The sequence below is a fragment of the Solanum verrucosum genome, unplaced genomic scaffold (genome assembly GCF_900185275.1).
Source record: "Solanum verrucosum unplaced genomic scaffold, falcon-dt-bn FXZP01000257.1, whole genome shotgun sequence".
In the NCBI taxonomy this organism is placed as follows: Eukaryota; Viridiplantae; Streptophyta; class Magnoliopsida; order Solanales; family Solanaceae; genus Solanum; species Solanum verrucosum.
In genome coordinates, this window is record NW_026020539.1 from 4,165,787 (window position 1) to 4,237,875 (window position 72,089).

The following is a 72,089-nucleotide window of genomic DNA, read 5'->3' on the forward strand; positions in this document are numbered from 1 at the left end:
AAGAATCCAGTTGTTGATGAACCTGAGATATCGTTTTCTTTGAAAAGGGGTTTGCTTAATGAGGATGTAGAACATGAAAATCAAGATATGAATGTGCAGGGTTGTGAGATAGGAACGAGATCTGGAAGATTTGAGTCTTTTAATTGACTTAGGATTTTTTAGAGGGAATCGGGTTAGTTTATGGGTTAAAAAGAATGGTCAAACGGGTAGTTGATTAGGATTAAGATACGTGTACAGAATGAGGGGATCGTTAGTGAGAGGGGCATGTGTGTACCGATAATTGGACGGCAGGGGCTGAGATGGACACAAAGTATAACGGAGGGCATAGGCGTACCATTTATCAAAGTTCGAGGGTAAATTCGTCATTTTTCCCTTTATTATATAAACAGTATACCAATATCATCCCGCTATTATGTATGCACAATTTCAACCAATATAATGTCAAAAATAGAAATTGAATCATACCAGATTCGCGTCATAAAAACTATAAATTTTCATACAAATTTGATCTTACTATTATATCAATTTCATTCAAAATTTACATCAATTTTTATACCAGATCATACCAAAAAATTAATAATATTTCTAATAATTAATTGTCAATTAAACAGTATACGAAATTCATTCCAATATAATGTCAAAATCGTATCAACGTGGTAACCAGTATACCAATTTCAAACAAAAAAATTATGTAATTTTTTTAAACCAGAAACATACAAAAAACTGAATGCTCATACCAAAATCTATATCAATTTCAAACAAATTTTATGTAATTTCAAAAAATGAATGTTCATAGCAAAAACGTCATAATTAAAATTATTATACACAAACAAAATCTGAATAATTTTTTTCCAATATCACTGTTCATAATTTTTCTTTTTTATGTCTAGAACACTAACCTGAAGGATCTCATCTACCACCATACTTTATTAATACTAATAAGAAGTCGTCCATTACAAGAAATGAAAATTATTGAATAAAAACGAATAGAATTAGATGAGAATGACGACTAACTAGAGAAAAAAACTGAGAAGAGAGAAACATTCGAACAAAAGATAAGAAATTTGTTTTGAATGAATTTTAACTGCTTTGAGTTAAACAAGGAAAACAAATATTCATTTTTTTATGAACCTCCTATTTCTATGCCTCCTATTAATTATAATTAATTATTTCAAATTATTTACTACTAATATATCCGTTTTTGCCTTATTTATTTTTCACACTAATTAATTTTTACTGTTATTTTAAATCATTTTTTATTTTACTAAAATGTTAAAACCTGCAACATTTTATTGTTATAACTTGAAAGATAAAGAATAATATCATAACTTATAATTATTAGTCCTATATATGTCAATTAAAAAAATTTCACAAAAAAACGAATGACTTGTCCAATCTCCATCCTACTTGCTTTTGTTCGTTCTAAAGCCAAAAGTAGCTACTGACTTTTGATCATTGGAACAAGACTCGTTTACATATTTCCTCTCGATAAATATTTTACCCCAACCACTGTCCTTGTGCTACGTAGAGCTTACAGTGAAATTTGCACAATAAAAAAAAATCTAAGTTCCAAATTTTATAGTCCCACAACTCCGTGCTGTGCACTTATCAAGTTAAAATTCAAGTGCAAATAAATGTATTTTATCATTCTATTTCCATATCTTTAGGTAAAAGAATGTCTCATTAATGATACATTTAAAGTAAATTTAAGCTATGAAGGATAACTTATCCCAAAATTGATAATTAGTACCGACATAAGTTAGCTTGCCCCTTGAGTGGTATAGTAATTGCAAGATAACTTATCCAAAATAAATTAGATAAAATAACAAAGATTTTAAACCCTTTTTATATATCACTCTTGACATTCAAATATATTTACATTTATTTTTAATACCATGTATGATAACAATCGTAACTTTCACTACTCTTCAAATTTATGATAATTCTTCATATTTTTTCTATTAAAAAATTACAATATATAAATATAATTTTTGTTTATGAATTTATTTGATTAATTATTTTGTTTATTTATATTTTGATTTCTCATAAATCCTCTTTTACTTTAATAAACTTAAAGATGAAAATTCTATTTTTAAGCTAAATAAGAATTTTTTTTTGTTTAAACTACATACAGTCCATCATGGGAATGCGCACACAAAAATATAGTTAAATAAGATGAAAGTTTTATTTTTAAGAATGAATAACTAAAGCTTGCAAAGAAAATATAAAAAAGCTAAATAAAAGATTTTTGTAAACAAACGTGTTCTTAAAATTAATGCAATGCACACTATTTTAAATATAGCAAACCAAACAATTAAAAAGAAATAATCTCAGTAAAACTTATCCATCTTAACTAATCCCAACATAATTTATCACATCATAGCTAATCTCATTATAACTTGTATTCAAGTCAAACGACAGTAGGAACTATGACTTAACAAAAACTTTCCAATCATGAGTGGCTGAAACATCTTTTCCATGTCTAATGACTTGGGCATGAAACTATCCAGCAATGATGCATAGAAACCTCAGTGAACATTGCACTCTGAATTGTAGCAAAGGTTACGTGACATTAATATGAAATATCCCAGCTCACTATTGTTTTTACGAGAGATTCAAATGTATGCCAACGTTGAACTCAGACTCTCATCAAATAACTGCAAACACAACCTAAATTAATCATTGACTCTTAACACAAGGCTCAACGTTCATACACTAAAAAACTAGCCTCACAGAGATTTAAGTGTATACCGAGGCAGGAGGATAAATAATCCAAATTTGCCAACTTAACTTAAAAAACAAAGCAGGAGAGAGATCCTCGGCAGACTGCCACAGTCAAAATTTATCTATGCCATTATATGACGACAGGTAAATAAGGATATCTGTCCAGAGGCAAGTACAAGTGCAAGGAAAACCTAAGTGCACGGGAAGATCTTCACAACTCAACACATCAACCTCCAACTAGTAACACCCTTATCTTTGAGTTTCTATTTTTTCAAGATGAAAATAGCAGCTGACAGTACAAGTATAGGGGAGATTGCCAAATTTGGAGCACATCAATCGTTCCAGATTCCAATTGCAACTTCTAAGTGCTACAGCAGTTCTAATAAGTCTTTTTAGATACACAGACATTGTCAGTAAAATACTTATCAAAACATTATGAGATGACAGATGCAGGAGTCGGCATTCCCCTAATATATGCAGGTAAAACTGTAAGAACTACTCAACTTTCTCCATCTTCACCAAGCTCACCATCTTCTAGCTCTTCATGCCCACCATTTCGACGTGATCCATCCCTATCTCTTCTGTGTCTTTTATGCCGACTTTCACCATCAGATTCAGGTGAATGTGCATGCTGCCATGAAAGCAGAAAAAGAATATCAATATTGCAGACTGCCAAAGAGTACAATAAGAACAGAGAACTAACTTTAAATGGAGATATTAGACAACCTTCTTTGACTTTTTACGATCATTGCTATGTCGGTGGGACTTTCTAAATTCCTCTTTCTCGTCCCTGTCGGATGTCACCTCATCGTTAGAGCTCTGGTGATGCTTCCGGTGCTTCCTTTCTTTGTCTCTTTCAGATTCCTCTTTCTCATCCTTTTCAGAAGTCAGCTCGTCGTTAGAGCTATGGTGTCGCTTCCGATGTTTCCTTTCTTTGTCTTTTTCTCTCTTTCTCTCTTCTTTGTGCTCATAGATGTCTGTTACATCCATAGTCATGCTATCTGGCTCATCTTTTTTTGATCGTTCTTTTCCCCTTTCTTTCTCTTTTTCCTTCTCTTTTTCTTTCTCCCTTCTCTCCTTATCCTTTCTCTTCTCTTTCTCATCTTTTTCTTTCTCTTTTTTGACCTGCAAAGTAGCACAATCTAAACAATGAACTGATATGACATAGAATCTAATAGCTGTTCCCGAGTGTGTTAATTATAGATTCTAGGCCAAATGCATAAATAACCCCTTAAGGTTGGCTCCAATTTTCATTTTGAAACTTCAACTAAGAAAAGTTTCAATTGAACACTCCAACCTAACAAAAGTTGTGCCTATTAAACACAAAATTGGCAGTCCCAATCCAATAGAGGTGTGTGAGTGCACTCTCTTATGCTGTGGCAAATCAAATCAATTATAAAAAAAAAATATACATGCCAGAAACAGAAGTATAAAAAAGAAAAAGGAGACACAAAGATACACATCAATCAGACCTCCTTTGGGTGTTCATGGTAGGCGTCCTGCGATCAAATCCTTCATGCCAAAAGGATAAACATCAATCCAATGAAATTGATTATATTATTTGCCACAATTTAGCTAACTAAAGTGGCTGCATATTGAGGGTGGACATATTTGGACTGGACACCCCCAAAGTGTGGTCCGTGGACTGTTCACTCCCAAAGTCTGCAGAGGCTCAGAACCACGGCCTGACCAACGGAGCGTAGGTTAGACCATGGTCTGTGGTTGGGGGCCCGTGGTTCACTGGCCCAGAATTTAGTTTCTGACCACGAACGACGGTCGTGCAGGACGGCCCGTCGTCCTGACCACGATCCGTCGTCAGTGGTCCGTCGGTGGTGGGCTTCACTGCAATTCTCTCTTTTACTCTCCTCTTTCTTTAACGAAAAACACCAAGGCTCTCCAACAACTTCTCCAGTATCTGAAATCAGTTGAAGATCCCGAAACAGTGACCATTTTAGTCACAACCATTTAAAGCCCCTTAAGTTCATTGTGACTTCCTAACTTGTGTTCATCCCTTATTTGTTGATTTTCTTCTGTTTTCTTCTAATTCACCTCTCTCTTCTCCTTATCATTTTTGGAAATTGTTCTGTTGAATTCATAATTTGTTAAGGAATTCCAAGATGTTGCATTCCACTACTTCTTCATGTCCTTTGCTGAAGGAATTGCGGACATGAATATACCGGTGGAATCAGTGTGTATCCACTTTTTCTGGCGACCTTGACTGCATTCTAGTGGTCCACATTAATGACTGAAATATTTGTGTAGAGGCAAACTAAATGGACAGGAAGAGAGTGGTCATGTCATCACCAGATTTGAAGGGGGGAAGAAGAAGGTGGTGGCGACTGATTTTGAAGAAAGAGGAGGGTAGATGTGGATGATCGAATCTGAAAAAGACAATGGAGGAGGTGGTGGTTGCAGCAGATAGGATACAAGGAGAAAGGAGTTTAAAAAAATGAAAGAAGTTATAGTTAAGCATTTAGGCGCTCATCTTTGGGTGAGAGTCACCACCTTGTGCCACATCTAGTCAAAAACCACCCATTTCAGCCCATTAAGAATTGGGTTGATATGTAGCCCAAATTGACTCGTGAGTCTTGTCAAAATATTTTTGAAAAGACATTTTTTTTTAATTTGATATGTTATTTATAGTCATAAGAAAGAAAGAAAGAAAAATAAGTATTAGGTACTAAAACTTTATAAAAGAACAAAGAAAGCAATTAAACCTTGACAAGAATTGGGTGAGTTGGGTTATAACCCGCATTTCAGCCCAAGTAGCTTTTGGGCAGGTCAATAACTCGCTCATTTATGTACTCAGATCAATTTGACCCACCCAAATTTAGCCCAACCCACCCATTTGCCACCTCTAGCCACATTAAAGCAAGATGCTCAATAGGTATTGGCCTTAGTTAAGGTATCAAAATGAAAAACAGGAACCAACTGAGTTGAGCTCAACCAAGCGTTTTGCAATATCAAGTAGCGCGAAACGATTTGATCCCGAGTCAGCTCTTTGATATTTCGTTTTGTGTAATGCTTCACCATTAGAAAATTTAATTTATAATAAACTAGTTGATTAAGAAAATATAAACTTTACTAGTTTAAATTGGTAATTACTTTTCAAGTGTGATTGATTTATATACATTATTAATCTAAATTAGAACTCAATTTAGATGACGTTAACTTAATATTGAACATAGGATAGAATTTTCAGGCAGAATAAAAAATAAAAATAAAGCAACAATACATTCGAAAAGAACGGTACAATATTTAAATTCGTTGACTTTTGAATTCTTAAATTTACAACATTTCTTACCACCATGAAGTAGTCTTAAGTAATGATGTCTATATAAAGTTTAATTACATCATATTAATTAAGAAGTGTAAAATTATAAATTTATTTTAACATATAATAATTATTACAATCAATATTTTGTTAACTTAGTTAAAAGATTAATGATGAATTTTAGTTTCTCGGTGCTAAATCAAATTCTATATCCATTTGGGGAAACATTCAGAGAAATATGAGAAGTTGTCAAATTGGAAAATGATCATATCTCCTTGGGCGGAAGAGTGGTGCTTATCAATAATCTGTGAAACTCTCTACCCACGTATACTATGGCTTATTCCCTTCCTGCAAAGTATCTAAAGCGTTGGACAAACTTCGTAGAGACTTCCTCTGGTAGGGTAATCGTGAAGAAAACATTTAACTTGGTCAAATGGGACTTGGTTATCACATGCGAGAGACTCGGGGGGGGGGGGGAGTTGAGGATTTTAGAGATTCAAAGGCACATAGCAGCAGTCTTCAATGCAAATGGATATGGAGGTTCAATTGTGAATGTAGTTCTCTTTAGAGGGAGGTGAGTTGCACTAAATATGATCTACTAAACCCTTGGATCACTGCTACCCCCGTTGGCACCGCATCTGGAAACACATTAGGGCATGGTGAGATTTCTTCATGTTGAACTCCTCGGTAAAAGTGGGGAACAACAGAAAGGCTAGATTTTGGCATGATAGACGGTACAACAACTCTCCATTAAAGATATCTACCCAGGCCTTATCAGCATTACCTCCCGTAAAGATGCTCTCATTTCTGATTTCAAGCAAGATCACAGCAGGCTCATCACCTTCAGAAGGAACTTAGATGATTGGAAATTAGAAAGGTACCCGAGTCTATTGAACCTTCTTAGTGGCTCCCCTTCTGCATCTTCTGCCCTAGAGAGCCTTATTTGGGACAACCAAAAGCCAGAAAAATGGTGGTCGAGTACGATGATTCCGTTGTTCAAGAACAAGGGTGACATTCAGAATTGCAACAACTACAGGGTATCAAGTTACTAAGCCACTATGAAAGTTTGGAGAGAGTGGTGGAGTTGAGGATGAGGAGGGATATGTTTGTCTTCCGAGAACCAATTCGGATTCATGCCAGGGCGATAAGGAGATTGTTGGAGTTGTATAGGGACAAGAAGAGAGACTTGCACCTAGTGTTCATTGATCTAGAAACGGCATATGATAGTCCCTAGGGAGGTCCTTTGTTGATGTTTGAAATCTAGAGGTGTACTAGTGGCATATATTAGGGCAATTAAGGGAATGTATGATGGAGTCAAAACTCATCTTAGAACAATGGGAGGTGACTGAGAACACAATCCTATCGTGACGAGGTTGCACAAAAGGTGTTGCCTTAAGCCATAATGATGGACTTGCTGACATGATATATTCAAAGAGAGGTGTCGTGGTAAGTAATTCCCAGATGACATAGTATTGATTGATGAGATTGATGGTGTAGTTAACGATAAGCTGAAAGTTTGGAGACATACCCTAGAGTCCAATGATTTTAGGATAAGCAGGACTAAAAAAAGTACGTAAAATGCAAGTTCAGTGACTCATAAGGCGAAGAGACAAGTGAGGATCGATACACAAATATACCTAAGAGAGAGTTTCAAATGCCTTGGGTCCATAATCCAAGGAGATGGGGTTATTGATGATGATGTCTCACACTGTATCGGTGCAAGGTGGATAAAATGGAGGCACACCTCCGGGGTACTTTGTGATAAGAATGTGTCGTCGAGGTAGCCAAAAAAGAATTGGGGAAAGTTATTAGACAGCCATAGTGTCCCTGAACAATATTTTAGAACCAAATGATATCTCATTAAATTAACCTTAAAAATAATTCAACTCTCATAGCATTAATGTGTTAAAATCAAATATTTGGATTAAACTATATCACAACATGAAATTCTCCATCTAAAAGTTTTGGGGGAAACTCACTAGACTTTTAATATCCTTCCATAATAGCAATTAGAGGATAGATATAGTCAACTTGATCCTTGTTCCAAAAAAGATTAGTTAGTTTATAAACAAGTTGATATTATTTTATTTTGTTGGTAAATACAGTTTATAAACATGATGATATACTCAGTGTTATCAAAGGCGCACTTTAAGCGTGCTTAAGCCCTGAAGCGAGGCTCAAAACGTGTTGAGCGCTTCGCCTCGCTTTATGTGCGTTTTAGTGTCGTCATCAAGGTTCTAAGGCAAACATTTCCTTGCCAATGAGCCTCTCATGAAGAATGAAGCTAAATAATTGGTATTTCACTTTATCATAATTTTTTTCAATTTCTTAGGTCATATATTTGTCATTCATGTTTATAATTATTAGTCTTGGACTAAACATATATATTTTATTCTTTTCTCCCTTTGCGCCTTTTTTTGTTAAAGCCCACGCTTTATTTGCGCTTAAAGCCCCCAAAGATCTAAGAGCTTTTTTGCGCTTTTCGCCTTTGATAAACTGGATATATTGCCTTAATAGTCTAATTGGTTCACTTCTTATGAGTATTATCTAATTTTGATGTAGGATTCTTTTCTTCAAATTTGCAATGTTATATCACAAACTAATTAAGGTTGAACTAACTTTCCACTTCTTTCGTACTCATAAATTACACCATGGAATAGGCCAAGAAAATTATGCACAACTCTATACTAATTAAACTTTTTTTGGTTAAGTAACTATTCTCCACTAAATTAATACTCCAATGGAGAAATTATAGAGTTAAGGCTTAATCCATTATAGTCCTTAAAAGCTATTAAGGGAAGGAAAACCTAATCTAAGGGGGCCAAATGCCAAAACATCTTAATATTGACATTTTAAAATTACAAAAGTAGTACATGTACGTGGCTTACAATACATAAACATGTAACTAAATATAAAAACAGTTTCAAATTTTCTCATAATTTAAGAAAAAAAAAAACTTGAAATAGATCTTGTTACAGGCAATTTTTGTTCAAGGTACTCGCTCAATTCCAAATTGAACACCTTTGTTGGACTTTGTAAGATAATTAAGAGCAAAGTTACAAACTTAAACGATTTAATATCCTTCGGAGCACACAAAGTGTCATATGCTAAATTTTCTGTTTTCGGACAATATATTAAGAAAAAAAACTTTGATAAAATTAGTAAAAGTATGTCTTTATTATTGTTGCCTGAGTTACACAATATGTGCTAATACTTACCGTAAAAGTGAATATTGTTTTGATGCAAACGAAAAAGGAATGGATAATGTAATTAGGATGTATAAGTTTCCAAATTATGGTGTGAATCAAGAGTCTTTCTGAATGTTATCTGGTATAATGAGTTATCGAGTTTTATAAGGAAACTTTGGGCACATTACACTCTAATATTTGTTATCTTCCCTTTCCTTTTTTTTGGGGATAAGTGAAACAAAACCATATTGGGAAGTGTACAACACCCAAAAAAGAAATCTAATGCCCAAAGAAGAAAACCCTCCAAAGTATGAAGTCCTACGCCCTCGAGATATTTTCTTGAAAGCCATATTAATTAAAATTTACATTGTTCTTCCTCGTGGATTTTGCTTTATACTTGACACCTTTTGCATCAAGCTCCCACTTTACTGTGTGTTTCTCCTACCAACTAGATTTGCGCTCACAATTGATTCAAACAGTTACACCCTGCTACTCATGATCTCCAACTTCCTCCTTATTTATTTTCTATAGAATGGATTACTCTCTCCAAGGTGACATTTGCAACACCAATTTCTTCTATTCCACATGCACCCTAGATTTACGCAACTTTCCCATGTATATTCACTAATGCTGCAGAGAACTTTTAGTTATTTGTATTTCTTGCATCCACTGGATGCTTTGTTTTTAATACAACTCTTCATCAAAAAAGAAGTTATTTGTATTCTCTTTTTGTTATAATTAATATTGTGAATATGAGCTAGATAAACAACAATCATGATTGTGCCATCTGCCAAGTCCAAAGATGGCCCTCGAGAATATGCACTGACAGTGGAGATGTAGATTGAATGCTAAAACTGACAAAAAAAAAATATTTTATTTCATATTCATGGATGGCATTATTCAAAAACACTTTAATCAACAACGAGATTTGTAATTAATTTTACATAATACTATTAACCTGTATAATACTACCAATCAAATATCTAATAAATTGAATAACGCTAAACTGGAGGATTGGAGACTGATCGTAGAGTCTAAGGGGTCATTTCATAGAGTATAGTAGAAAAAATAATACATGCATCAGCTTTGTGTGTTATTAGTACCTTGCTTGGTACACTTTTTTAGCCTACGTGAAACTTGCACTAGTTATATTCTCTATTGTGTATTGAGTCACTAATACCATTGACTTTCATGTATTAGTAATACAAAGGGTTTCAACACATGCATTAGATTGATTAATGGCATAATTACCCCTCAAATTCCTCTCAAAACATTTCACATTTCCCAAAGCTAGAGAGTGGAGGGTATTTTTGTAAACAAACATCTTTTTGTAGAAGTTATGCAAGGCTTGCTATTTCTAATACATCAAGCCAAATAGTGTATAAGAAATAATGTCATCATAACTAATACCAGCATTACTACTGCAAGCACTACTAATACACCATATTTAGCACAATTCTTGTACACTCTACCAAACAACCCCTAAGGGTTTTAGGTTGAGAATGACCAAGACAAAATACTTGGAGTGCAAGTTCAGTGATGTGCGTGAGGTTGACGTGGAAGTGAGGCTTGATACACAGGTCAGTCAAAAGAGAGATTGTTTCAAGTATCTAGGGTCTATTATCCAAGGAAATGGAGAGATTGACGAGGACGTCAATCACTGCATTAGTACAGGGTGGATGAAATAAAGGCTCGCATTTGGAATTTTGTGTGATAAGAAGGTGTCACTAAAACTTGAAGGCAAGTTCTGCGAAGTGCTGGTTAGACCTACTTTGTTGTATGAAGCGGACTATTGGCCGATATAGAACTCACACGTTTAGAAAATGAAAGTGGCGGTGATGAGGATGTTATGATGGTATGTATGGGCATACTAGAAAAGATAGGATTAAAAATGACGATATCTGATACAAGGTGGGAGTGACTTCGGTGGAAAACAAGATGCGAGAAGCAAGATTGAGATGGTTCTGGCATGTGATGAGGAGATGCACGAATACCCAGTGCAAAGATGTGAGAGGTTAGCTATGGATGGATTCAAAAAAGGTAGAGGTAGAGATTAAAGGTGATTAGACAAGACATGGCATAGTTGCAGCTCATTGAACATGTGACCTTAGATAGGAAGATATGGAAAACACGGATTAGGGTAGGAGTGTCTTGATTTGTTGTCCATTCTAGTAATCATAGTATTACTCTTGTTTCTTGTTTTTTGGTTTATATTATTATATGTTGTTTTGTGTAGTTCGATTGTAGTATTATTTTGTTGTAGTATTGTTTTGCTACTATTTGTTGTTTTATTACCGTTTGTTGCTTCCTTTATTCCTATTACTTTTTTTTCTAGACTATTTTTATCTTGAACCGAGGGTCTATCAAAAACCACCACTCTAACTTTGAGGTAGAGGTCAGGTCTCCGTACACTCTACCCTCCCCAGACCCCACTTCGTGAGACTACATTGGGTATGTTGTTGTTGCTTACCTTTTCCTCCTCTCGTTTGCGTTCCTTTTCCTTTGCTTTTTCCTGCAACCATGCAACATATTCCTCAAAGACTGCCCTTGAGATTGTCTCTTCACCAATAGCTCTGAAAGTAGTGAAATTAACAGAAGGTATTATGATCCATATAGTGAAACCAAAAATGGAGTTCTAATAAATAATAATAAAGCAACTAAAATGGGAAAAAAGAAGTCACCTGAACTCTGAACTGTCCTCCACAAGTTCTTTGCTCTCCTCCCAACTAGAGGAATCAGTTATTTCCTAGAAGGTCCCAAATCACAAAGTGAGCAACAAATACAAAGGTGAAGTAGGAAAATAGGACAACTCAATAAATCTTTTCCACAATATTTAACATGCCTTAATGGAACTGAGCTTGTCGGTAAAATCTTTTGCAAGCCTTTGACGCTTTTTAGCTTCTTTCTCTTCCTTTTCCTTTGCTCTCTCAACTAGATCCTCAAAAATAAGCTGCAATCAAGCAACAAAGACATTTGGCAAACAGCATAACAAAAGCAAAGTTCTTCACCTCGTAAATATACACACAATACTACATTATCAGAACAACCATACTGAGGACATCAGTAGACAAACGCAACAACAACATGCCTCATTTTTTAAGGAAAAATTAAATTTTTCAATTGACAGAAATTCACAGGCAAATGCGCTCCAATAAAATAGTCTGCTTCACATATAGAAGCGCTATTGTTTTAAAAGTTGAAGCAACTAAACAAGTAGCTATATATTCTGGTCAACAAATGAGACATCATACATGCTGTATGCCAGAGAAAAACTATAGATGGGTTAGCATTCAGTTTCCCACAAGTATGTCTAAGTAGATCTGCAACTTTAAGACACTGAGAGACGTTTGATAAGCATAATCCCCAGATAAAATTACTTGGAAGCTTTATACATGTTCAGGATATCCCAACCAAGCAAACAAGGTATTAATCCCATGAAATGTCCTTGTTTCCCCTTATTTTTCATTTAGTGTGCCAGGTCGCTCCCTCATTTTCCTCTCTTCCTCTTTCATCTATCTCTCCCCTACACCATTTCTGCACGAACAAAGGCATCCAACAAGGTAATGAACTTCATCCACTCTTAGTCCCCTAGTTAAAGCCAGTGCAGAGGACTGTGGATTGCAGTCCTCATTCCCTGCTACAAATAATAAAAGACAGTAATAAACCACCAAATACCAATTATAAATAGGTGATGCTAGTGAGGCATCGTTGGACCAGTTAAAAAATTTTCCAATGGGACTCCTCAATTAAACATTCCCCCAGCTTACACAGTGAAGTACGGTAATAACTGGTACCTTTTAGAAATAGTGAGAAGGGGCTCTCAGTTGAAAACATAGAAGGAAGTGAAGTCGAAGACACTGAAATGTTGCCTCACTACTACTCATGTGGTCCATGGATAGAAACAAATAGGAGACCTTCTCATGGGATATAGATCGACTATGTACATTTGACGAACAGCCTTGTATTTCAAATTTCTTTTTTGGGCACTTATGAGGTTCCAATGTGTGTAGGAAGCATGGTATCGTTCATAGAGTAGAATCAAACTATGTTATAGCTTCTTTACTTCCTGGTATATTGCTTTTATATGGGAGATTTTTCAGTATTAATTTAATTATTCACCTATATAAAAAAGTAAGTTGAATTTTGCAAAATGCTTATAAAATATGGTGCCAGGGAACATTATGAATAGAGTTGCGTGCGTGCGGGGTGGGGTTGGGGTGGGGGGGGGGGGGGGGGTAGGGTGGGAAGAATATGACCTATTCCTGGCTTCTGGGAGTGCTGGGAAATTCTACTTTCATGGGATGTGAGAAAACTTGATGAAATGGAGATAAAGGAGAATTTATGTTGGCTACTCACTTAAGAAACCATGGGAACAAGGTGGTGTGAGGTTTAGGAGGTGCACAAGGATCAATGCATGAGGGGGTCTATCTAATGTGAGTTTTTGGGGAGAAAATGGGAAGTGCTTTGATGGAGTAGGAGATCCCATGGGTGACAGGTGGCCCACTTTAATACTATAAGGTTTCACGAGAAGAGGTAAGGATGTAAGACGGTGTCTAGGATCATGGAGTAGTTCACGAAGTTTATTGATAAGCATCTACCCTACTGACCTTTCTTTAACATGAGCTAAATTCACTTGGACCAAGGCAGAAAAGTAAACATTGAGATCAAGACTTCGTAGATTTTTGGTGTCCACCAACTAGGAGATGGATCACGATGTGTTACAAACTATGTTGCTTGGACTCTTCAAAAATATTGATGGGTGCGTGTCAAATTCTCCAAAAGTAGTGCATCTTTTAAAGAATGTGACACGAGTGCAACAACATTTTTGGAGAGTCCGAGCAACACTGGTTACAAATTCCCTTATGGGTTGTGACCTTGGGCTATTCATTGATCATGCTAGATGAAAGGCGAGAAGACACATGAGAGCCCTTTACAAGTTCGAGAATATGTGGCTGAAAGCAACAAACTTCAAAGATGAGTGGCAGAACAGTGGAATAGCTAAAAAGTGACGGGCAACTTGTCATTTAACTCGCAAAGAAGTTGAAGATGACTTAATGAGATATACAAGTGCAAAATAGAAAGATTTTTAAGAGGGTACAGATGAAAGTGTAACACCTCGGAACTTGGAAATAAGGGAGAAAATAATTTTGGGCTGAGGTCTGTGTCTACGGGACTTAGATAGCGATCGCAGGAAGTGGGGAAATAATTTTCTAAAATCAAGTCTCAAAAACCATTTTACGGTTCACCAGGACGGTCCGTCAACCTATGTACGAGTAGGTCTCGTAGGTCACTACTAGACTTAGTGAAATTTTAAGGGGTAAAGTTGGTTTCTACGGTTGGCATGTACGGACTGTAGGAAGACCTACGAGTCGTACATGGGTTCCGTCAAAAGTTGGTCCAAATAATAATTTTTGGATCTTTCTACGGTTGACCAGTACGGTCCGTAGAAAGACATACAGATCCAAACTGTAGGTTGAATCTGGCAATTTTAAAGGGCTTTTGGGTCTTTTCCTAATTATTTTAACCCAATACTATGTCGTTTTGCCTTCTACCCTTAGCCCTATATAAACGTTTTGAACCCCCAAATTACCCATTCACAACTCATTCTCCTAAATTCTCAAAACTCGACCAAATTCATCCTCCCAAATTCTCTCAAGTCTAAGAAGAAGAAGAGCTAGGGTTCCATTTAAGTCTCCAAATTCTCCATTTTTCTTGGGCTTAAAGGATCAAGTTATGTGTGTACTCACCCATGGAGTCCTGGGGTCCAAAGATTTAAATTTTCAATTGATCAAATTAGGGTTTCAATTCAATGAATGTGGGTTTCATCTAATTATGATTGATTATGGTTAATTAAGTCTTCTAATGCATGAATTGATGTTAATACATGATATTTAGTTGAAATTTGCATTGACCCATGCCTAAATTATGTTTTCCAACAATGATCCTTGATGAACCTACGAATCCATGAATTATGAAATGATGAAGATATGCATGTTTTTATGAAATGTTTATAAATGATTTGGGGATGCTTTGAAAGAAAAGTATCAATGCTATTGTGAAAGGATTTCTCACTTACTGTGATGATCATGATTATGAAAGGTATTTCTCACAAATGAATTCACATTGGTGAAAGGTTTTCTCATCCATGTCGAATTATGTTTAAGGATCTATTCTATGTTTTGATCTTGAAATCTGTGGATTGGTATTGATCATTGCCTTTCCCTATGTTAAATTGATATTTGACTTTTATCAATTTCGTTAGAATTTAGACTTGGAACCGAGAGGGCTTTGAGGTGGAGATTCAAATAGGGTCTCTAGTAGTAACCTCTAGTCCCAAACTACGTACTCCCGTAGGATTGTCTTAAATGACCTAGCTAGTGGATCCACTTTAGTAAATGATGATATGTACGGATTCTACCTTAGCAAGTAGTTTCCCCTTCTTTCGATATGAGGGATATACCGAATTCCATGATATAGCTCTTATGGTCTTATTGTCGGTTAAAGTTAATATCCCACAAAATGATTATGTTTTCTATGAAGCTTTTCTTATGTCCTTTATGTTAATGTACTTGACCGTGTTTTCATGATTTCCATGGTATTTCTTCTTTAAAGCTTTTAAATGTTTCAATATGATCATGCCTACACGTTTTAAGTCATTTATGCTATCATGCCTATGTTTATGCATATTGCCTCATACTTGGTACATTCCATGTCCTAATGCATACTTGTGCCTACATTATCCAATGAATGTAGGGTCCGACGCTCCTACCTCTCATAGTCGTGGCTAGTCGGTTCTATAGACTTTGAAGATTGGTGAGTCCTCAGGTTCCGAGGACCGAGACTCCTTTTATTGCTTTATGTCATTTCCATTTAAAAACTTTGTATGTGATGTATGGGTTACGTCCCAATCATGTTCCTTACGATAAATTAGATGGCTTTAAGACTTATGTTAGACTTTCGTTTTTGTCCAACTCTTTTGAATGAAATGCTATCTTTTGAACTCTGTACTTTTATTTTCTTGTATGATGTATGTAAGTGGCTTGTGTAGGGCCTCTCGAGGTCCCATACGCCATGTTATACCTAGGGTATACTTTGGGTCGTGACATAAAGTGAGGAAGATAATTAATGAATGGAAAGAAGAAGAGAGGGCGAAAGAGGTGAAAGATTTAGAGGAAAGGGAAGAAAAGAGGAAGGAGGAGTTGAAGAGTTAGTTAGCCAAAGAGACTAGTCAAGACAAAATCATGGGTTTGTGCTTGGTGAAGAGGGATTGACACAAAATTCTTTCACATGGTAGTCATAGCAAATAGCAGGAGAATTACTATTGAGTGAGTCAATAACAGTGAGGTAGTCTTTGAGAGGGAGGAAGAGGTAAAAGAAGTCATAGTGAGCTTGTATGAGCATTTATTTAAAGAGGAGATGGGTTGGAGGTCAAATGAGGAGACAATTTGATCATATAAGGAAAGATAAGTGGGAGTCATTCGAGAGGGTGATTGGAGAAGAGGAAGTGAGAGAGCATGTAGAGTAGAGCTGTCAATATAGACAAGCCTAGCGCAGCCCCACCTAGAACAGCTCACATGGGCTTTGAAATTTGAAAAGTTGGGTTGGGTTGGCCCACCACTTTGATGGCCCTTAAAATGGCTAGCCAATCCCAAGCTCATGTCAGTTATCAGTATTGGGAAGGCTTCAAAGGAATTTATATGGGACTCGATAGATAGCGCTAGGAACTTTTACTTACTTTGTAGGAAGATTGTCACGAGCCCAACAAGTCAAGCGGTCTGGGGAAGAAATATCTTCAGGTTCTTACCAAAACCTTTAGGAAATGTCTACGCAGATATAGGATGAGGACAAAAAACATCACTTCCTTTCAAGTGCGGCATGTAAGGGATATTTTCAAGGGCAGGAAATAGTCTAATGATGATTACTTTTAGGGTTGAGGAAGGGAGCACGACCACTTCTTTAAATTGGGAGGGGGGGGGGGGGGATAGGTGGTGCTAGGATGATGCACTAACATTCACATTTTCTAACAGCAATAGAATTCTCTACCAGAATGAGATGATACATAGTCCAACAAGTTCAAAGGTTGCAAGAAGGAAGATCCAGCAAACTTGAGGTTCAGAAGGAACCTCTTACAAGATTTGATGGTAGGCGAAACTCCAAAGTAACGTCCAGCTACTCTATGACGAAGTTCCTTACATGATGGTCAAGATTCTTGGACGTTAGGGGGTACCGCTTCATGGTTTAAGTAGTTAAGCCATATGAAGCTACATTGTAGGGCTTCTTGGGACTGAGGTCATACAACATAAAGGAAGAAAACACTTATGTCCAAGAAGGTGATGACACAATGAAGTGATTTTTTTGTTACTTTTTTATAAGGTGACTATTCAGAAAAAAAAAACACGAAAGGGTGGGACCTATTACGAAAAAAGAGAAAACAATTGCTTCTTATATATGACTAAGGTTCTCACTATGACTTCTTCTTCTTCATTTCTTTTTTGTCTTGGTTGTTGTTGCGGCTTCTTTTATTAATCTCCTCTCTGTTTCATTGCTTCTGCAGCTTCAACTTTATTTTCTGTCTTTTTTTTAATTTTAGTTTGTTAATTACTTTTATTTGTTTTTTTCCTTTTTCCACATAAGCCAAATGGATATATCTATTATTTCAGTTTCAAAATACTTTCCTGATCTTCTTTAATAATAAAAAAACAATTTAGCTTATAAATTGACTAATATTGCAGCGTTTTTCCTTCTTTCTCAGTTTTCAAAAAGTTAGCATACCGAAAGAGAAGCCCAAAATAGTTTCAACTTATTCTGCTAATCTTTTATTTAATTATAAAAATAAGCTGATAAATCTTTTGTGCAATGTTGATTTTGATATTCTTTTATTTAACTTCAATGAAGCGAGCATTTCACTTTTCTCTTGAAACAATAGTGTCCCTAGTCACTTTTTCCTGCTGCTCGTAAAAAACATTGATGAGTTCCTTCATTTGGTTGGTGGTAGCACGGGGAGTGATTTTTATTTTATTTTGTCATTTTGAGCAACAAACATATCCATTATAAACAAAGAACTACACCAAAGGTGTAATTATTACTAGTAGTCATCATATGAGCAAAACCTACCACCTTTTTTTCTTTTTTTGAGAAGGTAACATTTGTGTATAGTCATTGAACTAGTGCATGGTTGCACTAAAAGAGAACTGAATCTGAATCCTAAAAGGAACCTAGGATATCTATAATGAATTCAGTGTCCTCTAAATACATTGTCTTGCACCAAAAGCAAAAAAACCTGATACAATTTAGTTTGATCTTTTGAAGATCACAACTCTTGCTCTCAAAACATCTAGCATTTCTTTCTTTCCAAACAATCCACCAAATACAGGCTCGGACAATCCTCCATCTATCTCTATCTGCAGCTCCCACCCCTACTTCTCCCCAGCTGTACAAAAGATGTGTGATTATGCTACTCATAGCCCAGCAAAACCCCTGAGCCTAATGAAAATCCTCCACAGCTGGGATGTTATCTTGTACTAAAGACAGATGATTGACTATTGACTGTGTCAACCTCTTCCCCACATAAATAGCATCTAGAACACATGGAGAACTTCCTTTTCTTATGATTTTCATGTGTTAAAATTGCTTCTCTTGCCAGAAGCCAAGGGAAACATGACACCTTGAAAGGGATTTTAGGGTTCCAAGTCTACTTCCAAGGCCAAAGAGGTTGTTGTCCACCTTGATTTAGCAACTTATATGCAAAGTTTACCTTGAATGTTCCTTTGTTATTTCTGCTCCACCATAATCTATCATGTTCATCCCTTGTTCCTGTAAAAACTTTCAACCTTCCAAAAAAATCAATCACAGTCTCAATTTCCCAACCATTGAAAATCCTTCTAAGTTCTAAATTGGAATTCATGCATGTTGTGTCCAATCCTTAGCTACACTCACTTGTTTATTCACTACCAAGTCATGCATCTCTGGAAAGATACTTTTCAAACCAGTAGTGCCCAACCATTTATCCTCCCAAAATGAAGTCTTAAAAGCACAAGATTCTGATAGACTGCCACAGGCTTACCCCATATGGTGTAAGAACCTCCTTTGTCATCCACTTGTTCTCCTCTCCATATTTTGCTTGAAATACTTTAGCCCAGTATGGTTGAGGCTCTTGAGAATACCTCCATAACCACTTTAGTCTAAGGGCTTTGCTCTGCTTTTTCAAATTCCTTACTCCTAGATCCCATGTTTCTTCCACAGAGAAACCTTGTTCCACTTGACTAAATGTTGGATAGTGGAATCATTTTCCTCCGTCCCTTTCCATAAGAAATCCCTCTTAATTTTATCCAGTCACTGTATCACTCCATCAAGAATGGGGAAGATAGACATCATGTAAGTAGGCAAGGCATCCAAAACTGAATGAATGAGAGTGACCTTACCTCCCAAGGAGATATATTGAGATTTCCATCTTGTAAGCTTCTTCTCACACTTTTCAATCACTGGTTCCAGATGTTCAAAGCCTTTGATTTGGCACCTAAGGGCAGATAAATGGTAGGCAAAAAACCTACTTCCCCTCCCAAAATCCAAGATAGATCCTCCATATTAGAGACATCATTAATAGGATATAACTGACTCTTTCTCCGGTTTATATGCAAACCTAAGACTCCTTCAAACAGCACCAAGATTGATCTTAAAACCAATAGTTGTCCCTCATTTAGCATCACAAAATATTAAGGTGTCATCTGCATACGGTAAATGAGTGACTTCCATGTTGCCATTTGATATTGAGGCTTGAGTTGTGGCTACCTCAAACCCTTGAGGCATTCGTTCTCTCTGGCCACCTTTATCATGTCATTTAGGCCCTCCATAACAATGATAAAAAGGAGAGGAGATAGGGGATCTCCCTGCCTCAGACCCTTGAGCAGGGAAAAATACCTTCAAGTGCAGCATTTATGATGACTAGAATCTAACAATGGAGATGCAATACTTGATCCACTAAATCCACCTCCTTTGGAAACCCATACATGCAAGCATCTTCAACAAAAACTTCTAATTCACATGGTCATATGCCTTTTCTATGTCCAGTTTGCACAAAATTCTTAAATCTACTACTTCATCTGAAAGTAGAATGGCATCCATTATTTGTCGATTTTTAATGAATGCCATCTGCTGAGCATCTACTAGCTTGTCAACCACTTACTTCAATCTTTCCATCAGCACTTTGGATAATAGCTAATATACACTTCCTATGAGGCTGATGGGCATAAAATCTCTCAGTTCCTTGGCACCATTCTTCTTTGGGTTCAGAGCAATGTAGGTGGCATTAAAGCTCTTCTCAAAGATATTGTGAGAATGGAAATTCTTAAAGGTATCCATGATATCCTTCTTCGCTACATACCAACAATTGATAAAAAGACCCCATTGTGTAGCTATCTGGACCAGGAGCTTTGTCCATGGCACACATCTTCAGACATGCTTGTACTTCTTGCTCCTCAAACTCCCTTTGTAACAGTTCATTTTCAGTTTCGTGACCATTGGACAGTTGATTAGGTTGCTGGAAGGTCTTCTATATGAGGTTTCTGAATAAAGCTTCAGATAAAAACCAGTGATCTCCCCTTTAATTCTCAATGGATCCTTCATTGCTTCATCTTGAATTTTCAGTTGATCAATGTTATTGCATCTTTTGTGTGCATTGGCCACTTTGTGAAAATACTTCATATTTTTGTCCCCCTCTTTCAGCCACAAAGCTCTTGATCTTTGCCTTCATGCTATCTCTTCTAAGATATTGTTCATAGTCCATAATCAAAGATGCCTTCATTGCTGATTCTTCTTCTGTTAGGACTCTATTCTCCATTACCGCATCCAGCATAGCTAATTGACTTAGGATTTGGACCCTTTGTAACCCTAGGTTGCCCAAGTTGGTTCTACTCCACTCCTTCAATTTGCCTTTTAAGGTCTTGAGCTTACACCCAAGGATATAATCAGGCTTACCAATGAATACAAAAGACTCCCACCATTCTCTAATTTTTTCCACAAAGCCCTTTGTGTTGAGCCACCAATTATCAAACTTGAAATAGGATTTGTTGTGCCCCCAAATTCCACATTGTAGAGCAATGGGACTGTGATTAGAGCACAATCTTCGTAGCACCACTAGTTGAATTCTGTTGAAGCTATCATCCCACTCCTGGAAATTAAGATCCTATCAATTCTAGAAGCAACATTGTTATTGTCCCCTTTAAATAATCAAAACCTACCACCTAAACCTCGTAAATAATCAAAAACACAAGGAATGTCCTCTGCCTCTTGAGGATACTACTCATGAATAAAACAAAAGTAGAAAAGCACTAGACAATTCATTTTCAACCTCTAAAGGGAAACTCTTTTTCTTTAAAACACCACTAGTTTCTCTCCTTCCAAATTGTCCCCCAGATGCAAGCTGGGACAATCTTCCATTTCTCATGGGATTACCATCTCCATTACAGCAAGCGAAAACTTCCAATGTCCCTTGGCATAATCCACCTGATTCCCTCTAAGTGATGAAAACCTGCCAAAGTTGTTCTGTCACTTTATAGTGTAAGAAGAGATGATTTTATTGTCACTGCTTCAGCTTCACAAAAAAAAACATCTAGAGCATAGCTTAGTGAACCCTTTTCATTAGCTTATCTTGAGTTAAGACAGCTTGTTCTGCCACTAACCATGTAAGGCATGCTACCTTGTATGAAATCTTGACTTTCCATATCATCTTCCAAGGCCAAAACCCTGATTGAGAATTTGTGTTGTGGAAGCACTTATATGCAGATTGACAGAGAAACTTCCTTGCTTGTCTTTCAACCAGAATAGACTGTCATCATTAGTGGAGAAGTCTTTAAACTGTTTCCGAGTGTTGTAGAAATCTGTCAACCTCTCCACCTCCCAGTCATTGAGAAGTCTAAGTTATCCCTTAACTCCAGAATTGTAGCCTTTTTCTGTTGGTTCAGGTAGTAGATATCAGGAAACAGACATTTCATAGTGTGTTGGCCAACACATGCATCATCCCCAGTGTTCAGGGAAACGTGAAGCGGAAAAAAGCAATAAGGCCCCGCTTCACGCTTTAAGCGATGAAGCGCTCACATACTCATTCTAGTCTGTGAAGCGTAGAAGGCTCGCATCACTTCGCTGCGCTCGCTTTCCTGAACACTGATCATCCCAAAATGGGATCTGCCCTCCATTACCTACTTTGATCTTAGAACTAATTAAGAGTTTGGGCCACCCGTTCCTGATGGATCTCTACAGGTCAACACCATATGGATTTTTCACTTCCTTGGTAATCAAGTGCTCTTCCATCCCATGCCTTGTCAAAATAGTTTCTTTCCACGATGAATGTCCATCTGTTGCAAATCTCCAAAGCCATTTCAGTGGGAGGCTATGATTTTTTCCTCGGGTTCTTTATTCCTATTCCACCTTCCTTCTTGTGGTTATACCTGTATCCCATTTTACCAAGTATATCTTCTTGGTCTCACAATTGCCAGAGAAAATCCCTTCTAATTGCATCTAGTTTCTTGATAACATTCACTGGCATAGGGAATAAGGACATCATATAGAAGTTGGCATGGCATCTAATACACTGTTAATTAAAGTCAATCTACTCTTCCAATTAACAAGTTTCTTTTCACATTTCTCCAGTACAACATTCCAAAACTTTGATTTACTCTTAGCACCAAGGGCATACCAAGATAAGTAGTAGGCAGTTCTCCTATTCCGCCACCCTATATGTTGGCCAAAATATTGATTCTTGGCACCTCATTTACTGGATAAACAAAACTCTTCCCCCAATTGATGTGAAGTCCCACAATAGCTTCAAACAGAATAAAATATCTCTCAATAATTTCAATTGATCACTCTCTGCATCACAAAACACTAGTGTATCATCTGTATATGGAAGGTGAGAAATTGATAGCCCTTGATTGTCTCCAGGATTAACCTTGAATCACCTGAGCATATCATTATACTTGGATGTTCTCAACTTACCACTGAGTCCCTTCATGGACAGAATGAAGAGAAAAGGGTATAGGGGGCTCCCTTGTCTCAATCCTCTCTTAGAAGAGAAGAAACCAGAGGGTGAGCCATCCAATTTATCGTAATCGATTAGTTAACATGGGACTCACCCCATCTTTACATAAGCAATTTCTTGAACAGAAAAAATAGATGCTTTCATGGACTACTTTGACTTTAGGGATTTGCTTCATCATTAGCTAAAGAAGGGAGACAAGAAGGAACCATTATCAGGACAGAGAACTTTATTGTACCAGAACAAAACTTTATCCAATTAGTCTGCTATCAAACCGCAGCCTCTCCCATGTCCTCCATAGGAATCCTCAATTTAAGTTATCATAAGCCTTTTCTATATCTAACTTGCATAGAATTTCAGGGACATTGGAAACCTTCCTCACATCCACATATTCATTTGCTATTAAAATGGCATCCGTAAGTCGTCTACCTTTCATGAATGTCATTTGTTGGGCATCCACCAACTTAGACATAAGTTTCTTAAGACTTTCAGCAAGGGGAGTGATTTAACAACTAAAAACTTAAGGAAGAAGAGAAATTGCATATACCAATTGGTCTTATGGAAGAGTTTGGTGAAGACATGAACCACCTCTTTTTACATTGTCAAGTAGTATCTCACGCATGGGAAATCATTAAATGGTTTGTTAGTTTGCACTTCAATAGGTGATGCAACGCACCAAGAAGGTAGCACTATTCAACTGAACATTCAGAAGAATGAGGAGAAGACTAAAGAAGTGGGATATTACTCCACTAGCACCCATGTGGATTGTATGGAAGATAAAAATAGGAGTGCCTTTGAAGGATAAAAAAATGATATTTTACATTTTTTGAGGAAAGCCTCTTTGTCCTTATCTCTTTTAGTGCACCCACAGGCGGAGCTAGGGCAAAGGGGTACGGATGAATGCATAAATAATTTTTCTATGCATTTATAATATATGTTGAATTCCCTTGGCTTTACTTGTATTTATTTCTTTAAATTTTGAACCCCCTTCACCGCTGGGTGCACCGACGAGATTCCAATTTGTATACAAGACTGAGTGTCTTTAGTACAGAATCGTATTTATTCGTAAATTCTCCACTATTTTATACCACTTGTATAAGGAAGTTCTTCTTCCCATTCAATTATATTATTTTAATCTTATGAAAAATGGTTATAAGAATTTCATGTTATAGACCACCATAGAATGCTGGAATGCATATTCCATGTTTATTTGGACACGTAAAAGTTTGTGTTAGATTTGCAGATTGAAATGCAAGAATAACAAATATCTGGAAAGAAAATAGCGACTAGTTTGCAGCTATAAACAGGCAGAAATGGTTCCTACGAGTACGGAAACAAAGCTTAAAAAAAGCTCAGACACCAGCAAAATATATGATAATCCCACATATCATAATCTAAAACTGAAACAAAATACTATAGAAGCAATCACATTCCAAGTTTAACACCAAGCTCAATCATTTGAAAAATAGTCCTTTCCACAATTAAAAACATAAGTCCTAAAACCTCTATCTCCAATAAAGACAGCAAATGTACATCCAAACACACTACCCAAACATAACAAATTTTGAATGCTTAATCTAAAAAAGGGAATTGCCATCAGTCATCAAGATACGGAGATAAGATAACCAAAAACAATGAAAATCCACCTCCTTTCTAGGTTTAGGGGGCACACTAATTAATACCTGTAGATTAACATCATGAATGGATGGGGAACCAATTCCCTCAAAAATTGCAACTTTAAAGTCTTCAAATGTCCATGTTGATGAGATCGTGATCTGAAAATAGTGACAAGACAGACAGAAAATCATACACCAGCAGGTATTTGTGAGAAAAAGTAAATAACAGTACACAAACCTACCTTTTCTGACTTAACTACATCTTTTACACGAATCTTGTCTTCATGATACTGTTAAATAGACAAAAAAACAAAGTTACTGAAAAAAGCAGAACTATCACACTTAAAATTATAGCACAAAAGGAATATATCAAGTTACCAATTCTCAAAAAAGAAATTATAGCACAAACAAAACGCATATATGCAAGACCCAATTCAGATGGCACAGTGCTGAATGCCACATATCACATAACTATTTCTCAGCAATGTGTCGTGCATCTACCCAATATCAAGTGACGCATCAAACAGCTGAAACACGTAACCACTTCCATTTTTTCATATGGAAGAGGGGTCTGACATCTAAAGAGTCCAGCAACAAATTTTGAAAAAGTAGTCATTTTACCAGTTACTAATAAAATAGTGCTATATCACTTATCTTAAAAGAAGGCAAAAAATAGTGGGGTATGACATATTGAGACCTGTTTTTCCAACTCTTCAGTGACGTCTTCAAACAAATCCTTTGGTGTTGAACCAGAAGTATTTGATGCAACAGCCTGATAAGCCACAGACTCCTTAACCTACATATTCGCACAACCACAGGTCAATCCGCGAGAAAGGTGGAACTAATGAGAAATATAATGAAATGATACAATAATAGCGACTAAATTTTCTTAAAATAAAGAACTTTATTATCATTGTTTAAAGGTGTTGATGAAGACATAATTAAATAAATAAATAAAATTGTGTTCCTTCTAAAAGCTTAAGCTTCTCAATAAGATGATCACACACTTCAACATGGTATCAGAGTAGATGGAGGTCCTGGCTTCAAGTCTCACCGACATGCATTATCAAAAAGATTTTTTGTGTGTTGAAGACATAATTAAATAAATAAAAGTGTGTTCTCTCTCTAAATCTTTAAGCTTTTAAATATCTGTCACACTTCAACAAAAGGTAGAGAAGTGGAATACCATCTGACAATAATCGCGCCAAGATGTTTTTGCAGTAAGCATGCCTGCAGCAATATGCTCCTCTATCATCTTTCGGAATGCATCCCGGTTCTTGCGCTCTGCACGCCTCAGTTGTTCCTTAAAATTAACAAAAATACACTTAGTGAGTTGATCACCCAGAATGAGGCATAGAAAAGGAGGGTACCCTCTTCCAACATCCCCCCCCCCCCCCACACACAAAAACAAAAAAGAAGTGTCAGAAAGAACCTTTTGCAATTTTCTCTGTTCTTCGTCCTCCTTCTCCAGGTCACGGATGTATTCCTTCAGAGAAGAAAGATATCAGGGTCATCAATTATTACAAAATGGTGTATTTTTTTCCTTTTAAAAAAGGTCAAGAAGAAGAAGCTACTAGAAAAGAAATGAAAACCTCAACATAAACTTTAGGGCATCAACTAGTTGAACTTTAAAAATAATGTGTACATTTAATTTTCACCTGTGTGAATTCTCCTTTTAAGAATTTGATAAAGTTATGCCCCATTTCTCTTTACTAGACTCTGCATTCTATTCCAGTAACTTCCTGAATTTCCTCTTAGAAAAAAAAATTCAGAAGTTGTCCCCTCTTTCTTACTTAGGGGTGGCAAAATGGGCGGGGCGGGTCGAGTCGATATGGGTGGAATGAGTCAAGTAAAAACAGATAAAATATCCGACCCAACCCATATTTGATATGGATAAAAAGGGGTAAACCCAACGATAATATTGATATCCATATTATCCATTGCTTCTTATTATGTAAGGAAATAAGTACTTCGAGATTACAAGTTCATTTTTTATTCTTTTTCTCCTTTTAGGGTGTGTTTGATATGAAGGAAAATGTTTTCATGTTATCCTAGAAAATATTTTTCTGGAAAATGAGTGGTTTTGAGTCGAGATTGGGAGGTCAAAATGTAGGTCTCGAGGTGGAGTCAGATCAGGGTCGGAAGTCAGATCCCAGGTCTTGACCCATTTCGGGTGGTGAGGTCTAAGGAAAAATTTGAATATTATTTTCTTGATTTAAGGGAAGTTTTGAAAAAAAAATCCTTAGTTTATGTATGAAAGTAATTTTCTTAAATTAGAGGAAAAATAAGTTCATTTGAAAAATATTTTCCAGAACATTTAAGCCAAACAAACATAAGAAAATTGGAGGGGGGGGGGGGGTCCCCATACCAAACACACCCTTAATAAGTGTACTTTTAAGAGATTCAATACACCCTTGCATACTTTAAGCGGAGTGCAATTGGTCGATACCCATGGGTTGATTCATATTTGACCCACCCACTTTTAAATGATTGGATAACCAACCCATTTTGGGTCGAGCAGATAACCATAAATTTTTACCCATTTTGTCACCCCTATCCTTACTAGACTTTGCACTCCAGTCAGGTAACTTGCCTGCATAAAAACTTTACCTGGAAAATCTCTAAGCGGTCAAGTTTTTCAAGGCGTGAACATCTTTCATCATCTTCCAAAAGATCTTGGACTTTGCGCCACTGTGTATCTACCTGTGGCTCCAAAGAAACAAAGGATGAACTTCAGAGAAAGAAAAGGAACAAAAGGTAAAAGTGATAGAAAGCTCAAACCACCAGATCCACTTCCCTTGGGGAAAGGAGGTGAAGAAAGTCTTAAAAGTAACAAATACCTTGATAAAGCCACAAGTCTCCAAAAACTGTTTGTACTCCAATCTATTCCGTCGATACTCTTCCTGAGCCTTAGACCTCTCCTGGAATAACAAACCAAATAACGACAAAAAAAATTACAAATGCTCAAGGAACAAGATGTGTAGGATGCACACGGTACATTCACACAGAAATTAACCAAACCACAAACTGTTCAAAGAAAAAAAAGGGTTGCTCTTTCAATTGCTTATCTTTTATTTACATATTTTTTGAGCAAAAATACAGTTGTCAACTTGAACAGATTTTATGAATGATCCATGTCTAGATCAAAAATCTGAGCAATGCATTTTCAAAAGTGAGAATAGCAAAGGCGCACCTTTTTCTGAAGATCCACCAAGTAGTTCCTGAAGAGATCTTCACGATCAGCCTCTCGTTCAACAGCCTTGAACCGTTCATCATCCTCAAACATTGTAACTGCCTTACTGGTAGCACAATATCACGAGATCATTAAAAGGGGGGAAAAGCTGCTTCTGTTACTACAGTTAGTAAGTATTAATAAAAGAGAAGCTTTTGTTAACTACCTCCATCTTGTAGATGAAGTGAGTTCCTTGGACTCCTGAAACAGTTAAAGTCAAACCAGGTTAACCCTATAATACATAGTTTGTACACCATAAGTGATGTGTGACATGATAGATGCACAAGTGGTAAACAAATTCTTGATTTTCTCTATAGAAAACTTATCAATTAATTAAGTATCTTTAGAGCAAAGGTATTACAAGGAGTTCTACTCTTTCAAGAAAATGCTGTTAATATGCTTCAATCAATTAATCAATCAACTTTGCCTCAAACCCCCATCAGTTAGGATTAGCTACATAAATTCTCTATATCTTTTCATTCTATTCAGGCCCATTTCATTCCAGTATTATAATCAAAAAGATATGTAGGATACTAAAATAGGACTCTTCTAATGCATAAGACGAAGGATTATTTTATTGGCAGTAAGGTCAGTGGAAACTTTTTTAAGTGTTTTGTGTACACTGTTACTGACAAAAAAAGTAGAGGTAAGAGCACCAACCCAACATGAAAACTGTACCAGCCTACCAAGAACCATTAAGGAGCACATATTTTACCTCTAACATCTTTGTGAATTCCTCTTTTGCCTTTCTTTGTCTAAGGCGCCTCTCCTCAGCCTCCTGTTTCTTCCTTTGCATCAAGTACTGTTGGGGAGAAAAGGTACATCAACACTCAGAAACCAATTGGTGATAGCTTCCGCACTCCGGATTGACAGCATCATGGGGCGGGGGGGTCAATTTAACAATCACAAACCCAGTGATTACCTCATTAAATGCTTGTTTCCGCTCACCAAGAGTTTTCAGAGCCCCGTATCGTTTATCATTGATTATAACTCGCATTGTCTGGTATGATAGTTCACTGTCAGTCACAAGTGCATAGATTTTAAATTAAGATAGCATGTCCGACTAACCTGCTCCCATGTCCAATCAGATTCAACATTAGCAGACTCTAGTAGAGCTTTGAATGCATTTTTAGCCTCCTAAAAAAATATAAAATGAGTAATAGTGGAATATTAAGCATTAAACAAATAAATACTTAGAGGAACACATTCAATCATTTTACCTGCTTGGTGGCATATAGAAAAGGTTCTTCATCTGCTGATTTCTCTTCTGCAGGTACCACATTAATCTTCCCAGCAACTGCCATGCCTTTCTTTGCCTCCTGTAAGTCACGATTTTAAACAATTAATTTTACAAGACAGCAATAATTCATCTCAAAAATCTATTATGTACAGGAATCCACAATTTGGCAAAGAGAGGGAGCATTTCCAAGGTATGACAGGGCTCATGCAAAAGAGATCGGAGCATTCTCAACCCTAGTTAGCAACTTGTGCTGGAACCTGGAATTTAGGAGAGGGAATTTGAAAAAATATTAGAATGTCAAACTTGGGATGTGTACTTGTGACCTAAAGCAATTCTTGAACCCCCTTTTGCCAACTCCTTGTGTCAAGGGGATTCAATATGACTCAAAATAGAGCTGGCTCTACATAGCTCCGACCATACTAGCAGTGGCGGCTCTACATAGCTCCGACCATACTAGCAGTGGCATGGGGGAAGAAAAGTTAAAAGAGTCCTTTTGACAATGCATATGCCAGCACAATCAAATTTCAAATAGAGCTGCTGAAGGAGTTGAGCGTACCTCAATATCCTGACTAGAAGCTCCACTTAAAGAACTAGCAACTTGAGGAGATAAATTTTCAATGCCACTCCTAGAGATTGTCAAGATCATCGTGATATTTCAGACTTAAAATCATGACAGACAACCAAAGTGAAGCCACCATTAGAAAATGAAAGGGTCCATACATTTGTGTCTGATAGGCATTAGCTAGAGCAGCAGATTCTGTACTCCCTGAAACAGCAGGTGAAGAGACACCAGCTGAACTTGTCACAGCAAGGCTCACAGAAGGAATGGCTGATGATCCAGAAACCATCAGAGGTGGAATATTAACATCAGAAACAGCAGGCGTAACTGGAACAGGGCTTGAAGCAACTCCAGAAACCGTTGAAGAAGGGGTGGAGCTAACCGGGGTGACAGCAGATGGTTGTTCTGCTGGGGTCACAGCTTCACTGACTTGCACACCAGAATTTGTGCTTGTTCCAGTCTGAACTACTTGACCAGCAGCGTTTTCAGCGAGTTCACGAGCCAACTGATGATACATGCTGATGAATTAGTTCCATAACATATAGAAGAAACAGAAATATCCGATAAAGGCAATAATTTCTTCATGAACCTTTAGTTCATCAGGAATTGTCCACTTAGACTGCTTTGTTTCTTTGTTGTAGTAATACCTGAAAGATCCAATAACACACAAATCACTAAAACAAAATAAAAAAGCATACTGCAGTAGCCAAGAGAACCAAAATGCTTTTACTGGTAAATCTTACTTCCGACCATCGGCAGTTGTGAATTCTTTCCATACAGTCGAAGCATCAGCTCTCTGTTAAAGAACAAAACAAATGCACTGTTTAAATGTAAATCTCAAACTAAAAGAGTAGTAATGAACACCAGAACAGCATTGGCAGTCTCCCAATGTTCTTGCTCCAGGCACTAATGAACGAATAAACATAAACAAGCTCAGCAACAATGAAAATAAAATTCTATTAGCAATAGGCAAGGCAACATGTTGCATATGCATATAAATTTATGCAATAATTAGTGAGGTAAATGTTTTTTGATCAAGCATACTTTGTTTATTTTTCCATTTGGATTGGAAAAATAAATGATCATTAGTGAGGCAAATTCTACCAGGTGTTGTTATTAAATCTGCCAAGTGCACGCATTTGTTAGATAAAAATAATGATTTGCCACAAATTTTGAGTGATTCCATCAGGAAAGAATCAAACAAACTTGGTTAACATCATAAAGACAGCTAAATATCTCTACAAGGAACAGCTCTCTACTGAACATTTTTATCAAGAAAACAAATTATAAATACCTTTTACAATTATCTTTTTTAGACATATTTTTGCAACTTGCAGAAAGAGGACATTTAAGCAAAGGAAAGAAAAGGCACAAGTTAAAAAAATAGGAGGAAATAGCAAAAGAAACATACTGTCAATGCAGATTATAAATCCAAAGAAGCCAACTTTGGAACTCAATTGAAGAAAACTGCTGGTGTGCTTAAAGTATCACTGTAGAACGTAATGTTAAAAGAGAGAGAACATTTGGCCAAACCATATTCTTTTACTAAAAAGGTAACATCTCAATCCAAGCTTGTTGGTCAGCTACAACTATAGCACTTTATGTTAATCGCACCTTTTTTATATGAATTCAACCATCAATTGTACTTTTCAGTTGTGGCAGTCAATTTAGTAATTGATCATAACATGATACTTCTTGTCAAGTCAAAAAGGAAATTTTAACCATTAAAATGAATTGAGACACCTGTAAAGATAGTTAAAAGAAACACAAGGAAATTATTGCAAAATATTCCAAGACAAAGCATGTACACTCCATGTAACATTACATGTGTAGTTGAGGATATCAGAATAATAGTTGTACCTGTAAAACTAGAAAGGTCATAAACATCAAGCAAGTCATGTTCAAGAAGAGAAGACGTGAAATCACAAAGAAACTTAAATAAACTAGCTTTTTGATGGTAATAATCTATGTTGCTCGGACTACTCGAAAATGGCAATGGATGTGTGTCTGATCCTCCAGAAGTACTAGTACAGCATTTCTGAAGGATCCAACACAGGTGTGGCATCGTTTTAGGAGAGTCCGAGCAACACGGATAATAATTAGCAATGATCAGATTTTAGATCAAGAAGTAAAGACTAATGAAGCACTTACACATCCATACCATTAGACCGAAAAAATTCACAATCAACCTAAACTGTTCCCAGCTTATAGATTTGACCGCCTCTACCTCAGATTCCAATTTGTTAGGTCAGGGAAAGTTTCCACAAATAAAGAGAGGAAAGCACATGGAAAAATCTAACTAAATATCTGTCAGCATCTCAATGTCTCCTTCCTCCCCATTAACACACTTTTAGAGAGGTAAGGATGTGAATCAAAATCTCCACCATATTGGAAGAGACAGTATAAGAGAGAATTTAGAGCGTCAGATACCAAGAGAAGTTGAGGAAAGGTGACACATGGAGAGACAGCGAAGGCATAGGAAATGAGGCTCACATAGCAGCAACATCTATTTAGCTTGAGTTTTGACATCAAGCAAGCGAGCAAGGGTGTTGACAAAAGGGGTAATTCCACTCATGAAGAAAATGGCTGGATGAGGAGAATCAACAAGCAAGGCTAACTTGAAGTAAAGGAGTACTTGAAAGAGGAGCTAATTACCTAATTAAGTATATTAACATGAATAGAGACGACATAAAATCTCCAAAGAGATCGGGAAAATTAGGGATGTCCAATATGTATTTCTAGATCTGATAAGGATAACTGAAGGAAGTTCATGGCAATCGTCAAAATATTCGGGAGCCAGGAAAACTAAAAGGGCAAACAACAACCAAATTCAGTAAAAGGAGGCAATATTAACTTTGAAACAGACCAACTTCTCCGGAGAGTATCTTCTCTGTTTTTTCTGACAAAGAAAGTGAATCTCAATGTGTTAAGTCCTCTCATAAAATACTGAATTTGATGCAGAATATCGATAAAACATTCTGCACAATCGATATACAAGCTACTAGACTCCCCCTAACAACAAACCAGGTGGTTGCTCCATATAGACTTCTTCCTCAAGATCAACGTGGAGAAAAACATTTTTAATGTCCAACTGATTAAGAGGTCAATGGCAAATGGTAACCATAGATAAAAAAATAAAGGCGGGCATATGCATTAAGAGGTCAATGGCGAATGGTAACCATAGATAAAAAAATAAAGGCGGGCATATGCTATATTAGCCATGGGAGAGAAAGTATCGTCGTAATCCAATCCAAATATCAGTGTATACCCTTTGACAAAAGTGAATGTGAAACAAAGAGAACACAGCTGGAAAACTCTGATCTACCGAAAACGGTGTAGCGGTCACCAAGAAATGCTCAAAACTACACAAATCTGATATGAGAAAGTAGTCAACAAAAAGATGCACGGTGCTACGCAAATCGATTATGAGAAAGCAGTCACTGGAAAGATGGCACGATGCTACGCAAATCAAATATGAGAAAGTAGTCAATGGAAAGATGGCACGGTATTATACAAATTAGATATGAGAAAATAGTCACTGGAAAGATGGCACGGTGCTACACAAATACTGACAGATACGGGTTGACACAAAATATCCTTAGGGCCTGTTTGGAAAGCCCATCCTGGTAATTGAATTCGGTGTATTTACATTGTCTGTCCTGTTTGGTTGGGCATGTAATTACATGGTCAGCAGGTAATTGGGTGGAATTGGCAGGTTGTAATTACACTCTCCAATTCATTGGGTTGGGGGAGAGGGGGGGGGGATATGAATTGTTGGTAATTACATGGTGTAATTACAAGCTAATTACTTTTAAATTTCTTTCTTTTATTTTTGTTTTAATTTTTTATTATTATTATTTTAAATTGTTCTGATTTTATTATTCTAATATTATTTTTTATATCATTTATATTTCATTTCCTTCTTACTCTCAACCTTTACTTCATGTGATTCCATGCAATTTTTCGTATCTTCCAAAAAATATCATTAGTATAATTTTGTTACTATTCTAATTTTTAAACTAAAGTAGAATTTATTGTTGAATAAAGTTATGGACTTACATTTTCCTTTTCTTTTAAATCATATTTATGTATTTTATGTTGAAATTTGACATAAGAGTATTATGTTAAATTTTTTGTTTTGAATTTAGAACGTATGTTATATTTTCAATTTCATTTGTTTTAGGAGTATTGATTTATAATATTAATCTTTTAGTCAAACATGTATTTCATGATGTTCATAGAAATTATGTTCTTTTAGTTTTTATGAGTTACTTAATTAAAATATACTAAATTGAAAAATATAAATCAATTATTTTTATAATTTTAGTTAAGAACACATGTTCATTAATTAATATATTTTCAAGAGACAATATATATCTTAAATGTTTAATTTAATATCATTTATAAAGGCCCTTATTTGTCTAATATAATTTTTAATTTTTAATAATTAATTTTTATTTTTAATATTCAAGACTACTGGTGCAACCAAACAGTACACTTGTAATTACAAGTGGCAAACAAACAGGTCAACGTAATTACTAGGTTGTGTAATTACTAGGCTGGTAATTACACCAATTCCAATTACATGGTGGCTTTCCAAACAGACCCTTAGAAAGTCGCCAAAAATTGACACAGGGTAGTCTATCGGACTGAGTTTTCTTCCACTTTTCTTCCACTGAATATGGGGTTCATGCATATATCAATGAGACTTCATCCTTATTACATTACAAGCGATACCCAAAATTCCTAAAATGTGGCCCTACTTTTGTTAACATAACCATTGGCCAGACGGGTGGCATATATGGTCATAGCCGCCCGCCGACAACGAAAGCTCTTTGATTCTCTACCGGATTCATAGAAGCTTTGATACCATGTGAGAATATTGGAGAAGAATATTATTAAATTGTGTACCTCCATTATTACACTGAGATCCTATGTATAGACACTATATTACAATCCTTTTCCAAGTAAGATTGTATGTACTATTCCTATTCCAAGTGGGTTTCTATATACTATTCCTCTTCCAAGTAGATTTATATATATTATTCTTGTTCATATTCTTATTCTAACAAAGCTTATGCAATAAAATAAAGAACAATGCTGGGAAGTTCCTCATAAATCAATGAATGTCAACAAGATAAGATAAAAGTAGAATGCTACCTCATCAACAACAAAAAATAGGATGTTGTGAAGTTCCTCCACAGTGAATACATGGAGGATGGTGCAGGTAGTTCGCAACAACACTTCCTATATCTACTAATCTTTTAGGAGTATATGTATGCACTTGCTTAGGATCACGGTTTAAATTGAAATAGGTCAACTTCCAGTTTCAACAGGAAATTTGTAACTACCAACATATATGACCAATTCCACATAATATCAAGTCACTAAATTGCAACATAAGATGGAATAACAAATTGTTGCCTGCCTTGAGAAAGTGAAAGCGCCTTCAATTTGAGCACTAATCGCAGTTGTTTATATGTCCATGACTTGCAATGACATCTACAAACCAGTGGAAGAACATGCAAAGAAAAGTAGAATACACATAAAACGGTTTGAACTATTTAATATCTAATGCAGTTGTTAACATCCACAAAAAGGAAACGATATTTGCATATTTTGAGGCAAAAGAGAATATGTGCACTCCACCAAACAGCAAGTAAAGACTTCAATTATCAAAACAGCAGCAATTAAGAATATAACTAACCTCTAAAGGTGTCATCAGCTCCAAAGGCTTCTCCCAGCTAGATTGCTTTGTATTCTTATTGTAATAATATCTAAATAAGCAAATTAATTAATTAATCACTGAACTACACTTCAATCCCAAACTAAATGAACAGGAAAGAAGGGAAACATTGCAGAGTTATATCTTAGCACTGCAAGCAGCATAATACAAACTCTGAGAGATTGTCAAGTAACATGATTTACTTGATAAAGGGCAAAGTTTAAAAAAGAATTACCAAAAAACCAACTCACCGTCTCCCATCAGCAGCTTCATACTCTTGCCAGTCAGATGCAGTCTGCTGTGAAGCTGTGCTCGCCTAATTACAGTGCAAATCAGTAAGGTTTACAGATGACAGAATCAAAGTCAAGTACTTAGAGAGAGAAAAGTTCAATTTCTAGTTATGGTATTGAAGCTCCGGCCTCCATTTGCAATTATAATGAACATCCGGAATACTAAATTCACCATGCATTAGAAAATCTTGCAGTTTTTTTCCATGGCAACTACATTTGAAGTTTGAGACAATTAGTTGAAATGAGACATCCACAATCTCCAAACTGCTAATATCCAAAGAATAGAAATGCTCTACATATTTAGTAAGTTATAATCCAGAAAGAGAAATACTGCTTTGAGGTTATGAGGCTACACCCAATAACCTCCAAATTGCTAATATCCAAATAACAGAAATGCTCTACATGTTTGGTAAGTTATGATCCAGAAAGAGGATACTGTTTTGAGGTTATGAGGCTCTAGAAATATGAATCACTAAATTGATGAAAACATTATGTGAACCTTCAGAAAAATGAGCATACCAAAATGATAAGACCTTTCCTACATCCAGAGAAAGTACTAAACGAGAATTCTAAAAGCCTTTGCACTCAAGAGTGTGGCTTAGTGGTCAATGAAGTGGGTGGAGAACCATGAGATCACTTGTTCAAATCCCAGCCAAAACAAAAACACTAGGTTTCTTTCCATCTGCCTAAGTCTTGGTTGGAAATTACTCGGTACCTTTATTGATGAGAGATAGCAAGTACCCAATGGAAAGACCAACGTGCATGCTAATTGGTCCAGCCACCACCGTCATCAAAATGATAAGTCAGGGAGGCCGTTATTAACAATACCACGTAAGATGGCATCATGAAAGATCTCCTAAAGACCACAAAAATTTCATTGGCACCAATAGAAAGTTATTAGCAGATTGTCATTCAGCTTCCAAAATAATCTTTTCACATCCTTAGTACTCCCTATGTCTCAATATGTGATACACATCGATTGGAACTAGTGTTTAAGAAAGAACGAAAGACTTTTGAAACTTGTAGTCTAAAAAAACCACATATATTTGTATGGCTATAAATTATTGTATTATGGGTAAAAATTGGAAAGTTTAAAATTGAATTTATTTCTATATATAAAAAGGTATCATTCTTTTAGGGACAATATAAACATTCATCAATCAGCTCTCATCTATTTGTACTTGTATGAATTACTTGTGAATAACATAATTTGAAAGCACAAATTCCTAGACAACCCATTTATCTTTCATCCCCGCATCCTTTCCACCATATTATCATCCTAGGGAGTACAAGAAAGAGCACAATACAAAATCCTCCCTTGACCATGTGGTATTTACAACAAAGGGTTACTCTTTATCTACTCCCGATAATACACAAACTGCTCATCATTTTCTTCCTTAGCCATTGGCCCACCATAGAAAGTGAGGCACTAAGGAGATTTTGTAACATTAGTTTCTCAATCCAAACTTTGTTTCATGGTGGATAAAACTAGGGTTGAGATTAAATTCTTTGAATGAGAATATGCAAGAGAGCTTGACCTTTAATGTGGCGCCTCCTTTTCATTGTATTTTTGTTTTTATTACATAAATAATTATTCACAAACTTCGTGTGGGGAAAACAGTTTTCCCATCTCATGGGAAACCCTTTTTGCTCCGCTTAGCCTTATCCCCCCTCTAGGGGTATTAAGAGGAAAAATATACATTCTTAATCTTTAAAATGTCTTATACAGACAATCTAAAGCTACTCATCACACTGCTTATCAAAAAGGTTACTGTCAGACTAAACTAGGTACACAACTCAACACAAATTAATTGTACACTTAGTCAGGATAAAAGTTAGAAAAATCCCTGTATGACGAAGAATTACTTCAGAAAGGGGATTTTGACTATGCAGCAGGTGTTTTCTGTGTGAAAGAGTAGGAGAGACTCCTAATCATCTACTTCTTCACAGTGAATTTACATACTGGCAATCTGGCTATGTTTTTTAATATCTTTGGAGTAAAATGGATTAGGCCATATGAGGTGAAGAATCTTCTTGTCAGCTGGAAAGGACAAGAATATGATATCAGATTTTAAAAGACCTAGAGAGCTGCATCATTAATACATCATGTGGAGTACTTGGCTTGAAAGGAACAAAAAAAGCTTCATTGGAGAGAAGCATCACATTTCTTTTGCAAAATATAGGTGCTTACTACCCTTCAGGGTGACCAAGTGGTTTGAGCTTGGGACTTCCATGTTGGAGGTCTCAAGTTCGAAACCCCTTGCCAGCGAAAGCAAGGGGTTTGCCTTCTGGGTCGAGCTCGTTGCACCAAGCTTGCCTGGTGCGGGTTACCTCTCCGATGTGGTTTGCGAGTTATTGCATAGGAGCGGGGGCTTTACCTTGTGCCCAAAGGGTAGCGGCTGCGGGTTTCCCTTGTAATCAAAAAAAAAAAAAAATAGGTGCTTACTAAGTTCATATTTTTGGTGCAAGGAACATATTGTTAGGGAGGTCTCACAGCTTGATGATTCATAGAAACTTTTAGCTGAATGCTACCTAGTCAAAGAAATAATAATCCTTTAGTACTTTTGTGCTGCCTCCTTGGTACTAGCTTAATAAAATATCATTATCTTATAAAAAAGATTATAAACACTGTAAATGGTTGTGGCCAGCACGAATGGAAGACGTAAGGTTAGGGTGAAAAGGGGGAAGGGGGAATGAGCAACTCAGACGCTACAGAGCCTTCACCCTGTTGCTCTTAATTTCGTACAGATTTGTCTTTCAACATTGTGCTTATCTATCAAAAATTTCATATTATCTTAATATTTTAATTGTATTTAGTACAATACTTCACACCTCGCATACTTACAGGTCTCACCTATCTGAATAACAATTTACTCTTCAAAGCTAGTAAGTGTGGGAAATGGAAGAAAGGGACATCTTCTTTACCACTAAAAATGTAACATAAGACCCTTATTTGCTCATTTATTTTCTTAAATATGGTTTTAACAAGATTCCTCGCGTTATATGCTAGGTCAAAAATTTTCCAAAGAGTGATTTCCAGTCATAGTGGAACCTCAATTATCCAGCTGTGGTTTTAATTTTGGATGCCAATAATAGCATAGTTGCTTAGATGCCCTTCCTCTAAAGTATTAAGTCTTGGCTTTGAATAGGAAATACTTTGAAGATCTCCTATCAAGCAACAAGTGAAGAAATGCATAAAGATCTCATTTTACTCAGATTCAGCATTGATACATCACTGAGCAATGATACTTGATAACAATATGCATCAACATAAAAGGATTTATAAAAAAGTGGTATCCACGACAATAGGCTTCCACCAGATTGCAGACAAAGATTCCACCATTGTAAGTTTAAACAAGGGAAAAACATTAGCAGATGTGTTTTTGGATGATTTGGCTACCAGTTCAAGATTGTTCTGGAAAAAAGATGATACAACTATTAAAAATGCATGAATATGCTGCATAAACATTTTCCACGTAAATCAATTGATACCCACAAACTGGGAACACCTTCTACGCTGCAAATACGGAAATCGACAACTTATACCAATATGCAGATCATAAAAGAACTTGTTCTGCAAAGTTTTAGCCAATGGTAAAGAACAGGATAAAGATTATGCATTCATCAGATACAAACATAGCCTGAATCTTGGGTTGACCTAAAAGAGAAGAAGAACAGACAAACAGCAACATCTTGCAGAAATATGGTAATTCAGAAGTCCACATATTAGGTCTCAATTGAGTAATGTTGAAAGAATTTTCAAATAGGTACAAGAAAAAATCATACCAGAACTGCTGGAGCTACAGCTGACAATTGGTGACTACTCGGGGGAGTCGGGGCAGCCACTGGTGTGGTTTGACTTCCAGATGACAACCAAGTCTGTCCCCCGGCAGGGAAAGTAGAACCATGCATTTGGGATGAAGATTGAACCTGAGAAGGCAAGTTCAGTCCACTTCATATCTGGGCAAAAGGAGGTGGTGCAAACTGAAAGAAAAAATAACAATAGAAAAAAACAAAAAATTCAAGGAACCTAGTGCTATTTCTTACTGTATATGATGATGAGAATGGATTTCCAGCACCACTAACACCAGGCATGTGACTATTCAAAGGGGGATTGACTTGTTGAGGCTGTGGAATACTTGATTGGATATATGACATCTGAATTGCCTGAGATGACGGTGTTCCATGACCGGGCTGGCCAGGTCTTGGGGGAAACTGCTGCATTGTTTGAGAAAACTGGGGCATTTGACCTTGACCAGAAGGCATTCCAGCATTTGGTGTTTGTCCAACAGGGCGATATTGTGGAGAGGCTGAAATTGGTGGAGCAAAGTGCTGGCCTTGCTGTGTTGATAGAGCAGGTCGAAACTATGACAACAAACGCATGATGCACTTACGATAAGTTTTCAAAGGTAACAGATAAAATAATTTTCATAAAAGCAAGATACATAGCTTACTTGCATAGGAAATGAACCAAAACCTTGAGGTGGTGTGGATCCAACTGAAGGAGGCCAAAGAGGCTGTTAAAGGAAATATCAAGATCAGAAGATTAAGACCTAATAAGAATGAATAACATTTTACATGTCTAGCATGCTAGTCACAAAGGCTAGGATGATGTGCAATTAGTGATATCCGACCATCTGAGAATGTTACAGTAAGCACAGGATACCAGATATCCTTAAAATGGTAATATAACACTTAAAATTAGCGAGCCACATTTTAGCAGGCCCCTTTGGTCTCACGCTGACAGTTGAGGACGGAGCATGTTCAAGTTCATCTCTTCTTACATTGCTCCTTCACCACACAAATCTAGCATCTCATTCAAAATATCACGGGGGTTATCGTGAAAGATCTGGGAAAGGACACTGAAAAAATGGAACCAATGCCTGCTGCTATCTGAGGGTGTATTTGGAAGGAAAGAAACTCAAGAATTTGTTAGAGCAAAATGGAACCTATAAATAAGTACAAAGTAGAGATGACTGGTTTTCTTTGGTGTATCATGGAAATAGCTAACGACATAGAAGCCATAATTGACTTTTTGAGTTCATTGTGTAATCTGTAATGAGACTTTCCTCTTTAAATACTTTGCAACAATTATATGCACCTTAATACAACAACTTTACCAATCAACAAATATTCCAATTCCATTTCTTCTCATTTCTCCATTATTCTCATTTCTTTTTAAGTGATTTGGTTTGACAGTAAGATTAAATTAAAGTTCCCTTCCAGATGATAATCAGCAATCCACAATCTTTTCAACACAACAATTGTCTATGTATTTCAACAAAGGTAATACAGTCATAGAAATTACCTGTGGACCAGATGGTGGAGGATTACTGGCCATGTCTGCACATAAACAAGTGTCTGCACATTACAAATACATGATTAGCAAATCCAATATCAAATACTCACATGATTCAGAGTATACAGAAACCACATATATATTATACAAATATTTTTATGTCATAACAAAATTTGTGCAATGATTAACTTAAAGAAAAATAGCAGCAAGCTGAAGCAGCAGTGAGCTTTAAAAAGGGAAACAAAATTCTAATAAATTCAGCGAATTGGGGTATTGAAAATGCGAAATAGGCGCAGCGATAGAAGAAGTTGATAAAGAATTTACCTGGAGAGAAAATTCTCCTACCGAACAGAGGAAAAAAAATGACAAGAGAGAACTGCAAAAACCGAATATAAACCCTAGCGAGCGGAGTTGGCTCCAACTCAATGTGGCTAGTCCAACAACTACTACTCCTCTTCTTTTTATTTAATTTTATGAATTCTCTTTTTTATATATATACTTTTACTACTATATATAACTGACTAGGGAAGTCGGTGTTGGACAATATGACAATATGACTGTTTCCTAGCCAAGGGTAATTTAGTCGTTTTTCGTTTTATTGTGCTTTTTTTCATGTTATTATTGTTTATATAAATGGCTTTTTCGATTGTGTATTTCAAAGTTTTTCCCTTCCACTCTCATGGTGTCTTTTGTTAATAATGCATTGGTATTTTTTCCAAGTCATATTTCCCCCATATTTTGCATTTTTTTACAACAAAGTTATTGGGCAATTTTGGTAAATCCATTAAATATTGGAGGTTTTTCTAATGCTTAAAAAGACATAAAAAATTGTTGACGTAAGGATATATCAATACTTGGACCCACATATATTTGCATGTCTTTTCTTACTTTTGAACATTCATAGCTATTTTTGGACTTCCTTCTTGTCGTGTCTTCGATCAAAAATTAATTATTTCATGTCGTTAAAATTAACTTATAAAATTTAAGTTGTTCCACATTTCATTACTAAGAAAAAAATATTTATCAATACTATGGTTTCAATATTGCTCATTACTAAATATTTTAAAAGAGATTTTGAATATTTGATCGAGTCTCAAATTTTCATCTATGCTACATAAATTGTTTGAGATAGAAATAATAAAATATATTATCTGAAAATTATATAAAAAGTATTATAAATAACAATGATTAATAATTTAAAAACCATACAAAAAATTGATAAACTCTCAAATTGTTATATGTTGTGTGCTACATAAATTGAGATAAAGAAAGTAACATATATAATTTAAAAATTACGTAAAATGTACTACTATTAGTTACAATAATTGACAACTTAAAATATATCTGAAAACATATAAAAATTTGATTAACTTTGAAATAGAAAAAATAACATATATTGGATTCGTGCTGGCACGGGCTCCCATATCTAGTTTACATAGAGAATCGCAAGCCTCTTTTTATTCCATGTTATGTCAATTAATATATATATATATATATATATATATATATATATATATAATAATTGACGTTAAAATAAATATCATATTTTCTTAAATAATATAAATAAATATTATATCGCTAGACGCATGAAATATTTATCCCATCTCATGAATAAATTAAGACTTCAAACTTTCAGACGAGTTTAAATTAAGAAATCTATTTGATTTTAGAAGTTTATTTTAAAAAAAAGTTTCAGGAATTAAATATTAGTCGTTTAAGTATAGATGATAATAACTTTGATCTATCTAAAGAAGATTTTAAAAGAAAATATTTGGATCGAAAGGCATATATTAGAAAATTGGTTCAAAGAATATTTTATTATTCTGAACATACTCAAAATATTTTATTAGAGGAGCATATTAATGGTAAAAAAAATTTATGAATAGCATATTAATGATTATACTTATATAGATAATTTTATTCCATCGTACATAAAATGTCAATGAATAGTATTATTTATGAAGTTAACAAAAATAGTGATAAAAGTATTGCCAACATGATTACTGCAGAATTTACCGATCAATTAAAAGGCTAGTGGAATAATTATTTAAGCTTTGAGTAACATCGAGAATTTTAAAAGCTATCAAATAAAAAAAAAGTAATGAACAAGTAGTTCAAAATATTGTTTATACCCTAGTTCTAAATATTATAGAATATTTTTCAAGAAAACGATTGGATAAAATGAAACCATCATAATTATATTACAGAATTTGAGGTGTAAGACTATTGACACCTCTATTTTATTCAAATAAGATACAACGTTGTGGTAACTCAAAAAATAATAAATTAATTTAATTAAAAAGAATTTAATGAAAAAATATTTTAGGAGTCGCCGCCTATTTTAGGATAATTAGGAAATCAATTAATTATTTAACAAAAAATGTTTATGAAACCAATAGATTCTAGGTAAGATTTCAAGTGATTTCGAAAAGAAATAGCATCCTTCAGAATCCTCAATTGTGGGTCCCGACTGAACACATTATTTCAAATTGAGGAGGAGATAAAGATAATGTACAAATATAATAAATATGTAGTATAAGCAAATATCAAAACAAAATAATTAATAATAATATAAGAAATGGCCTAATGTTTGTCTAACGTCAATAATATACATAACAATGAATAAAAACATATCGTTCGAACTTTGTTCGAATAGCTTCTTCACGAAGCAACTTTGGTACCTGTAAAAACACCTTGTAAAAGTGTTAGTAATGGATAAATATGAACCAAAATAAATGAAAGAAATAATAACTCAAAAATAAACTCGTCTTATTAATCTTGGAGGCCTTGAAAATCGACGGTAAGTTCTTCATCGATCAATTTTAAAAATATAATGTATATAAACTTAAACTAATATTTCTGTCTTTAAAAAGGGGAGGTTTCGAAAATCGACGGAGATATTTTTTCATTGACCATTTTAACTAGTTTGGGTTAATCACTTTAGTAATACAACAAAAATAAACGAAATCAAATTTAAGAATATAACATCCAACAAAACATTAATGAATACTTGATTAAATTAGTATTAACCATGAAAATGATCAACCCAAATTAGAAACATCTTTTTAACAAGAAACAAATAACTACAAAATCAAATTGTTAATAGAAAATATCTCAAAGAAAATAAAAAAAATATCGGATCTCTTTAAGAAATAACTAAAATAATCAAAAGCAAATACAAACGATAATAAATAATCACTATTAAAGCGAAATAATGGAGACAATAGCATAAAAACTAAAAATTAATATAAGCATAACACAACAATTATATCTAGGATAAGAACAAAGCAAATCTACAAAAAAAAGAAAACAATAATATAAAGAGAAACAAAAGAAAGATAGATTTGTGTTATTGTTTGGAGATCATCAAGACAGATTTGCCGAAGACAAGGGTGAAGGTTACTTGTTTATTCAACGAAGTTCCGATAGAGTTTGAACAATGGTTGAGTCTGGTTTGTTGTTCAGAGCTCGTTGATTCGCTGGAGTCAGCGAAAGGAGAAGTGAACAGTAGTGGATCTGATTTTGAATTTGATGCTCTAATGGTGGTATTGTTTGTTGGTGGTGTGAGTGAAGGGAAGAAGGAGGAGAAACGAGAAAAGAAAATGGGTAACAAGGTTGGAATCTTAGGTGTAGCTCTCTGAGTTGATGGTGGTTTCAAGTGTGTTTTGTGGCTCTGGAGGTTGGTATTCGCCGGAGCGGCGAAGGTGAGAAGGAACAATGGAGTTTTGGGGTTGTATGGTTCGGTAATTGGAGGCTATTTCACCAGAAAAAAATGAATTCTATGGTGTTAAAATGGATGTAAATAAATAGCGAAAATAAACTGGTGTGTGTGTGGTTTGTTTGCTGCTCCAGTAGAGAAGAAGAGTAAAAGAACTAGATTGTTTGTGAGGTTTCTGGCAGTGGTGGACCAAAAGGAAAAAATGGAATTTGATTAATCTAAAAAAAATAAAATTCACCACCCTCTTTACTTTGGAACCAAGCATGGATTTAAATAAGAAATTTAAAATCACCTTTTGCACAATACCATCGGCTCAAAATTGTGTGCCCAAAACCATTGGTTAATAAATATTTGTGTATGCGATTCTTTATTTGTATTTAAATGTATTTTTTGGACTGTGCTAAAAATATCAAAATGAATATTAACAAATGTAGCGAATAAAATGAATATTAATTAACAAATGTACCAATGACATGTAAAAAATATAATTTAACAAAGAATCATGATTTAATCAAACTGAACAAATATTGTGAATATATTCAATCGACTGTGACCAAAACAATGTAATCAAAGTTGATCAACAAAAGTTCAAATATTATAAGAAAGAGGGATAATTATCGATAAATTGTATTAAAATTGCAAAGCATGTATTTTGAACAATTTAACGAATAAAATACTTGGAAGTATTAACTTTAAAAATATTAGGCCAAAATTGAGTATCAACAACTTCCCCCTTTGTTTGATTAGGATCGATGTAAGAGATCATAGTAAAAAAAGTTGACAAAATCCAATTTTGGTTTAATAAACTTTGAACAAAATGACATGAGACGTTAGTAGAGCTTTTGAACAATACTCTACGTCCGTCAATGGGGCTCAAAATAATAAACAAAAAGGCAAGGATTGATCGGATACTAAAAACTCATATACCTTCGACGTTATTTTCAAAATTGTACAATGAAAAATTGTGCACCTCTTTGAAAGGAAGATGATTCAAATAACATGTCACTTTGAATGAGGTGACAATTTAATTTGTCTCTTGAAAGGCAGACGACCCAACTATAACATGTCAGTTTGAACGAGGTGAAAACCCAACGTGTCTCTTGAAAGGCAGACGTCCAACTTGAATGTTATAGGTCACTTTGAATGAGGTGACAACTCAACTTGAAAAAAATAACATGTAACTTTGAATGAGGTGGGAACCCAACACATCTATTGAAAGGTAGACGACCCAAATTTGTCACGACCAACCCACCGGGACGTGCGGGCACCCAGTTTAACACCTAAGTAGGAGAACCATCACCATCATATCCCAATAATTAAAACATGCGGAAACTTAACTTAAAATGGAGATAAATGAAATCATAGTGTTTTTATAAATGAAAACCTTCCTAAACAAATTTGGATTAAGACTTGTAAAGTAATTAACACCCCAAAGATCTAGTCTAAACAGGTACAAGATCTACTAAAAGTACAACATAACATAATAATGAAAAGACAAAGTTTTCACCATGCGGAAGGAAAAGTTAAAGCTGCTGGAGAACTTTTCGTCTTCATCTAATGAAACATCACCAACCTGCATCCAGACTATGCCAAAAAGGCATAGCAAGAGTAGTATCAGTACAAAACCACACATATTGGTAGGCATCATCGGTCAACCCGACGCCCACCACATAACATAAGAAAACAACTAGCAAGAATATGCAATAAACCACTCGCTTCTCCACCTTTACCCTCTCTCGAATACCTCAGAATTACACTAGCACCCTTACTACTAACCACCTTTTCAGTCAACTTACTTACTAGGTTCTTGATCTTAGCCTAACCATCCTAACGCATAGAGAAGTCCACGAATACAACTACAAGCATTTTGACTCGCCACTCACGATATACCCTTCTCTTCTCTTCTAGGTTACCCTACCCTTGCCACATGGCACATTGCATCAAGCTTTCTAACCACCAACCACAAATTCCTTCCTCTAAGGTGAAATCCACCTAAGTAATTACATCCCATACACTAACCCCACTTCTCTCCCTTACAACACACGGACAACCCTTGCTCTCAATTATTACAACCCTTGAACCCTTGGCCTTCCCGATTCATTCAACAACGAGATACATAACAAGTTTACTCAACATAAAAGAACAATCAAATATAAGTCCTCATAACCATATAACAACTCCGGAGAATTACAATATCAATTATCATTACGAACCACAGACAATTTCACGATCCTCAAGATACACAATTATGTCAAGTTATTGGTCCTCTCATGGAACCCAAACCCAAACTGTTAGCATACCAGAATGTGGTACCCGATCCAATGTTTATGCCGAAATGTGGCAACCGATCCCATATTTATGCCGAAACGTGGTAACCGATCCAAGTTAGTGTGTCGGAACGCAATACCTGATCCATTCAACAAGCCACAATCATAATCACAATCACAAGCACATTCACATAATCATACAACCAAGTCATGATTCATGGCGTTCATCATTCCTCTATCTCATTAATAGTATGATTAATAACGCCACATTGCATACATACCCATATTATAATGAAGCAAGAACACCATATATCACAAAATCATGAAATTACAACCATCACAATGAAATATTCATCAACATATATCACTTTAACAATAATTCGACCAACTTAGCCCTAGTTCATCACCTAAGGCTTCTTGTTATGATTAAGTCATCTTTTGTTCGGTGCATGAAGGCCTAAGTATAAATCCTACCATTGATTTACATTATATTATGCAGTGAGCACATATTTATAACTACTCAATTAGCAAAACCTAGCCTACCTGGGCGCTAAGCAGCTGCTCCGACTTTTTGGCTTCGATTCTAGTTTCTGAATTTCGTGACGGTGATCTTGACCGAAAATTTGCTATCCACCGCGCTCCTTACGCTGGAAATCTCCTTCTCCTTCCTTCCCAAGCTTAGAGCAGCTTTTTGGGGGTTTCTCAGGTGATTTACGTCTAAATTAGGTATTTTAGAAAGAAGGAGAAAATAAGATTTCACATTATTTACATTCTGTCTCGCCTATCTCACTCTGGCACCAGCTTACCTCGCTGTGGTGCCACCGCCCTAGCGGCATCTGGCCCGCCCTGGAGGGATAGTGGCCCAGTAACTTCTGAGGTTTTGTTTTTCCTAATTAACGACGGTTCAGGTCGTTACAATAGATACCAATTTACCCTTCGTTCGTCCCCAAACGACTAGTTCACGGATCATTACGCACCCTACCTCGAAGTATTTTTAACTAACAACTCGGTCCATTACAAATCACGGATGGAGATGACTTTTCAAGTCTGGATCATGAAAGGGTCTATACTCAAGGGACCGGTTAGGGAAATGACGCAGCACCTGGAAAAGAATTTAGTCCCAAATTACACAGCTTGACCCCGCCAAGACGACAACTCTTCCACTGAAGCGGGGTCGCTGTGGCAAGGATATTCCCGCTAAAGCGGGATATCGGAAAACAGTAAAGGGGGAATGAGGAATGATTTCCTCATTTCTCCCCTTTTCCCTTACTCAAACTCTCTCAAAACCTCTCGATCACTTCTCTTTTGGATGTCAAATCAAAGGTAAACTTCTTGTTCCTTATGCTCTTTACTGTAACACTTACTTAACTCTGATTGCATATTGTTAAACAATCTATTAGAAACAATTTTTGGGGGTCGATATTTGAAAATGAACATAGGTTGCTAGTTTGATAGAAAAACGTAGCATGGGCACTTACTTCCCTTACGTCCCCAACGTCTCCACAACGTTCTGGGCGTAAGGATTTTGTAGAAACACGGTCGAATCGGTACAAAAATGTGTGGGGGAAGTTGAAGGGTCTCTTGATAGAAAACTCAAATTTGGGCACTATTTAGGGGTTATTTTGCTTAAATAATTGCATATTTTGATTATAGGTAGGTAATATACTCTGATCTGCTGAAATTCTGTCGAAAATGGGGATTTTGGGACGAAGAGGTGCCATGATCGTGCCTGGTGTTCGTCCCAGATGAAGGCCATTGTGGCAGCCTCCACCCCGCTGTGGCGGCCTCCATTATCCCGCCCTGTCAGGATTATGGCCATTGTGGCAAGATATGCCAGGCTAGTGGCCTGCATTTCTTTTGATAGAAAATTTCTCCCTTCCTTTCTTAACCTTAAATTGTGTATTCCTATCGTGTTCTAACACAAATCTTCCATAACTTGCATGCTTATCTAATGGCATGTCTAAATGAAGAAGATTTGCCTTTTGTTCGATTTCCCGATGCCGCTAGTCGGGAAAGCTATCACGACAAGCGAAATACAAAATTCTGTTGTGAGTGGGGTTTCTACTTACTCAGGCTGGAGGAAAAAAACCTGCTTTCTATGCTCGCTTGATGGAGTTCGGGTGGGTTCCACTGATCGGGGTTCCCCCTGCCGTACGTGCTGACTAGGTGAGAGAGTTCTACGCTATCCTGCCAACCGTCCGCTCAGACGATCCTCACCCCATCATCCGCATCTAGGGAGTTGACATCCCTCTGACTGCCACTGCTATAAATGAGGCACTAGAGTTGCCTGAGGTCTCGAATGCGGAGTACGAGGCTAAGCTGAGGAAGATGGATATGGGTTGGCTGAGGGACACCCTAATTGAGCCTGCGCGCCGGGACCAGGTCTACTAGGCTTCCACAGAGGGTATCACTAGCACGAACTGGTCACCGGATGCTAAGAGATGTCTACACTTGGTTACTAGGAGGATCCGCCCGTCGGGCAACCGTACCGACGTGACATTTCCTCGGGATTTGGTGGTGGCGTGCGCCATACAGGGTATAAAGCCAAATGTGGGGGAACAAATTATCTCAGAATGGATGATGTTCTATCGGGGCAACAAGATGGCTTTCTTCCTACCGGGACATATCACCGCGTTGTGCAAATGGGCAGGGGTGCCACTTCTTGACACCGATAAGGTACTTCCTATGTATCCCCCTTTTACCCTCTTTTGGTTAGGTCAGGTTCTACTTCTAGGAGCAAAAGAACGAGGATGGACAGGGCCAGCAGCAGTCAGGCGGTCGCAGAGTCGGATGATGAGGAAGGCGACGACACTCGTCCTATTGGGTCCCAGCCTCCCCACTCAGCTGCACAGGTAGATGAGGACTTAGCAGTTGTTCGGAGGAGAATAGGGTGCCCTATTGCTGACACAACTCCTGTTCCCCCTAGTAGTGCCCTAGAGCTTGAGATTCTCCGTCGTGAGCTGCGCCAGGAAAGGAGGAAGGGTCTAGCGAGAAACCGTCTGCTGGTTCGGATCTAAAAGGCGATGAAAATCATGTTCACTTGCATCTCCCTCGGATAGGAGATTCCCATAGTGGATATGGGAGATTTCTATCAATTCTCTTACCTAGAGGAGGCCATGACAGGCCTGGTGCCCCCGGAGGATCTAGACTCTGACACCGACACCTCTCAGTCCCAGGGTTCCTGATTGTTTGTTCGCCCCTTTTTGGGCTTGTACTTTTGGACAGACTTTGTTTTTACCTTTTCGCCTTTCCTTATTTTTTTGTAAGCACATGGATGCTAGTTTTTGCTATCTGGTACAACAAATATTTATTTTCTAAGGTTATGACTTACTGTTCTACTGCTGAGTACTGATTGAATTGCATAGATTAGCCTGGATACTATTTGGGGTCCTTATTGGGTAACTTGGAAAAGCAGGGGAGGGAGGCTGAGGTTCTGCCTTGCCTCATCCCGCTCTGGCGGGAGAAATCCCGCTCAGACTGAACCAGAGTTCGGGCCAAGATTTTTATGGTTTTTTTTTCTCTTTCCTAAATTTCACAGGTTCCCAGCTTTACCAAACAATTTTTTGGATATTTCTCTAAGCTAGGAGAAATCCTAGACTACTCCAAGTCAAACCCACGATACATGAGTCAATCTGTTCTTATTAATTCAGCACCAGAACCCACACATCCCCAGGATACATCCAGACACATACACGGTTATTACACCAGCGCGAGGTACGTTCAAATCTTCCTTACGAACTACCTCGTAGCTTTATCTAAGCCCTTGCATCGAGCTCAGTCGGGATCTTCTTTTCACCACAAGTTTCACGAAACTCAAGCAGTTACAATTCGCATAACTTCCACAACTAGGCCAACTATTGCACATATCAAAGTCCGGACACACATTTATTGCACTTAATCATATCATTACATTCAAACAAATACAACTTTCACATTCACAGTTAATTTAGACAACTAAAAGGCACACATTTACAGACAAGTCTAATTTATTAGTTAGTTCGCTCCATGGATGACCATTACTGGTCATCTATGCACTTACACCGCCCCTAGGCCAGTTACCAATTGGAATCTTCTCCGTTCCAATTTGCTTGCTTGTGTCCCTTCAGTCGTAACCACGATGTCTAGTTCACTTTGTTGAGATACCAATTGGACTCAACTCATACCACAAACGACACTCGCAAGAGAGGAGAGAAAAGGTGGAACAACTTCCTAGAATGCTTCCTAGCCTCCTGAAGATTAGATGTGGACGTCAACACACCAATCCGCAAGAGTCTATTCCACATTTTACTCTTGTACAGGGAGACAGGTAACTTGGGCTCTGATACCAATCTGTCACGGCCCAACTCACCGAGCCGTGCAGGCATACACTCTAACACCTAAGTAGGAGAACCCTCATATCCCAATAGTTAAAACATGCAGAAACATAACTAAAAACAGAGATAAATGAAATCACAGTGTTTTTATAAATGAAAACCTTCTTAAATAAATTCGGGTTAAGACTTGTAAAGTAATTAGCACCCCAAGAATCTAGTCTAAACAAGTACAAGAGCTACTAAATGTCACGACCGAGAGCACCCCCTAGTCGTAACACGACGTACTCGACCCCGAAGGGGTCTAATTAAGCCTCTTAGCATTCATAACATTAGATACATATAAATAGTGTGGAATTTAAAACTTTTCTTTAATAAATCCAACATCAAAAGACATTTATAAAGCAGCGGAATACTAAGTCTCACATGGCCATCTTAGACAAACTTTAACAAGATAGGGTCACGGCTCTTTACAATCGAAGTCTTAACAAAGTCTTAAACATAAAAACTAGAAACATAAAATCCTTGTCCTTGACATATAAGGACATACCAAAAGAGGTCTTGAGAGAACTCTAATCCTAAGCTCCCCTAGAGAAAGCAATCACTTGCCGAAACCTACACTTGTAGTAAAAAAAAGAAAATATGGGTTAGCACACAAAAATATACTAAGTATGATGACCATGCAAAAACATGCTTTAAAAGGGACATTTGTTTGAAAGTCATGCTAGTATGCCATTTCTGATAAAACTTCATAAACATGATAATAGAGGCATAATAATCAACACAACCAACATACAAGTCCTTTATCACAATATAGACATGTTCAACACATATAACCCATTTTCTTTACCTTTAGCCTTTCACCTCAAGTAAGCCTTAGGCAACACCTTGTGCAATGTATGGATAGCGTCCCATACCACCACTCGCACTAAGGTACCACCTTAAGATCACCAAAAGTGAACTTACCATTCATCCTTTCCACCTTTACACAATAAAGCATTTAAGAGACATAAACATTATATGAATCACATCATCACATTAAGACCAACATCTAAGACAACTCTAAGTCATACTTGTGCACTATGCAAGTAGCATCCCATACTACTACTCACACTAAGTACTCCTTTGAAGTCACCATAGGCAAGTCACATTCATATAGAATAGACATGACAAGTAAGTATCTCATAATACAATCCAAGTATAACATGCATCTCTACATTTAAGTATTTAAACCAACATTCTTCATTAGATTCATTTAGGACACAGTCATGCATTTAGAGGACTTTCATGCATTAATTTTGGAAAACCAATATGCATTTTCAAACATAGAAGACAAGCTATAGTCACAATACACTCATAACATAGTAATATAAATACCTTAGCAACCTCTAAGAACACTTGTGCAATGTATGGTTGGCATCCCATAATACCAACCTTACTAAGCATTCCTTGAAGCCACGTATTCATTTCCATTATCTTCAAGCTTACCATAATCCATAGTCATAAATGAGGAATTATACAAGTACATGAACTAAACATAAGGAAAGTCATCTATAACACCTTCCATTCATTATACATACATAAATTCATATCTCATTATACCATAAGGAAACCATTCCATAACATCCTAATAAGTCTACTTGTGCAATGTAAAAGTGAAGTCCCATACCCCCACTCCTACTAAGTAAACCCATTAAGAAGTCATAGTATAGTTCCTATCATATTCATTATCTTATTGCTATTAGGGAATATTAGCCATAACCGACATAGACCATGTGAGCTACATGGAATCCGGTGTCATATAACCCCACACCGAAAGAAGGCATTCTTACTTGTCGAAGGTAGAACTAATTATATTTAGCTTCTAAGTGGATCCACTAGCTAAGTCCTATGTTTGGCACATAATTATGGGATATGGAGATTGCTACTAGAAACCCAACCTATTGCATTAGCGGAGGGGCCTTTTCCTCATTGTCCATATCCACTCGGTACTAGACATTATTTCCTAATTATACATAATTAGTATCGAATTGTATCTACATGTGTGAAGGCATACTTTACCCTTCGTTCAATACAACTCACTAAAGTAGCTCATAGATTCATTTAGGTGAGAACTACCTTTCACCTTAGAATCAACATTAGTATGTGAGAATAACTATCACACCAAGATCATGTTTTCTCATGAGAATGGACTTTCAATCAACACAATATGATCAAAATGGTTATGTACATTTCATGCATAATAATGTGTAAAGGTGCATATGCGAACTATACTTTCTATTAACACCATTGATACACCATAATCATGTTTATGCATGGTGTGTGTGTAATTGTCCTTGCAATGACACAAACAACAACATTATCATCCTAGACACTTCATTCATAATTAAGTGTAAGGGCAAGGGAAGAATGGCCTTTCAACAATACCACAATATACACAATATTCATGTGACCTTCAACTTCCAAGTAAATCATGAGGTCACACACAATCTTGTCGACATGCACAAACCTTCACAATATCCCCTTCAAGGGTTATGGATCAACTCATCCCAACATATAGCAATAGCACAATAGATAAGGGAATACCATGATCCGTCAACTCATCAACACATTAATCACATCATGATTGACACTTTATACTTCACGTATTCATCAACATGCACATAATATCATGATCAAGTCAAATCATGTTTAGAAGCATTACCCTAAACCAATTCGAGTCTAGGTGATCTAGTCTAAGGCATTAAATTGAGAAATTCATCATTCTTGGAGGATCACATTTAAACCCTCAATTGCCTCTTTTATGACATAACCCTAGAATCTTAGGTTAATCAAGAATATATGTAGCATTATACTAACATCAAGTAACTACATCATTATTAAACACCTCCACCTTTCAAGTGGATCAACATCTCTAACACAAGTCTACTATAACAAGTACTTAGGTCAAACTTGCCCTTTCAAGGCTATGATCACAAATCCTCAATTCACCAACAATTCACCATAATTAGTCATAGATGATGATATAAGTCAACAATCTAAATCAATCTAGGCATAAATCCATCAACATTCATTCATAATCAACAAACCCACTTCACAAGGCACAATTTAGGAATTGAGAGAAATCATGGGTTCATAGAGTATTTTCATCTTAAATCATCAATTAAACATCAATATAATCAGAGTTTATCATTTGAAAACGTTTGATGCAAAAACCCATTAGGTTGAGTGAAACTTAGGGTTTTTCATGAAACTTGAAACCTTTGAAACTTCTTTGAAATTGACTCTAGGGTGAAAACTAACCCTAGAAGAAGGATCACCATACCTTTTACTTGAAGAATCCCACGAAAATCTACCCAATAGCCTTCCTCTTCAATTCCTAAGTCTTCTTCTCCTCTTGGTCTTCAATGGAGTTCTTAGAGAGAAGATATTTTGGGAGAGAGGGTTTTGATTTAGGTGTTTTGAATAAAGGAGTAAAATGAAGTGTTTTAGGACTAGAAACTATTTATATTTATGATATAAACAACATAAAATCGACCCCACATAATAAAACATTAAAACAAAATTACTTAAAAACCCCTCAATTGGGCAGCCCCGTCAGGGGGCAAGTCCACTCCTACGGACGGTGAAAGGGGACCATGGCACGTGAAGGTACCCGTGGTCCTCTTGGGCGGTGTATCCTTGTTCCCTAGCCAATCGCAAGATGTTAAGGCATCTTCACGGACCACTTCACGGTCCGTGGTCAAGGCCACTAGCCGTGATAGTGGCCATGGTCTTGGGGCAGAAGCTTGGCCTCAAGGCCTTACCTCCCAATTGCCCAAGTGATCTTCACGGACCACTTCACGGTTCATGGTAAATACCACTGGCCGTGAAAGTGGCCGTGGTCATGAGGCAGTACTTGTCCAAGGTTGGGCAGCCTTGGCCTTTTTCTTAAGCCTTGCTCCTTTGGCTTGGCACTTGCCCTTTCAACCCTGAACCAACATTAAGAAGGGTCTTTCAACTACGAAGTCTATCACGTACCTTGACGTTGACACTCACGATTAGGCTCTAGTTCATCCTACCATTTTACGGGTCGCTACACTAAGAGTACAACAAAACATAATAATGAAAAGACACAACTTCCACCATGCATAAGGAAAAGTAGAAGCTGCTGGAGAACTCTTTGTCTTCATCTAATGAAACACGATCAACCTGCATCCAGTCTACGCCAAAAAGGCATAGCTAGTATCAGTACAAAACCAAATGTATTGGTAGGCTTCATCAGTCAGCCCGACCCCCACTGCATAACATAAGAAAACAAATAGCAAGAATATACAATAAACCACTCGCTTCTCCACCTTTACCATCTTTGGAATACCTTAGAATTACACTAACACCCTTACTACTAACCACCTTTTCAGTCAACTTACTTACTAGGTTCTTGATCTTAGCCTAACCATCCTAACACATAGAAAAGTCCACGAATACAACTACAAGCGTTTTGACTCGCCACTCACGACATACCCTTACCTTCTCTTCTAGGTTACCCTACCCTTGCCACATGGCACATTGCATCAAACTTTCTAACCACCAACCACAAATTCCTTTCTCCAAGGTGAAATCCACCTAAGTAATTATCTCATACACTACCCCCACTTCTCGCCTTTCCAACACACGGACAACCCTTGCTCTCAATTATTACGACCTTTGAACCCTTGGTCTTCCTGATTCATTCAACAACGAGATACGTAACAAGTTTACTCAACATAAAAGAACAATCAAATATAAGTCCTCATAACCATATAACAACTCCGGAGAATTACAATATCAATTATCATTACGAACCACGTACAATTTCACAATCCTCAAGATACACAATTATGTCAAGTCATTGGTCCTCTCATGGAACCCAAACCCAAACTGTTAGCATATCGGAACGTGGTACCCAATTTAATGTTTATGCCGAAAAGTGGCAACCGATCCCATATTTATGCCGAAACGTGGCAACTAGTATGTCGAAACGCAACACCCGATCCATTTAACAAGCCACAGTCACAATCACAATCACAAGCACATTCGCATAATCATACAACCAAGTCATGATTCATGGCGTTCATCATTCCTCTATCTCATTACAAATAGTGTGATCAATAACGCCACATTGCATACATACCCGTATTATAATGAAGCAAGAACAACATATATCACAAAATCATGAAATTACAACCATCACAATTAAATATTCATCAACCTATATCACTTTAACAATAATTTGACCAACTTAGCCCTAGTTCATCACCTAAGGCTTCTTGCTATGATTAAGTCATCTTTTGTTCGGTGCACGAAGGCCTACACATATAACCTACCATTGACTTACATTATATTATGCAGTGAACACAAATTTATAACTACTCAATTAGCAAAACCTAGCCTACTTGGGCGCCAAGCAACATCTTCGAGTTTTTGGCTTCGATTTTGGTTTTCGGACTTCGTGATGGTGATCTTGACCGAAAATCGGTCATCCACCACGCTCTTTACGCTAGAAATCTCCTTCCTTTCCAAGCTTAGAGCAGCCTTTTGGGGGTTTCTCGGGTGATTTACGTCTAAATTAGGCATTTTAGGAAGAAGGAGAAAATAAGATTTCGCGTTATTTACATTCTGTCTCGCCTATCCCACTCTGGCGCCAGCTTACCCCGCCATGGCACCGCCGCCCTAGCGACATCTGTCCCGCTCTGGCAGGACAGTGTCCCAGTAACTTCCAAATTTTTGGTCGTTACAAAATTTGAATGTGATACATCACTTTGAATGAGATGACAACCCAACTTGAATATAACATGTCACTTTGAAGGAGGTGACAACCCAACGTTTCTCTTTAAAGGCTGGCGACTCATTCTTAAACTTAACATGCCACTTAGAGGGAGATGACAACCCAACATGCCTCTTGAAAGACAGACGATCCATTTTGAAATAATTGTCTTTAAAAAATTAAAATATACTTTGAATCACTTTTCAAGGTATTTTTCATTATTTTTCAAAAAAGAACTATATACTTCTACATATTTTTATATAAATTTATGTATGATTTTTAATTTTTATATATGATTAGAAAATCGTCTCAAGAAATAGTGTTTAAATTATATATTTATTTCACTTCTTTTCAAATTAATTAAGTTACAATCTTAGTAGTTTAATTAGTCATTTTAAAAGTAATTTGCTAATTTTTTTTGTTAAATTTAAGAAACTCGATAATTAATTATATAATTAATCTCATTTTTAATTTATATCAAATGCAAATTTCAAGACAAATGTCAGGTGCTTTCATCTCTTTATTTTAATATCAATTAGACTCAATCATAACAACATGCCTAAAAACGCTCATCCGGTTCATCTTTAGACCATCTCCAACTCATCTCTATTTTAATTCTCTATATTTGGAGGGTCAAAATAGAGAATATCATCTCCAACCCATCTTCATATTACTCTCTATTCTCCATTTATAGAGATATGAATAGTACTTCTCCAAATTTGGAGAACTACTATTCACCTCTCTATTTCACTTTTTGATTCTTTTAATATTATTTTTAATATATCATTAATTAAGACATTATTATTTTAATTACTTTCTAATATAATATAACATCTAAAAATATATTATTGACAAGTTACTACTTTCACTCGAATTAATAATTTTTCTATTTTTTTAATTTTAAAATTGTTACTTTAAATATGTAACTTAAAATAATTTTAATATTATTTATATTTTATACTATATAAGACTATTAATTAAGTCTTTAATATTTTTAATTATTTTTTAAGTAATATAACATCTAAAATATATTATTATTAAGTATATTACTTGCATATCGAATTAACAATTTTTCTAATTTGATTTTTTAAATTTTTTTGTCAACTTTAAATATGTAATTTAAAATTATAATTATTTTTCACTATGAAGAATGCACAAAATCTACATGATAATTCAAACAATTCACTTTAGTGTTATAGTGATAAATTATTAAACTACATTATTTAATGAACATGAAAACACTTGATGCAATATTTATTGTGTAATTGTATTTAATCAATGATTTTGTTGTAAAACTAAAGAAAAATAAGACAAGAAATATAGAAGATGAAGGCAATAGAAATAGGGAGACAAGAGAAGAAATCTTTTCTTATTATTCCAAGTCTTCAAGTGTATACAATATGAGCCCTTTTGCCTCTATTTATAGTGTAACATAGAGACATAAAAAAGGTTAGTCATAAACATGAAACTAACATGAATATAATGGAGGAGGTTATGGAAGTGAAATGTTACAAGAATAATGGTTATAAAGTTTGAGGTTATGGTTATCTTCATATGGAGAAAAGTAATGGAGATAATGGGTGAGAGTAACTTCTTGGTGTAATGGACATCCACACTATAATATTTTATAACACTCCCCCTTGGATGTCCATAGATAATATGCCTCGTTAAAACCTTACTAGAAAAAAACCCTGTGGAAAAAAAATCCCAGTGAAGGAAAAAGAGTACACATATCTTTTAATACGCTTTGAATGCTGCCTCGTTAAAAACCTTACCAGAAAAACCCAATTGGGATAATACAAGAGTACAACCTGTATTTTTCTCCCCCCGATAAAAACTTTAATTGATATCTCGGAGACGACGATGCATTCCAATCTTATATCACAACTTCTCAAATATTGATATTGGCAATCCTTAGTGAATAAGTTTGCAAGATTATCACTTGAATGAGTTTTTGAACGTCTATCTCACCATTTTGCTGAAGATCATGTGTGAAAAAAGCTTTTGGTGAAATATGTTTTGTCCGATCTCCTTTGATTGTATCCTCCCTTCAATTGAGCTATATATTATTTTCGTATATAGTGGCTGAAATATCCTTTTCAAAAGAAAATCACATATTTTCTGAATATGATAGATCATGATTTCAACCAAACACACTCCCGACTTAATTCATAGATCAATGTTATTTCTACATGATTTGAAGAAGTGGTTATTAATGTGATTCTTTGAATTTCCAAGATATTTTTGTGTCTCCATATGTAAATAAATAGTCCATTTGCGATCGAGTTCTATGCATATCAAATAATTTTTTTGCATCTACATAATCAAATCATTTCTGACTCGGGGATTGATCATTTCAATTTTATTGAAGCTAGTCTTTTCTTCTAAAAGAAAATCACACATCTTCTATGTGTTGAGTCAGTTGCTTTGTTAGTTTCTTGTCATAACTTGAATGATAATATGACAATCCCTTCACATAACTTTCGTTATGTATATCAAATAATCTTCTAGCATTTGCATAACCAGCAATCTGTAAGTGCACCAATTGCACTAATAAATGACATTTAAAATCATTTTCATGAGATCAAAAAGATTTTTTTCTCTGTGTTAAGCAATCTCAAAACCATTGGGTACTCAATGGAAAAGCTTTAAGATCTTTTAAATCCTTCAAGGATTTTCATATAACCTTCATCGTCTTGTTAGACATAATAATCATTCATTATACATATTTAAGTATTTCATCTATTGCTGAAACAAGTCTTATTGCATCCACCACTGGAGAATATATCTTCATTTAATAATGTCAGGACTTTTGCGAAAACCCTTTATGCCCCGAGGCACAAACAACACTTTATATCTTATGATTATACTTTCGCACAATGATTCATTTGTACCATACTGACATTATATTTTGATCCATGAACTATAAGATTAAAAACATCACTTTTCAAAGTGAAACAAAATATACTTGAATAGTGCCAATCATTTATCTATCCACACTATATGACCAATTCGAATATAAGATCCTCGTAACCATTTATAGCATTGAGTGCTACTTCACAATTCTCAAGATACACAATTATGTCAAGTCATTGGTCCTCTCATGGAATCCAAACCCAAACTGTTAGCATACCAAAACGTGGTACCCGATCCAATGTTTATGCTGGAACGTGGCAATTGATCCCATATTTATGCCGGAACGTGGCAACCGATCCAAGTTAGTGTGTCAGAACGCAACACCCGATCCATTCAACAAACCACAATCACAGTCACAATGTATATTCTCACAATCATACAACAAGAGGTGATTCATGGCATACAATTGTCCAATTATCCTCATATTCAACTAGTCTGATCAATAATGCAACATTTGCATACATACACGTATAAAAATGAAGGAAGAACGCATATATCAGACAATCATGAAATCACAACCATCACCTAGAAGTATACATTGACATATATCACCTAACAATAACTCGACCATACTCAGCCCTAGTTCATCATCTAAGGCTTTTTCCTATGATTTTATCATCTTTTGTTCGGTGCACGAAGACCTACACATGAATCCTACCATTGATTATCCTCATATTACGCAGTGGGTACATATTTATAACTACTCAATTAATATAACCTAGCCTACCTGGGAGCCAAGCAACTGCACAAAGGGATTGTGGATAATTTTTTGGTTTTCTGAACAACATGACCGTGAAATTGAACAAGAATTTGCAAAACATCGCCATCCTCACGCTAGAATCTCTTCCTCCTTCTTTCCCAAGCTTGGAGCAGCCTTTTGGAGTGTTTCAGGGTAATTTATGCCTAATCTAGGTATTTTATGAAGAAGGAGAAAATAGGATTTTGTGTTATTTACATTTTGTCTTACCTATCCCACTCTGGTGCCAAGTTACCCCGCTGTGACGCCACCGCCCTAGTGGCATGTGGCCCGCCTGGCAAGACAGTGGTCCAGCAATTTCCCAAATTTTTGCTTTTTCTAATTAACGATGGTTCGGGTTGTTACAGATAACGTGTTGTAAAACTAAAGCAAAATAAGACAATAAATATAGAAGATGAAAGCAATAGAAATAGGGAGACAAAAGATGAGAGATTTTCTTATTATTCCAAGTTTTCAAGTGTATACAATATGGGCCCTTATTCCTCTATTTATAGTGTAACATAGAGTCATACAAAAGGTTAGTCATAAACATGACATTAACATGAATATAATGGAGGAGGTTATGGAAGTGAAATGTTACAAGAATAATGGTTATAAAGTTGGAGGTTATGGAGGTTGTGGTTATCTTCATAATGAAGGAAAGTAATGGAGATATTGAGTGAGAGTAACTTATTGGTGTAGTGGACATCCACACTATAATATTTTATAACAGATTTCACTTTTATTTGAATTGTTCGTTAATATGTATTATATATAATATTTATTGCAATTTATGTTATTTAGAAATTTAGGATAAAATATAATTTTATATTAAATGAAGAATTTGAAAATAACATTTTATATTACTTGAAGATTATATAGATTAATAGTGTGATTATTTGCAAAAAGAAGAAATGGTTTATATTATGAAATAAGAATATAAAAATGAAATAGAAATAATAATATAATATTGAAGAGAGAGAAAAAGATTTCTTTTTAGAGATTAAAATAGAGAATTGGGTTGGAGTTGGTTGTTTGAAAAATAGAGAACTTTATTTTTAGAGAGTAAAATAGAGTATAGGGTTGGAGATTCCCTTAATTTCTCCTATTCTAATTTTTTTTCATTCTCCTCACACTTTTTTTTCCCTTTTTTTATTTTCCAGAAACATGTACACACACAATCTACTCGCCTATTCTTAAAAATTGAGTGCTTCCATCTTGATTGGATCCTTAAAATATGTCAAAATTTGTAATACCTCAGATTCAAAAAGGGTAGAATTGCAGCTTCTTGTAGGATCTGGTGCCAGTTCTGACGAAGCCACCCATGGCCCGTGGACTGACACATGATCCATTAGTCAGCTCCGTGGTTGGCCAGTCCAGGTTCCCAAAAATGTCAAGTTCCAATACTTTTTTCAACGGTTCACCAGGACGGCCCGTTGTCCAATCCACAAGTCGTAGTTAGGTCTCATAGGTGAGTCCCAAACTTAGAGAAATTATAGGGTCAAAAGTCGAGACCCACAACCCGTTAATGGGCCCAAAGTTTTTAGGTGGGCCCCATCAGTTGGGGTCCAAGGATCATGGTCTCTGAACCAATCGACGGCCGACCAGTACGGTCTGTAGGTGGAACCCGGAACCGTCCCCACTATCGATGGTGTCGACAACTATTTTAAGGAGTGCTTTTGGGTCTTTTCCTAATTATTCTAGCATAATACTATGTTGTTTTACCATTCACCTAAAGCCCTATATAACTGCTTTTACCCCTAATTTCCCCAATTGAAATCATTCTCTCAAATTCCTAAAAGAAGAACAAGTCTTCCTCTCCAAAATATTTCTCTCTTTAGAAAGCGTAAAGAAGGAGTCAACCTAGGGTTTCAAGTCAAGTTTCCAAGTCCTCTATTGAAGGCAAGCTTTTGGCATTAAGGTACGATAATCTTCATCCATAGTGCCCTTTACTCCATGGAGTTCCTAACTTCTCCAATTTACAATGTAAGAAATTCCCAATTGAGTTAGTGTTTTCATCTATGTCATGGGTTCCTTTCAATATTGATTTATTTGATTGTTTTATGATCTTTTATGTACGAATTGAGAAGTTCTCATGTTTTTAAGATGAATCCCTATGAACCCATCTTTTCTAAATTTTTATGATTGAAAGTGAGTTTTGAACTATGAAAGGAGAATTATGAAAATATGCATGTTCTTATGAAATTGATGAAATATGATGTAAGTTGCTTTGAGAGTAAATCAATGTTGTTGTTGTTAATTGTTGTGAAAAGATTTCTCACATTATTACTCCATTCATGAATATGAAAGGTTTTCTCACTTAAAGGATTCTAAGGTTGAAAGGTCTTCTCACCTAAGATGAATCAAAGCTAAGGAGTTATTCTAAGAATGAGGCAAGCAACGATTACCCATACTCTCTAATAAAAGACAAGAGACAATTACCCATGTCATACAATATAAGGACAAAAGGAGATTACCTAAGTCCTTTAAAGAAAAGATGAATAAGCTAACGAATGTTCCATGGGAGTTATGCTTAGCACCGAGTGGACAAGTGACGATTATCCATGTCCCATAAACTATGTGCCACCATAGGTTGTTGAGATAAACATTAGCTAGAAGATCCACAATAGCTAGAAGTTCATGGTCTTACCTTGGCAAGTAGGACACCTCTTTTTGGTGTGGGGTAGACACCAAATTCCATGTTAATAGCTCATATGGTCTTACATGTCGGTTAAAGGTAGTTCTCCCACATTAATGAACCAAGGTTACTTCAAGAAGTACCTCACATGTGATTTAAGATGATGTCTACCTGCATTGACCATGTTTTGGTGACTTCTGTTTTCCAACTCTTTTATATCATGTTTTAGCCTTGTCATTGCATATTACGAAAATGCCCCTTAATCAAGATTTTTATACTTCATGCATCGCTATCATACTTGGTACATATTTGTACTAACACATACTCTTGATTTCATTTCTTATCCAAATGTAGGGTCTGGCGCTCTAGGCTCGCACTTCCATGGCTAGGCTCTATTAGTAGAAGATTGAAGATTGGTGAGTCCTCATGTTCCAAGGACCGAGCCTTACTTCATTATGTCTTATGATTTTAGCTTTAGACTTGATGTACGAGTTACGTCCCGATTACTTATTATGTACTAGATGGCTTTGAGACGATGTTTGGACTTCTGCTTCACTTTATAAAACTCTATGTTTTGAAATCATCTTTTAAATCTCTTAATTTCTATTATCTTCTTTATGTATGACAAGTGTCTTGTATGGGGGCCTCTCAGGGTCTATACACCATGTTACACCTAGGGTCTACCTTGGGTCGTGACAAACTTGGTATCAGAGCACAATGTTTAGAAAGGTCCTAGGAAAGTCGCATAAGTCACGTCGACTAGAGTCTTGTTCATGAGTATGAAGCGCGCCACATTTATTAATGAGATACTATAAGATGTTTAGAAAATTCCACTTCTTTCATTACTCTAAAGTCGTGCGATTGAGTTTAACTCTATAATGTCTCTCTCCTAATCCTTACCCGATGCTCTACATGATATGGCCACTCGAAGGGCATATGCTAGAATGAATGTAAGAGAGAATGTGGAACAAGAGGCTCCTCCTCAAGCTCATCAAGTTTCTATCGACCCTTTGGCCAAGCAAGTGACTAATACGGAGTTTAGGGATGTTTTTCAATTGTTGGCTCAAGTCATGACGGCTCAAGCCAATAGGGAGGTTGCGTGTGGGTACAATGACGACTAGCGTGAGAGACTTCACTAGAATAAATCCTTCAGTGTTTCATGGTTCTAAGGTTGAGAAATACCCTCAAGAGTTCATTGATGAGGTATATAAGGTGTTGATGATCATGGGAGTGACGCCAGTGGAAAAGGTGGAATTGACCGCTTACCAACTTAAGAGTGTTGCTTAAGTGTGGTTCAACCAATGGAAGGAAGGGAGGGCAATTGATGTGGTCCTCTTAATTAGGAAAAATTTAAGGTTGCTTTCCTTGATAGGTTTTTTTGCCCTTGAGATGAGGGAGGAGAAGGTTCTTGAGTTCATGAACCTTCGTCAAGGAAATATGATTGTGAAGGAATATGCTTTAAAGTTCACACGATTGTCTCGATATGCTCCTACTATGGTTGCCGATTCTAGGGCAAGAATAAGTAATTTTGTTTTTGGGGTGTCCGAGATGGTGGTTAAGGAATGCCATACCGCTATGATATCAATGACATGGACATTTCTTATCTCATGGTTCATGCTTAACAAATTGAAGAGCAGAAATTTAAGGAAATGTCTAGGGAAGTAAAGAGGGCTAAGATCGGTGATAGTAACTTCTCTCACTCAAGGTCCGATGGACATGGTCATTCTAAGTTCTGACAAAGGTTTTCTGGCCAAGGTTCCTCCAATGCTCCTCCTAATTTCAACAAAGATAGGGTGTCTAACCCTAAGCCTCAAGGAGGTAATGGTGGTGGATCTTCATTGCCTACTTGTACTTAGTGTGGAAAGAAGCATGAGGGTAGGTGCCTAGTGGGTTCCAATGCTTGCTTTGGTTGTGGTAAGATGGACCACAAGATATGGAATTGTCCCTTAGTTTCTAAGAATGAGAGAGATAACCATCGACGGGTTCAATCGAATCCTCCATCAATTCCTAGTGGGCGTCAGAAGCAAAACATATTATATGCTCTTCAGACTCGTTATGAGCAAGAGGGTTCACTCGGTGTGGTTATCGGTATGTTGAAAGTCTTCCAACTTGATGTTTATGCTTTACTTGACACCGGTGCTACCTTGTCTTTTGTGACGCCATATGAGGCTAAGAGGTTTGATATTCTTCTGGATGTGTTGTTAGATCCTTTTTATGTCTCTACTCTTATTGGTGATTCTATTGTGGCTAAAAGGGTTTATAAAAAATGTCTTGTCTCCTTGTCCCACAAAGTCATTCATGTTGATCTTGTAGAGCTTGATATGCTAGATTTTCATATTTTCCTTGGTATGAATTGGTTGCATGCATTTTATGCTTTTATTGATTATAGAACCCGTGTAGTCAAGTTTTAGTTTCCGAATGAACCCATCCTAGAATGGAAGGGGAAAATTCTATGCCTAAGGGTTAGTTTGTCTCTTGTTTTAAATCTAGAAAGAACATTTCTAAGGGTTGCATATACCATCTAGTTAGGGTGAGGGATATAGATTCTAAAACCCCTACTCTTGAATCGGTCTTTGTCGTAAAGAAGTTTCCAGATGATTTACCTGTCATTCTTCTCGAAAGGAAAATAGACTTTGGTATTAACCTTTTCCTAGATAGACAACCTATCTCTATTCCTCCTTATCATATGGCTCTGACAAAACTTAAGGAATTAAAGAAGCAATTGAAAGACTTGTTGGATAAGGGTTTCATTCGACCGAGTATCTCTCCATGGGGTACTCCAGTTTTGTTTGTCCGAAAGAAAGATGGTTCGCTTCGTATGTGTATTGACTACCGACAATTGAACAAGGTTACCATCAAGAATAAGTATCCTCTCCCAATGATAGATGATTTGTTTGACCAACTTTAAGGATCAAGTTACTTCTCTAAGATTGACCTTCGGTCGAGTTATCACCAATTGAGGGTGAAGCAGGATGATATTCCAAAGATGACTTTTCGAACTTGATATGGTCATTATGAGTTTTTGGTAATGTCATTCGGTTTGACTAATGCTCTGGCGGCGTTAATGAATTTGATGAATATGGTGTTTAGACAATACCTTGACATATTTGCGATTGTATTCATTGATGATATATTGATTTATTCAAGGAGGGAAGATGAGCATACCAATCATTTGAGGATTTTGTTGCAAATCCTCAAGGACCAACAACTCTTTGCAAAGTTTAGTAAATGTGAGTTTTGGTTGAGGTCTGTGGCTTTTCTTGGTCATATTGTTTCTGGTAAGGGTATTGAGGTTGATCCTAAGAAGATGAATGTGTTCAAGATTTGGCATAGACCTCTATCTCCTTCGGAAATTAGAAGTTTCTTAGGTTTAGCCGGCTACTATAGAAGGTTTTTCGAAGGGTTTTCTTCGATTTATTCTCCATTAACGACATTGACTTAAAAGAAGGTTAAGTTTATATGATCCAAAGCATGTGAAAAGATTTTTCAAGAATTAAAGAATAGACTTACTTCCACTCCGGTGTTGACTTTACCGAAAGGAATGATGGGTTTGTTGTTTATTGTGATGCCTCAAGACCTGGGTTAGGCTGTGTACTTATGCAAAATGGAAAAGTTATTGCCTATGCTTCAAAGCAACTCAAAATTTATGAGAAGAATTATCCTACCCATGATCTCGAACTAGAGACGGTCGTGTTTGCTCTAAAGATTTTGAGGCATTATTTGTATGGTGTTCATGTGGATGTCTTTACCGACCTTAAGAGTTTGCAATATATATTTCACATGAAATATCCAAATCTTCGCCAAAGAATGTGGCTTGAATTATTGAAAGACTACGACATGAGTGTTCTCTATCACTCCGTTAAAACAAATGTGGTGGCGTATGCTTTTAGTTGGTTATCGATGGGTAGTGTTGCTCACATTGAGGATAATTAAAAAGAGTTAGTTTGAGATGTTCATAGATTGGCCCGATTGGGTGTTTGACTAGTTGACTCTACCAAAGGTGGTGTTATGGTTCACAATGGTTCAAAATTGTCTTTTGTGGTGGATGTGAATGCCAAGCAAGGTCTTGATCCAACTTTGATTGAGTTGAAGGAAGCGATGCTTAAAAAGTTCGTAGAGGCTTTCTCCCAAGGGGGATATGGTGTACTTAGATATCAAGGCCGTTTGTGCGTCCCTAATGTTGATGATTTGAGAGAACATATCTTATCAGAAGCACATAGTTCTTGGTATTCCATTCACTCGGGAGCCACCAAGATATACCGTGACTTGTGGGATATCTATTGGTGGAATGAGATGAAGAAGGATATTGCAGATTTTGTGGCTAAGTGTCGTAATTGTCAACAAGTGAAAGTTGAGCATCAAAAGCGGGGAGTTTTATCTCAAGACTTTAGCATTCCTACTTGGAAGTGGGAAGATTTGAACATAGACTTCATTGTGGGGTTGCCTCGCACCCGACGACAACATGATTCAATTTGGGTTATTGTAGATCAAATGACAAAATCAACTCATTTCATTCCCGTTAAGGTTTCTTATTCAGTGGAGGACTATGCTAAGTTGTACTTGAGAGAAATGGTGAGGTTTCATGGAGTGACCTTGTCTATTATTTCCGATCGTGGTACCCAATTCACTTATCAGTTTTGAAAATCCTTCCAAAAGGGTCTTAGTACTCATGTTAAGTTAAGAACGGTTTTCACTCTTAAACCAATGGGTAATTGGGAAGATCATTTACCTTTGATTGGGTTTGCATATAATAATAGCTATCATTCATGTATTGACATAACTCAATTTGAGGCTCTATATGGTATGAGGTCTAGATCTTGTATAGGTTGGTTTGAAGTGGTTAAAGTCGCCTTGATAGGTGATGAGTCCGAGATTTGGACTTATTTAGGGCTTTGTTTTTTTATAGATTTATTGTCCTTAGATGTTTAATTTGTGCCATAAACTGATGTTAAATCCTTGATTTTCAGGTATATGGATTGAGGAACAAAGCAAGGACACTAACATGCAAAAAGGAACAAAACAAGATGAAGAAATGAAGAAGGGTGAGACTGAGGATCGCCAAGAGCACTCGGCGTGTCGCCGAGTGGCTTATCAGACCACCTAAAGTTCATGTGTGCAAAGACCTGAAGGAAGAAACCAAATTGGCGATGAAAAGAAGTAGTCGGCGAATCGCCGAGCAGTTCCGTGAAGCAAAGTTAGATTGCCCAAAGTTACAGACCTTGAGGATGCTGAATGACAAGGCATAAAGGCGATGGAAGAGATCAAAAGGCGGCTCGCCGAGTGGTTCGGCAACCCCGACTTACTTCACCGAAGAACGCTTTTGATCAAATTTTTACCCTGGAATATAATTTTTGATCTTGGACAGAGTCTAGAACAGTTTTCTTAGTAGACTTGTAGTTTTGAGACTCAACTTGGAGATTTCACAAGTGGGTTTCTAATTTTCTTCGAATTGGAGCATTGTAAAGCTTGAAGTCCTCTTACCTAGTTGATGGCTAATCGATTCGGTAATGGTTTTTATCTTTTTTATGATGTCCGGCTAAAACCCCAATTCTTGGGGTGTGATCATGTGATTATATGTTGAATTAGTGTGTGGGTATTGTTAATTACTAGTCTAAATGCTATTTTCAAGTGGGTTTAATCATTAATTGTGGTTTAATTTATGGATTGTAGTTGCAAATGCAGTTCTATGTTAGTGTTCTTGGCTTGCTTGAGAGAGAGGTTTTAGGACTAAAATTACTGATTTGTATGTATTGGGTTGATATGGGCCCAACTCGAGAGAGTGAATCCTAAACCCAGTCCTACCCATCTTGCTCTCGAGAGAAGATGCATTAAGGTTTTGGGTTGTTATTTTTTGCTATGCTTGTTGATGTTCGAGAGAAATCACTGGAAGCGAAATAGTTGTTCGAGAGAAAGCTATTTCAATTATAGTCTAGCCTACCCAATGATATTTAGATGTTTACTAGTAGTTTCAATTACCTATATATCAAAATTCACCTATAATCGATCACATCCCGAGAATCGCTCTTCTTATTTTTATCTCATTGCTATTTGACTGATTGTAGTTGATAATTTGAAAACCAAAAACCCCCATTTGACATTTGTGTCACCCTTTTATTTGATGTCTTTTTTCGTTAATATCTATTCCTATAGCTAGTTAGATCACATTTGTACTTCCTAATTGAATTTGAACACGTACCACTCCCTGTGGGATTCGACCCCAACTCAATTGTTGGGTTTTATACTGCTTAACGGTCGTTTGCACCTAGAATTGGATGAGGTGTGTTTGACACGTTAATAAAAAAATGGCGCCGCTGCCGGGGAGTGGTGTTGTTTAAAATTCTTTTATTGAAGTTAAATTGTGATCTTTGTAGTTATAGTTGAATCTACTTATTTTTGTTTTTGGTTTGGTGTTGCTTGTTAAAACAGAGGAGGAAATAAGCGTCAACAGAAGTAATGGTAGCCAAGTGGGCCACCAAGATGACATTGGGAATCACAATGATGTCAATGACCCAAACTAAATAGGTGGTGTTGGTGCCATTCATTTACCTCCAGCTGAAGGAAACGCAGTGTTTCACATCACAAGCACTATGCTTCAGCTCCTTCAACTGAAAGGTTTATTTGGTGGGCCGGCTCATGGGGATCCCCATGATCATATAAGGAATTTTGTTGATGTTTGTGGACCATTCTCCTTTAATAACATATTTCAAGAATCGGTCTGACGAGGTTGTTCCCATTTTTTCTTATGTGCGAAACAAGCAAATGGTTGGCTGAGTTGCCAAGAGATTCTATCACTTCTTGGATGGAGCTGTTCACAATGTTCCAAGTGAGATTCTTTCCTCCGTTGCAGACGATGATATTTAGGGATGGTATCCAAAGTTTCAAGCAATTGGAGGGTGAACAAATCCATGAGACATGGATGAGGTTTAAGAAGCTGGTGCTGCAATGTCCTACTCATGGACTTCCGGATAAGTTGTTGCTATAATCTTTCTATAGAGGTATTGATTTGGTAAACATAAGAGTGGCTGACCAACTTTATCCGGGTGGTATAATGCGACAACCCTACAAAATAGCATCCCAACTTCTCGATTGCATGACCGAGAGAAATAGGGCATGTCATACTCGCAAAGACCAAGTCTGTTCTCTCGCTTATACAGTTACAAAAGAACCAATCATAAAGGATCTAGAGAGAGACCAACATTTGGCTAAAATGATGAACCAGCTAGATACCTTGGCCAAAAATGTCGTAGAATTTGAAGTACTATACAATGAGAAAGCAAATGTCCTAGCAAATCAAGAATGGAATAGAGAGGGGGAGAATGATAGATATGTTCCTCCCCATGAGCGTAAAAAACCAAAGACTCTGAGGGTAGCTGGACAGATGAGATGCTCTCACATATTCTCAACAAAGTCGATGAGTCAAACAAAGTGTGGAAAGAAATAAAAAAAGATGTCTCGACTCTCTATCAGATGGTGACCTCTCATTTCATTGCTATCAAGTAGCTGGAGACCTAAATGGGTCAAATTTCGTCTCATCTACACCCAGGACAACAAGGGGGGTTTCCTAGTGATACTATGGCAAACCCCAAAAATGAAGCTTGAATGGGTACTTGCGTCGTGCCACGATGTTAACTAAGGCTCTTTTTGGGAGGCAACCCAAGTTTTTTTCATATTTTTTAAATTTGATTTTGAATAACGGGTGTTGATTGTGCAGGTTGAAAAGTGGAGGGTGTTTGAGAAATACAGGTTGGCGAGCTAAAGAGTCTAATCGACGACTCACCTAAGAGGTCGGCGAGCCCGACTTGGTCCACCGTTGGAACCACAAAAATCAGAGCTGGGAGTCTGTAAAACATGGTGGGCCAATGGATGAATCGGTGACTCACCGAACAGGTCGGCGAGCCGATTTTGTCCGCCGTTTGGACCCCAAATTAACTGGAGGTCTTATAAAACTTGGCAAGGTAAGTCACCACTCGGTGAATCGCCGAGTGGTTCGGCATGGTTGACTAACACCGCCAAAAGGGCCGCGAACTGAAAGGTTTTAAAAGGCCAAACGGTTTTTAAAATTTAAAAGCTTTCATATTCCCTCATTTCTATCCCCGTACTCTCTTACTCGTAACTTAGATCTTTTATATTTCCCTATTTTTGTTGCTTTTTGCTCTTAATTTCGTGCTCGGGTTTGGATTACATTGCCGCCTAATATATCAAATTCTTCATTTGGCATAACGGTTGGTTTTCCGAACCCCGAACTCTTGTTTAGTGGTTGAACTCGAATGCATTTGGTAAAATTTTGTTGATGTGCTGGGCTTGTGTTTGATGTATTGGTTTGCGTGTTTTAGTTTTGAAATTGCACCTATTTGCTTAAAATATTGATTTCCCGAGTTTTATGCGTTAAAATTCATTGTAAATTATTGAGTTGCGGTTATTTGATGTTAGGTCTTGTTGGGTGAAGTCTGAGTAACCCCAGATTGAGCCAAATGACGTAATTTTCCCAATGATAGAGCGATTGACATCATTCTTAAGGGAAGAAGTCGTCAAATGGCCAATTT

The 72,089-nt window shown here is 36.5% G+C and overlaps 1 protein-coding gene across 2 annotated transcripts; it reads right to left on the bottom strand.

The window, feature by feature from the left end:
- Positions 1 to 2,959: 2,959 nt before the first annotated feature.
- LOC125809940 (pre-mRNA-processing protein 40A) lies at positions 2,960 to 41,621 on the bottom strand. Of its 2 annotated transcripts, XM_049489472.1 has the most exons (29): positions 41,501 to 41,621; positions 41,186 to 41,238; positions 40,332 to 40,394; positions 39,925 to 40,242; positions 39,664 to 39,807; positions 35,839 to 35,903; positions 35,570 to 35,639; positions 30,606 to 30,658; positions 30,452 to 30,509; positions 30,024 to 30,367; positions 29,860 to 29,929; positions 29,284 to 29,382; positions 29,132 to 29,200; positions 28,986 to 29,063; positions 28,779 to 28,865; positions 28,230 to 28,264; positions 28,025 to 28,130; positions 27,672 to 27,752; positions 27,442 to 27,534; positions 26,264 to 26,317; positions 26,018 to 26,134; positions 25,529 to 25,627; positions 25,074 to 25,121; positions 24,898 to 24,990; positions 12,029 to 12,136; positions 11,868 to 11,932; positions 11,657 to 11,759; positions 3,451 to 3,849; positions 2,960 to 3,355 (listed from the first exon to the last, which is right to left on the bottom strand). In XM_049489472.1, the coding sequence occupies exons 2-29, from the start codon at positions 41,216 to 41,218 to the stop codon at positions 3,224 to 3,226; spliced, it is 3,084 nt and encodes a 1,027-aa protein (XP_049345429.1). In that variant the 5' UTR covers positions 41,219 to 41,238; positions 41,501 to 41,621; the 3' UTR covers positions 2,960 to 3,223. The 2 variants fall into 2 exon arrangements, with proteins under 2 accessions (XP_049345429.1, XP_049345430.1); XM_049489473.1 differs by lacking the exons at positions 11,657 to 11,759; positions 11,868 to 11,932; positions 12,029 to 12,136.
- Positions 41,622 to 72,089: the final 30,468 nt, after the last annotated feature.

What these genes read in the sequence shown, in the direction of transcription:
- LOC125809940 (XM_049489472.1), bottom strand. Translation starts at nt 41,218, where the DNA reads ATGGCCAGTAATCCTCCACCATCTGGTCCACAG. An exon ending in AGACTTGTGGCTTTATCAAG is followed by an intron (nt 27,535 to 27,671) that starts GTATTTGTTACT and finishes TTGGAGCCACAG; the next exon opens with GTAGATACACAGTGGCGCAA. An exon ending in TTCATGATGTTAATCTACAG is followed by an intron (nt 12,137 to 24,897) that starts GTATTAATTAGT and finishes GCTTGATTGCAG; the next exon opens with CTTATTTTTGAGGATCTAGT.